Below are 70599 nucleotides of genomic sequence, written 5' to 3' on the forward strand. Positions count from 1 at the left end.
ATCTAATCTTAAAGAATTGAGGTTAACAACTTAAACTTTAGCATTTAGATAATAACACAATTCCTTGCTTATTTGAAGAAATGCCCAATTATTTTTAAGTCGCTGATTTCATTGATCATATGTTTTAAATGATATACATGTGTATTAATATTTTTGAATGAAAGGAAAATCCATTTTTCTTAGTTTTTCATTTAGAGAAATCTAATTCAGATTAAACTGACACATAACTTTAGATTTTATCCTATTGGATTATATTATTCATTCTTTTCCTCTATAAGTTGCTATTTTGTTTCCATTTTCATAAGTCAGAGCAACAGTCAGCTTTTCTCTGTCTTAGTCAGAACCTCAGACATTCATGGCACAGAGACAAAGCAACATACCACAAAATCCTGCAGAGATGAAGCTAATCTCTCCGAGTGGCTGCTATGGAAATAAAGAATTTGGTTTGTGAGTAAAACTTGTGCGCATTTCACAACTACTGTGTCAGACCATGTTTGGACCCTTTTCTCTCTCTGGATTTGCCTAAGTTTTCATCTCTAGGTCCATCCATAACATTATGGAACATGGTGACAGCAGGAAATGAACAAAACGAGACCCGAGACAAACTGCTTTCTGACCCAGAACCTTTTTAGAAAATTCAGATCAAAATCTCCAGCATTACTGGAAGTAGTAAAAGAAATCCAAACTATATAATAAAAGACACGCTGCAGAAAGAGTAAAGAATGCTTTTGATACCATTGATCATTGTGGCCTAATTAGAACCAATAAACATGAAGAAAATGTTTAATAGGCCTATAATAAATATTTGTGTTTTTACATGGAAAGAAAGAAATATTTTACTAAAATGTTTCAGTTTAGTAAATATTTAACTAAACTGAAACATCTCTTTATCATATTTTGTAACAGAGGTTTTCAAGTGAAATTTATGAATTTCCATTTCAGAAATTAAAATCTGTATTCAATTCAATTCAATTCAGTTTATTTATATAGCGCCAAATTCACAACACATGTCATCTCAAGGCACTTTACAGTTCAACCAGATCATACAGTCAAATTGATACAAAGTTTTCTATCTAAGGAAAACCAGTTGATTGCATTGACTCATTGACTCAAATACAATCCCCCACACTAAGCATGCTTGTAGCGACAGTGGAGAGGAAAAACTCCCTTTTAACAGGAAGAAACCTCCAGCAGAACCAGGCTCAGTGTGAGCGGCCATCTGCCGAGGCCGACTGGGGTTAAAGGAGACAGAAGCAGAGATACAAAAAGCAGCTGTAAAAGGCGGCCCCGTCCAGGAAACACACAGCCAGGCAGACGAGCTCCAAGGCAGCTCCCATGCCAGAGGACGAAGAGAGCACATCCACTCAGTCACGGTCAGAGAAACAGGACCACACTGGAAAACAGGCCGATCTCCAACATCTATTAACAAGGGTGTTGATAGAAGCAGCACAGCTGATGTTTTTTTTTCCAGGATGACGTCACAGCCAAACAGGAACAGACGAGGCAAAGCTACTCTGAGGAAAAGCAGAGAGAGCAGAAGGTTAGAGATTGAACTAACAGATTCTGCAGAATAGGAGAACAGAGAGAGAATGAAGCAGAATGATGAAATGGGGGTCCCTATGTCCTCCAAAAGTCTAAGCCTATAGCAGCATAACTATAGAGATAGCTCAGGTTATTAGATTAACCCAGAATGTGCAGCAGCAAAATGAAGAGATCATAGCAGAATCCAAGAATATCCACTTCTTTGGTTTAACACCTGAAATCCTGGTAAGCTCAAGGACTGTTGCTCATCTAATGCTTTTTCTGCGATGCTGCTTTAAACTATCTGAGGGATAAAATCAGGAGAACACAGTTTAAATGAATCTCTAACCTTTAAATGAATCTTTGAATAATTATCACAGCTATAAAAACATGAAAGGATTGAAATTGATCAAGATGGATTAATTTAGTGTCTCAGTGATTCCAGATTCATTGTCCTCCTTTTTGAAACAATGCTGCCATCTGCTGGTTGAAATGGAGAATGACACGTTCGTGATCTGATTCTGGTGGAAATATACCAGATCAGTGAAACTGTTTATTTGTTCTATATCTGTTAGTCTGAAATCAACAGGAGAAAATTCATCTAATTTAATGTGTTTTTGTTTTGCTGATGCTGCTCCATAATTTGGTTTCCATAGCGATTCATATGGTGCTGCTGAAATCTCCGGTTCTGGGTTTCTGTGGAAAGCATGACTTTGCTCCTTTCTATGGCTGTGTTGAAGCTGTGATCCCGGTACATCCCAGCCTGCCCCTGCAGCTCTGAAAAGCGATGAGACGTCACCCACAACCTAGTCTGAAACAGAAAAACATTCTTCATCAGCTGCTGCAGCCAAACAGCCCTCGCTCTACTCCTAAAGCTGCTAATTACTTAAAAGTAATAAATGAGCTGTTAAACTTCTCTCACCTGCATCTCATGAACTGTTGGTTTCTTGCTGCCGTAAGTTTGGTTCGAGGTCCTATATAAAGGATGACTTTTCTTCATCCTGAGAGCCAAAGAGCATCATCATTAGGACATAGATAACAGGCTTTACTGACAACAACAGTTTGGCTATACCCAGCTCTGGGATTAGCACTAGACTTAGCTTTGAGTGCTAATTGTAAAACACCAGTGGTGGACAAAGTACTTAACTCGTAAGTAAAAGGACTGACATTCACATTCAAATGTTCACTCAAGTGAAAAAAAACTAAAGAACTTGTTCAAAAGTACAGTTAATTTTTTTAATTTTGTATATTGCTGTGTTGTTTTTTAGGTGCTTTTACAGAATCTTTTAACTTTTTGAAACCCCTAGTGATGCAAAACAAAAAAGTCTAAAAGTCTTAAACCATCACCCTACTCCATCAAAATTAAAATACAAATGAATACACATGGAGATGGAGGAGGTGGGATTTCAGGGTAACAGGAGAAGCGGTGCAAGGGATGTTTAGACACTGCCCTCAGACCACATGCGGTAATTTATAAATGTTTTAAATCAGGTTGTGTCCGGATTAGCCAGCAGGTGGGTCCAGATCCAGACCGCGGTCCACTAATCCACTATAAAAAAGCCAACCCTGAATCAGCTGGAATCAGAAAGACAAACAGCACTGCCTGGTGCTCCTCAGTTATGGAGAAAGATATGTTTCCTTATTATTCAATCAAAAGTACATTTATCATTTATAAATATATTGTCATTGAAAAAAAATTCAAAGAAAAAACAGAAGTTGAAGGGAACTCCCTGCAATGTATTACAAACAAGAGCACACACTCTTTGTAAAATGTGAGGATTCTATAAACCGATAAAGCTGCTGATGTCCCTGTTTAGGTCAAACAAACTAATTTCAATTGCGATTTATATCCGTCCTTCCTTTGGTTATATAATGAATTATAATGCTATGAATTTGAGTGTACAAACAAAACAGCTGTATTACGTAAAGCTGTTTTAGTCCCTTCAACAACGTTACCTTCAACTGTAACCCTGTCACACCTTTTATTTGATGGATTAATTTTTAGATTGTTTGAAAATAAATGTTGAGGGCTATAGTCAGAACTCTAAATTAAATCGCAGCATTAACAAAAATGTTTAATGAAAAATTGTAATGCTTCCATGCATTAAAGGATTTCAAGAACTTTTGATTTTCTGCCATTTTTACTTTAAAGATTATAAAATAAATTTGGGGGACCCAAACAAGCTGCTTGAATCACCGCTAGTCACTTTTGGAAAAAATTAAAAACTGAATGGGTTTGAAAGCTGCTACATATAGTGAAAAGTTGCTAACTTTACAACAGAGTTGATTTGATTTAGCGAGACAAACATGTAGAGTATTAATTGAATTATTCGGACATAAATGTCCTACCTGTTATATGGTCCAAACACAAAACAATATTACTTCAATTAAAAAGCAACCAAAGAACATTCACTTCTTTTAAAAGAAAAACATTTTCAGTCAAAAAAAAATAGTGTTCAAATTTGATTTGTTTTTTTTGCATTCAGAGACTTTTTTTTCCTTCGATTAAAAAGCTTTTTTTGACTGAATAAACTAAACTAAATCAAGGCCCAAAGGATTAGAAGTTGGCTTTAAAATGTGTTACTAGATCAGAGCACAAGGACTGATAGTCCAGTTAGCTGTCTGCAGTACTGCTATCTGTCTGAAACATTACAGACACAGTGGCAGCTTCCTGTGGGAACAATATTTAAGGTATTAATAACCAATAAGCTTGTTGCTAGTTTACCTATCGCCATGGAAACATTCCGGATTGTTAAGCTCCTGTCTCAGGTTTGGATCCATCTGGTTAAGGTAACAATTTCCTCTTCTCTGATCCTCCATGTCTGGCTGAAGAAATAACTCACTGAGCAGCAACAGAGCTGTTACCATGGAGACAACAAACACTGGTCACCGCCCCTCCCTTTGTGTTTTAAGCAACTATTTTTGGCTCACCTTGGCTACGGTTCTGTTTTAGATATAAAGTTCTAAATTAGATCAATAAATTCAACCTGTGATGCTAAAAAGGCGAATCAAAAGTAACAGTTAGACAGGAAGTGTTTATATTGAGAATGTAAAGCTTCTTTGTTTTAGCTGCTTTCGGACAGACTGACCTGTTTGGGAACCAACAGTTTCTGAACATATTAGGTTCTTGCTGTACGTGAAAATTGTGAAGTCTGACATTTTCCCTGCTTCTAAGACAGTTACAGTACATTAGCATACAATATAAGCATTTTTATTCAGAACACAATCGGGACAACAGCTTAAAACAGACTCCATGAAGAGAAAATAACACAAAGAGATAAAACAGAATAAGAAAAAATAAATGTACACATGTTAAGGGTAATATCTTACACAAGATGCTTTGTTAAGAGGAATCCACATTAAGTTTTCAGTGGATCATACGTCAAACGTTACAGTGACATTATAGAGAAACATAATAAAAGGACTAAAATGATGAAGAGCACTTGGGGAAAGAATTTCAGCACAAGGAAAAACAGAACCTACCTTTCATGTGAGAAAAAAATAATCTTCACAGTGTAATAGGAACAGATCATTTAAACAATAATACAGTGAACGTCTTCAAATGACCATCTATCTAAATAAAATATTTAGACTCAAGATTTCAGAACAGACAAATAAAAATCAAGTGTGAGATTAAGTCAATGCTAAAACAAGCAGAAATTGGTTTTTAAAATACTATTGCAGAAAGTGTGTTTGTTCAGATAACCGATCTGAATCCGGCAAACCTTAACGAAACAGTTCAGACACAAGGCATTACAAGGTTTAGGGCATGGGGCCAACATGGAGTGAAATCTGGACCTAAGGGTTTCTTTTTGCTGTTTACAAGGTCGCCGTTTGTGTTAGATCCTGATATGATCATCAGTACGACAGAATGGCTGCAGAGCTGCATTTCACCTCGAACAGGAGAAGCTGAAAAACATAGGAGCTGCAGCGCCAACGAGTCCTCTTAGACAGCCTCTTCAGCCACTCTGTCCATGCGAGCCATGTGGTGCTCTAACCTGCAGCTGATCTCTGGCGCCCTCATGTGGAGCTGTACAGACCAATCTGCTGCCCTTGCCTAGCTGTGTTAGCAGCCTCTTCATGCTGTGTTTGAGTTGAGGGAGATGTGCAAACTCTCTTTCTATGATGTCCATCCTGTGAGACCTCATCCTGGACAGACTCAGTATGATCCAGCAGGTTAGGCTGCCACTGTGGGTACTACCTGTTAGCTCCCAGGTCTCTGCAGTCATCCTCTCTTTTCTCAGAATGCGACCATGCCACACCTGTCAAAGCCTTGTTGCCATTTCCTTTTGATTTAGGCATGTCCATCACCAGCAGGCATCCAAAGCACAGCTACAGAGGGCAATATACACAGAGCCAACGACCTCAACTCACACTTCCTGAGATTTGAGGTGACACCACCACATCCCCCCACCACTCCCCCTGCTCAGCAGCCTGTGCCTGAGCCCACTACCCCCACCTCTCACCTACGTCCTCCCCACACTTCATCCAGGGAATCATCCTCCACCATCTCTCTCACAACAGACCAGGTTAGAGAGCAACTCAGGCGCCTTAGACAGATGAAGGCAGCAGGACCAGACAACATCAGCCCGCGCCTCCTCAAGTCCTGTGCAGATGAGCTGTGTGGAGTCATACATCGAGTCTTCAACCTGAGTCTGGAGCAAAGTGTCGTCCCTGCACTGTGGAAGACCTCATGTGTGGTTCCTGTGCCAAAAACACCGAACGCCAGTGACCTCAACAGCTTCAGACCAGTGGCCCTCACGTCTCATCTGATGAAGACCCTGGAGCGGCTCGTCCTCAGTCACCTCCGCACCACAGTAAGCTCTGCTATGGACCCCATGCAGTTTGCTTACCGACCTGGTATTGGTGTGGAGGACGCCATCATCTCCATCCTGCATCGCTCTCTGTCCCACCTGGAGAGGCCCGGCAGCGCTGTGAGGATTCTCTTCTTTGACTTCTCCAGCGCCTTCAACACCATCCAGCCGAGGCTCCTGAGAGACAAGCTGGAGACTGCAGGAGTGGACTGTGACCTGGCCGACTGGATCCTGGACTATCTCACAAACCGGCCCCAGTTTGTGAGGACGAGAGACTGTGTGTCTGACATCACGACCTGGAGTGTGGGGGCCCCCCAGGGAACGGTCTTAGCGCCCTTCCTTTTCACCCTCTACACCGCAGACTTCAGACACAAGACGGACAGCTGCGTCCTGCAGAAGTTCTCCGACGACTCCGCCCTCATTGGCCTTATCACAGATGATGACGACGCGGAGTACAGAGGACTTATTCAGGACTTTGTGGACTGGTGTCAGCTGAACCACCTCCTCATAAACGCAGGAAAGACCAAGGAGATGGTGGTGGACTTCAGACGCCGTCCCACCGTCCCTCCCCCAGTGAACATCCAGGGAAAGGACATTGAGAGGGTGGACACTTACAAGTACCTGGGTGTTCATCTCAACAACAAACTGGACTGGACTCACAACACGGAGGCTCTGTACAGGAAGGGCCAGAGCCGGCTCTACCTCTTGAGGAAGCTCAGGTCTTTTGGGGTGAGAGGGCCACTCCTGAAGACCTTCTACGACTCTGTGGTGGCATCAGCCATCCTGTACAGTGTGGCCTGCTGGGGCAACAGCATTACGGAGAGGGACAGAAAAAAACTAGACAAGATCATCAAGAGGTCCAGCTCAGTCCTGGGCTGTCCTCTGGACTCTGTACAGCAGGTGGGGGACAGGAGGGCCCTGTCCAAACTCATGTCTATGCTGGACCATGAGGACCACCCCCTGAAGGACACTCTCTCTGCTCTGGAGAGCAGCTTCAGTGAAAGACTGATACACCCTCGCTGTATAAAGGAGAGATTCCGCAGATCCTTTCTTCCCGCTGCTGTCAGACTGTACAACCAACAATGCTAGCTCCGTATCAACCATATGTCCACCGTCACTTTACCTGTAATTATTGCATATCTACTGTATACATCACTCATACCTATTTAAATCTGCAATAATTTAATACAATCAATCATTTGCACAGAACTTTACTGTTGTCACTTTATACCAGTGTTGCCTTGTCTGTCTGTATATACTTAATGTGTGTGTGTATATATATATATATATTTTTTTTTTATACTTTTTTATTCTTCTTCTTCTTTTTTCCTACTGTACTGTGATGCAACGCTGCAATTTCCCCACTGTGGGACAAATAAAGGATTATCTTATCTTATCTTATCTTATCCTGCTCCAGTAGCTCCCTACTCCTCATGCTGTGCTCCAGCTCTGAACCCTGTCTTAAAGCAAACAACTGCTGGTTGAGTGTTATATCTGAAGGTGTTTTTTAGGCAGCAGCTGTTGCATCTTTTGGAAGTCCTGCTACTAGTGTGGTTGTTAGTAATCTGTTCTGTGACATCCAGAAACTGAATCAACCAATGCTGACAAATCGACCTATTACAACAATTAACACCATTTTACTACCACACATACGGTCAATGTGTGAAATGCAAACAATTAACTGAGGAGGATCAGGCTTTAATCTTTCAGAGCAGAATATTTTCTACCATCTGAAATCAATCCGATGCAAATGACATGGATTCCACTTTCAATTCTATTCAGTTTATTTCTATAGCTCCAATTCACATCATGTCGTCTCAGGTCACTTTCCAGTTCACCAGATTATCCAGTCAGATTGATTCAAAGTTTTCTATCTAAGGAAAACCAGCTGATTGCATCGACTCGTTGACTCTTCAGCAATCCCTCACACTAAGCATGCTTGTAGCGACAGTGGAGAGTAAAAACTCCCTTTGAACAGGAAGAAACCTCCAGCAGAACCAGGCTCAGTGTGAGCGGCCATCTGCTGAGGCCCATTAAGGTTCAAGGAGACAGAAGCAGACATAGAAAAAGAAGCATAGATACAAAAGGCAACTGTCAACCAGCTCCACAGGCGGCCCCGTCCAGGAAACACACAGCCAGGCAGACGAGCTCCGAGCCAGCTCCCATGTCAGAGGATGAAAAGAGCACATCCAGTTAGTCACAGTCAGAGAAACAGGACTACACTGGAAAACAGGCCAAGCTCCAACATCTAGAAACAAAGGTGTTGATGGCAGCAGCACAGCTGATATTTCTCTCCAGGATGGAGTCACAGCCAAACAGGAACAGACCAGATGAAGCTACTATGAGAAAAAGCAGAGAGAGCATTAAGGAAAAGCAGAGAGAGCATACTTTTTATCGCTTTGGTTCTGGTCTCTGTAGTTCTGCTTTTTGGAGATCTGGTTTCTGTGTTTCTGATCTGTTGGTGTTTGGTCTCTATGGTTCTGGTCTCTTTGGTACTGGTCTCTAGTTCTAGTCTTCAGTGTTGTGCCTGAACGCGTTCATTGAACGAAAGTTCATGAACTCGTTCATATTTTGGGCGAACGTGAACTGAACGTACTGCATTATTGCCTGATGAACGTTATTGTGAACTCGTTCATTCTGGTGTCTGTGAACGGCACGCTCTCTCAGTTCAACTCCGTTCAATAGGTTGCCAGATTTCTATAAAGCCCTCCAGGCGAAACCCCGGCTAAATCACACCGTAAACAGGCCTTAATATGTAGCGGGAAAAACACCCAATCTGGCAACAGCAGCTACCAGCGTCGTAGCCTACAGCCGCGTGCGTCATCAAAACAAAAGGCAGCGTGGAGGCCACAGCAGCATGGAGGCGACTTAAAACAGTTTTATGACCAGGTGGTCGGTGAGGATGATGGCAAAAAGTTTGCCCGCCGGCTTTCAGTAAAAAAATCCGCACTTCAGTAACCTTAAATTCCTACCTCAGCCTGGTCCCTCAGTTTGTGTTAGTAAAATCTTCTTGAGCGGAGGTCTTCAACAGGGGATCCGCGACCCCTAGGGGGTCTACGGAGGTACTGCATGAGGGTCTGCATGGTTAGTTGATATTTTTATATTCCCCCCCTGCATTTTTTTTTCCCACTTATTGAAATGTCTTTAAATACTCATTAACATGAAATCAACACACTGTAGTAAACAGATAAATGGAGGCAGAAGATATCTTTCAGTCATCAATGCTCACATTCAGCGACACACAGGAGCTCTTTCAAGCTGGGCACCGTTTCCTTCACAACACCTGTCCCATCAACCAGGAATCAGAATCAGAAAAACTTTAATAATCCCAGGGAGAAATTAATTTCTTTACATTACTCCATGTGTAATAGAGTGACTATAGGACACAATTTCATACAATATATATAGTTAGGGGGTCCCCGCTCCATCTCGCCATCAGTTTGGGGGTCCTTGGTCTGGAAAACATAGAAGACCCCTGTTCTTGAGGGTTTTACTATCCATGTAACTTGTTTGTTAAACCTGCCTGGTATAATTTTCCAGGATTCCAGGATTCCTTTTTAGTATGTATTGAAATGGAATTTCAAATGGAAAAAATTATTAAAATAAAAAAAAACATTTGCACCTTAAAGACTACTTTCCTATTTTTCTTTTAATAATTACTCAAAAGACCATTCAAGCAGCACATTTTTCCTGATGTTTTTGAGAATATACTGTAGGGGTGAAAGCTGCAGCTGCTACTAGTGTGAAGTGAATGGACAGCAACAAAGCGTTAAAGCAACAATGGGGAAATGCTGTCCCCTCAATGCTAATGTAAACCCTGGTTGGATAAGGATTCAAAACTGGATATGAAGATGAAATCTGACGCACAGTTTCAGAGTTACAACTGATAAAATAATTGCTGTCTGTGGTTCTACAGTAGGCTATGGTGTAATTGAGCAATATATGAAAAAAAAAAAAAAGAACTATGAACTAGTTCATTTTTTGGAATTGTGAACTATGAACTGAACTAGTTCATTTTAAAATGTGTGAACTGAACTTTGAACTAGTTCACGTAGAAAGAGAACTTTCCCAACACTGCTAGTCTCTGTAGTTCTGGTCTCTGGATATCTGTAGTGTGAAGTGCTATACAAATATTCTTTGATTGCTTATATTAATTGGTCTCCCTGGTTCTGGTGTCTTTGGTTCTGGTCTCTGGTTCTGGTCTGTATCATTCTGGTCTCTCTTTTTGTGGCCTGCATGGTTCTGGTGTCTGTAGTTCTGGTCTCTTTGGTTCTGGTCTCTTTAGTTCTGGTCTCCGTAGTTTTGGTCTCTGTGGCTGTAGTCCTGGTCTCTTTTGTTCTGGTCTCTGTATTTCTGGACTGCAGAGTTCTGGTCTCTGTAGTCCTGGTTTATGGAGATCTGGTCTGTGTGGTTCTGGTCTTTGTGGATCTGGACTCTTTGGTACTGGTCTCTTTATTTCTAGTCTCTGTGTTCCATGTCTCTATAGTTCTGGTCTTACAGGTCTGTTTTGTGTGGTTCTGGTCTGTGTTATTCTGGTGTGTGCGGTTCTAGGACTTTAGTATTCTGGTCTCTCTGGCTCTTGTTTCTGTGGTTCTGGTCTTTGTGGTTCTGGTCTCTCTGGTTCAGGTCTGTCTCGTTCTGGTCTCTTTTTCTGGCCTGTGTGGTTCCGGTCCCTGTGGTTCTGGTCTCTGTTGTTGTGGTCTGTGTGGTTCTGGTCTGTTTGGTTAATCAGAACCGCAGGAGATCATGACACTCAACATAAGAAACGGTTTTGGGGGTTTTAGTAGTACCAGGATTCTTTCGGTCATTCTGTCAGCACATCTATGAGACTCTCAGAACCTGGAGGACCCAATAAGAAGATCACCTGGAATGACTCCATGCCGTTAGGTCCGGTTATGTGAGCAGGACACATACATGAAATAAATGAAGAGGTTCTGTGATCTGCAGAACCAAAAACACTGTGGGGTCCAAGGCCTGCAGTCTGAGCTATCACCCTGGGAACACCCCCTCCTCTACTTATAATGACTAACAGATGGAAAGCAGGAAGGGGCAACACTCTGATTCATCAGTACCACAGGAAACTAATTCGAACCTTTCAAATTAAAAGCAACGTGGCTTTACAGAGCCTCTCAGCATCAAAGGTGAATCTGTTTGACTCACTGTGTCACTGCCACGAGCTGGAAGGCATCCTATAGAGACCTCCAATTGGGCTGGCATTAGACCAAAACCCGGAGAACAACTTCTTTATTTAAAAGCCTCTGGGTTTTATTCTGAAAGGACAGTCAGGAAAAAGCTGGAATGGCCCATTGAACCAGAGGGTTGAAAAACCGCAGCAGGTTTGAATTTTCTGCTGCAGAAACATCTGCAGGAACAAAGAGAGAAGAGAGAAACTGGAACCCAAGTCAGTCAGTCCGTCAGTCGGTCAGTCTGTTGGTCAGTAAGTCAGTCAGACCATCAGTCAGTAAGTCAGCAAGTTGTTTGGTCGGTCAGAAAGACAGACAATCAGTCATTCAGTTGGTCAGTCAGTCAGTCAGTCAGTCAGCTCACTGATGGAGCCCTCATCTGGTTGCAGCAGAAGGTGAGAATCAATAAGAAGTTTTACCTTGAAAGATCACTGGTTGCTTTGGGATGACAAACATTTGGGGTGAAGCATGTTTGGATGAAGAACATTTGGGAGAGGGGTGGCCTAGTGGTTAGGGCATACAGCTTTGAATCCTGAGGTTCTGAGTTCAAGTCCCACTCCCACAGACTGCCACTCTGGGTCTCTGACCCTAAGTCCTTAGTTATGGTCTATGCATATGAGCCACGGACACATCTGCAGCATCTATTCTCCATGTAGCATTTCCTCTTGAATCTACCTTTCTACAGTATTTTCTACAGCTTAAACACACATGGAAGGAGAAAATGCAGCTATGGGCAACATGTTTAAAGCATCTCCCTGTTATCCAAGAGTGACAGTAGTTCCTGTGGTTCCTGTTCCTATAGTTCCTGCTGTTATAGTTCCGGTTCCTAGAGTTCATGCTCCTATAGTTCCTGTTCCTATAGTTCCTGCTGTTATAGTTCCGGTTCCTAGAGTTCATGCTCCTATAGTTCCTGTTCCTATAGTTCCTGCTGTTATAGTTCCGGTTCCTAGAGTTCATGCTCCTATAGTTCCTGTTCCTATAGTTCCTGCTGTTATAGTTCCGGTTCCTAGAGTTCATGCTCCTATAGTTCCTGTTCCTATAGTTCCTGCTGTTATAGTTCCGGTTCCTAGAGTTCATGCTCCTATAGTTCCTGTTCCTATAGTTCCTGCTGTTATAGTTCCGGTTCCTAGAGTTCATGCTCCTATAGTTCATGTTCCTATAGTTCCTGTTCCTGTAGTTCCTGATATATATGCTCTGTTCGAAAACCTAGGACGCGTCCTTAAAAGGCCAGATTCGAAGGATGATGACATCATAGTGCGGCGCCGAGGTCTGGTTGGATTCCAAGAGTCCTCGTTATGCGGCCTTAAAATGCGTCCTTCTTTTTGCCTAATTTGAAGGACGGGGCGATGTATCCTGGGTATCCTTGGTTTACCCAGGATTCATTGCGAGACCAAGCAAGCCGGCTGCTCCGTGATCAGAGGAAAGGTTACTTGGCGCCGAACAGTGGTGATTATTGGAAGTTCAGTTTAATATAATACAAGTCTGTGAATAGTTCCGTCTGAGATGAATGAAAATAGTTGTTTTAATGGTTATTGAGTCAGATATGTGGCGGTAATGTTTGGTTTATCTAAAGGTTTTTATCTGTTACTGTGTAAATGAGTTTGGCTGTAATTTAAAGACAGATTCTAATAAATCTGCAGGGTGGGGACTATAAATCTGATAGGATTTTTATCTTTTTATTGCTGTTTTGCACAATATGCTTAACTACGTATTTTTTGTTGTTGAATATTAGAGATTTTGCAGATATATTTTTTATACATTGTTTAGATTTACTTATACACTATATTGCCAAAAGTATTTGCTCACCCATCCAAATTATTGGAATCAGGTGTTCCAATCACTTCCATGGCCACAGGTGTATAAATTCAAGCACCTAGGCATGCAGACTGTTTTTACAAACATTTGTGAAAGAATGGGTCGCTCTCAGGAGCTCAGTGAATTCCAGCGTGGAACTGTGATAGGATGCCACCTGTGCAACAAATCCAGTCGTGAAATTTCCTCGCTCCTAAATATTCCACAGTCAACTGTCAGCTGTATTATAAGAAAATGGAAGTGTTTGGGAACGACAGCAACTCAGCCACGAAGTGGTAGGCCACGTAAACTGACGGAGCGGGGTCAGCGGATGCTGACGCGCATAGTGCGAAGAGGTCGCCAACTTTCTGCAGAGTCAATCACTACAGACCTCCAAACTTCATGTGGCCTTCAGATTAGCTCAAGAACAGTGCGCAGAGAGCTTCATGGAATGGGTTTCCATGGTCGAGCAGCTGCATCCAAGCCATACATCACCAAGTGCAATGCAAAGCGTCGGATGCGGTGGTGTAAAGCACGCCGCCACTGGACTCTAGAGCAGTGGAGACGCGTTCTCTGGAGTGACGAATCGCGCTTCTCCATCTGGCAATCTGATGGACGGGTCTGGGTTTGGCGGTTGCCAGGAGAACGGTACTTGTCTGACTGCATTGTGCCAAGTGTAAAGTTTGGTGGAGGGGGGATTATGGTGTGGGGTTGTTTTTCAGGAGCTGGGCTTGGCCCCTTAGTTCCAGTGAAAGGAACTCTGAATGCTTCAGCATACCAAGACATTTTGGACAATTCCATGCTCCCAACTTTGTGGGAACAGTTTGGAGCTGGCCCCTTCCTCTTCCAACATGACTGTGCACCAGTGCACAAAGCAAGGTCCATAAAGACATGGATGACAGAGTCTGGTGTGGATGAACTTGACTGGCCTGCACAGAGTCCTGACCTCAACCCGATAGAACACCTTTGGGATGAATTAGAGCGGAGACTGAGAGCCAGGCCTTCTCGTCCAACATCAGTGTGCGACCTCACAAATGCGCTTCTGGAAGAATGGTCAAAAATTCCCATAAACACACTCCTAAACCTTGTGGACAGCCTTCCCAGAAGAGTTGAAGCTGTTCTAGCTGCAAAGGGTGGACCGACGTCATATTGAACCCTATGGATTAGGAACGGGATGTCACTTAAGCTCATATGTGAGTCAAGGCAGGTGAGCAAATACTTTTGGCAATATAGTGTATCTTTCTACCCCTTTTATAGAATAGAAAATCCCTTTATTGTCCCACAATGAGCAAATTTACAGCAGCAGAAAGATTATTGAAAATGGTCACACAAATGTGGATCTTAGAAAGATGTCTAAGAATAACATAATAGGGAAGAGTTAAAATATAAACAATAAAATCCTGTAAAGTGTTTTAACAATATAAAACTGGAGAATAAATAACCAATATGCAGCTATGGACATTTTTACAGTAATTAGAAAATAGCAGCAACATCAGAGATGTGCAGAATGACAGCAGCAGGTTATTTAACTGACTAAGGTTTCTATCATTACATTTGATTTTATTGGTTCCTGCTCCCGGTGGTTGGAATCTTTATTCCACTCTGGATTCTCATCAGTCTTTGGTCACTTTATGATAAGAAATAAATAAACAAACAGTTTTAAAAACTTCGGTTTTCATTCTTTTCCTGCTTTGTGTGTCAACTTTCACGGTTGCTAAGCAACAGAGCATACGGCGGTAAAAACCCACCGAAGGGTAGACCTGTTTGAATTCACAGCCAAAACTCTTCCGGCCTCCTTATTTTCAAGGACTTCAAAGGATCCAGTCTAACCCTTAATTTCCCTGATCCAAATTTCAAGGCAAGAAAACCTCTTCTTTTTGTAACTTTGTATCGTCCACCAGGTCCTTACTCTGAATTTTTAGATGAGTTTTCAGAGTTCCTTTCTGATTTGGTATTAAATACTGACAGGGTCATCATAGTGGGAGATTTTAACATCCATGCTGACATTGAAGGCGATAGCTTAAGAGCAGCCTTTAATGCTATCTTAGACACTATTGGCTTTGTTCAAAATGTGAATAGTCCCACACATTCTCATCTTCATACTTTGGATCTTGTGCTGACATACGGCATAGAATGTGAAGAAATAACAGTATTTCCTCACAACCCTGTCCTCTCTGACCACTTTCTAATAACCTTCAGGATTACTTTAACAGAGTTCTCCTCCCCCAAAAGAAGGTTACATTTTAGTAGATCTTTATCAGATAGTGCAGTTATAAATTTTAAAGAATCTGCTTCACTTTCTCTCTCCTCTGTGTCGCTGAGCAGTGCTGCAGAGTGCAAAAGCATAGCTTATTCCCCTTCACCGGTTGATGATTTTGTTGATGGGGTTGCTAGTTCTCTGCGTACTGCCTTAGACAACGCAGCTCCTTTGAAAATGAAAACGGTTAAAAATAGAAAGCTGGCTCTTTGGTTTAATGCACAGCTGCGCACTTTGAAGCAAAATGCTAGGAAACTGGAGAGAAAATATCGCTCCACAGGCCTGCGAGAGTCCTTCCTAGTCTGGAAAAATGGTTTACTGCTGTATAAGAGGACCCTTTGTAAAGAAAGAGCAGCATACTTCTCCTCATTAATAGAGGAGAATAAGAATAATCCTAGATTTCTTTTTAATACAGTTGCCAAACTCCCCCAGAGCCATAGCTCTGTTGAACCGTCCATTCCACCTGCTCTTAGCAGGAATGATTTTATGGGATTATTTATAAATAAAATTGATCTTATTAAAAATAAGATCATAAGCACTCCTCTATCCGCGATTGTACCTGAGGAAGTCATGGAATCTGAACCGGGTTTAGACTGCTTTGATCCAGTTGAACTTTCACAGTTAGCAAAACTATAGTCTTCATCTAAGCCTTCAACTTGTATGTTAGATCCAGTTCCAACCAGGTTATTTAAGGAGGTATTCTGTTTAACCAGGTTATTTAAGGAGGTATTCCCTTTGATCTCCTCCTCCATTTTAGATGTGATTAATCTATCTCTGTTACAGGGATATGTACCAAAGGCTTTTAAGGTTGCTGGAATTAAACCTCTGCTTAAGAAACCGTCTCTTGACCCAGATGACTTGGTCAATTATAGACCTATATCCAATCTTCCTTTCTTATCTAAAATTCTTGAGAAAGTAGTTGCCAAACAAGTGTGCGATCACTTCCACCGTAATGAACTTTTTGAAGAGTTTCAGTCTGGCTTTAGAGCTCATCATAGCACTGAAACAGCTCTGGTGAAAGTCACTAATGATATTCTCATGGCCTCAGATAATGGACTTGTATCTCTGCTCGTCCTGTTGGATCTCAGTGCTGCATTTGATCCAGTTGACCATAATATTCTTTTAGAAAGACTTGAATATTTTGTTGGAATTAAAGGAACAGCACTAGACTGGTTTAAATCTTATCTATCTGATCAATTTCAGTTTGTTCATGTTAATGATAGATCTTCAACACGCTCAAAGGTTACCTGTGGAGTACCACAGGGATCAGTGCTAGGACCAATTCTCTTTACTATAAATATGCACCCTTTCGGGAGGAATATTGCAAAAATGAGAAATCTCCTGTCCAGGGGTGATGCTGAGAAACTAGTCCATGCATTTGTTACTTCAAGGATGGACAATTGCTAGGCTTAAAACTTTCCTTTTTGATAAAGCTTCTAGTTAGAGTGGCTCAGGTTATCCTGATCTATCTCTATAGTTCTGCTGCTATAGGCTGCTGGAGGACATAGGGACCCCTTTTTCATCATTCTGTTTCATTCTATCTCTATTCTCCCACTCTGCAGAATCTGTTAGTTCAATCTCTAACGTTCTGCTCTCTCTGCTTTTTCTCATAGTAGCTTCATCTGGTCTGTTCCTGTCTGGCTGTGACTCCATCCTGGAGAGAAATATCAGCTGTGCTGCTGCCATCAACACCTTTGTTTCTAGATGTTGGAGCTTGGCCTGTTTTCCAGTGTAGTCCTGTTTCTCTGACTGTGACTAACTGGATGTGCTCTCTTCATCCTCTGACATGGGAGCTGGCTCGGAGCTCGTCTGCCTGGCTGTGTGTTTCCTGGACGGGGCCGCCTGTGGAGCTGGTTGACAGTTGCCTTTTGTATCTATGCTTCTTTTTCTATGTCTGCTTCTGTCTCCTTGAACCCCAGTGGGCCTCAGCAGATGGCCGCTCACACTGAGCCTGGTTCTGCTGGAGGTTTCTTCCTGTTCAAAGGGAGTTTTTCCTCTCCACTGTCGCTACAAGCATGCTTAGTGTGAGGGATTGCTGAAGAGTCAATGAGTCGATGCAATCAGCTGGTTTTCCATAGATGGGAAACTGAATCAATTTGACTGGATGATCTGAATTGTATCTGTAAAGTGCCTCGAGATGATATGTGTTGTGAATAAGTGCTGTAGAAATACGCTGAAACATTTGGTGTCTGATGGAATTGATGGATTTCGTTCGATCCAGCTTCTGATGCCAAGAGCTACATACTTCAGTACTAGTGGTTAGTAGCATAGGGTTAGTACATAGAGCTTGGAATCCTGAGGTTCTGAGTTTGAGTCCCACTCCCACAGACTGCCACTCTGGGTCCCTGACCAAGACCCTTAACCCATCCTGCTCCCCGGGCACAGCACAATGGCAGCCCACTGCTACCCAAGGGGAGGGGTTAAATGCAGAGGTAAATTTATCCAATGTGAGGTCCATAAAGTTCAAAGTTCAATTATTACAAACCCAGAACTCTGACAAAACATGAACATTTCGGCTCCATATTTGAGCTTTTGTCAGAAGAACTGCAGGGTAAATATGAAGAAAAAAGAAGCTTCCTAACATCTACCAGCAGGACATTCTGGGAAATATTTGCTCAGTGGCTTCACCTTGCTGCTCTGGTCATTATCTACTTTCTTCCAAAGGGTCTCCAGAGGCGTGGATCCAAGGCCAGACCAGGAGGCCTGGGAACAGGGCAGCAAAATGAGCTGCAGAGTGGAGCAGGAAGACGGGAACCAAAATCCTTGTTGGAAAGAGAACAAAGAGCCAAGAGAAGCTCTTCAGAACGCCAGGAAAAAAAAGAACCGGCATACAGACTGCAGGTTAAACCAGACCCTGAGCCAGTCTGGTTCAGATCATCAGAACCAAACTCTGATGCTGTCTCACTTATGTAGGTTTCTAAGGAACAGGACCAGAACCGGGTATACTGGATTCATGTTTGGACATGAGGTCCCTCCCTGCAGACCAGAGATTAGAACAGCACTGATCAGGACGACCAGGATCCAGAACCCCATGCATACTTTGAACCAGAATTCGGCCGTTGCTGTGATCCCTAGAAACCAGGCTGATCCCACATCCACTGAGACACACGTGGACCAGAACAAAGAGGCTCAAACCAGCTCTAAGGTCAGTCTTTGGTCAAACCTCAGATTCTGATCCAAAGGGTTTGGGTCCGATCCAGTTCGGATTTTGATCCACATTGTTTTGGTCTCTTATCAGTTGCTAGACACCGGAACCACATGGAGTTCTGATCAAGGAGCAGCGGTGCAGCAGGTGACCAGATCCAGGTCAAAGACCAAGACCGAAACGAGACCAAAGTCCAGGAGGAGGAAGGTCCAACAGTTTGTGTTTAGCAGCAGGGGTATGATCAGGAATCAATAATCATTAGACGGACCAAACAGCTGGCGGCTATGTTAACCTCTTGCTCTCCATAGGTCAGCTGAGGCTGTCAATCACACCGGAGGCAGGACAACTCACCATTTACAGTAAGTATGCATCTCTGTGAAGTAGGTCAGGTACTTGTCCAGCACCGGTCCCATATTGATTGGTCGGCTTCCTGTCTGCAGTCCACGAGGCCCGAGGGCTGATGGGAAAATCCTGCAGGTCATGTGACTCGTCTGTAGAGGTGAGATGGTTTAGATGCTGCCCACCGGGTAAATGGTGATGTTTTGTAGCTGGCTCAACTATTTGTGTGTTCACAGCTCGGTGTGACCTCTGACCTCTGCCGCAGCATCAGGATGAAAACAGGAACGGTCCAGAACAATAAAAACCCAACTTACCAGTAGAACTTTTCTCTGTGAGTCATGTTCCCCTAATGTTCTGCTATTCCCTCTGAGGATGTTGGTTCTGGTACCAGATAAATGTCCTAAAGTAAACAGCCACTGGACTTATTTTGACAACTGCACACCATCAGAACCCATCAGAGCTCCCATAGGAACATCTATGAACAAATGTGAGGTCTTTTATCTTAGTGAGTGTTCCAGGTTCTACTCAGCCTGAAACAGATACATTTTCTTCTGTGAGTAGAAAATTGATCACACTTTAGTCTGCTGTAGCATTTCACCATGTGTTTACAGAGAGTAGAAAACAGGCTGATAGGGTCAGGATCTGGGGTGCATGCTAGTCCCTGTCGAGCACCGAGCCAGTTCCCATGTCAGAGGATGAAGAGAGTACATCCAGTTAGTCACAGTCCAAGAAACAGATACTGGGAGAATAGAGACAAAGATAGAATGATGAAATGGGGGTCCCTATGTCCTCCAGCAGTCTAAGCCTATAGCAGCAGAACTATAGAGATAGCTCAGGATAACCTGAGCCACTCTAACTAGAAGCTTTATCAAAAAGGAAAGTTTTAAGCCTAGCCTTAAAAGTAGACAGGGTGTCTGCCTCACGGACTAAAACTGGTAGTTGGTTCCACAGGAGAGGAGCCTGATAACTAAAAGATCTGCCTCCCATTCTACTTTTAGAAATTCTAGGAACCACTAGTAAACCTGCAGATTGAGAGCGAAGTGCTCTGTTAGGAACATAAGGAACAATCAGATCTCTGATATAAGATGGAGCTTGGCCATTTAAGGCTTTATATGTGAGAAGGAGGATTTTAAATTCTATTCTGGATTTAACAGGAAGCCAATGAAGAGAAGCCAGGATAGGAGAGATATGATCTCTCTTCTTAATTTTCATCAGAACTCTGGCTGCAGCATTTTGGATCAGCTGAAGGCTTTTAACTACAGTTTGTGGACTTCCTGATAGTAAAGAATTACAATAGTCCAGCCTTGAAGTAACAAATGCATGGACTAGTTTCTCAGCATCACCCCTGGACAGGAGATTGCTCATTTTTGCAATGTTCTTCAGATGAAAGAAGGAAATTCTAGAAACCTCTTTGATATGATCAAATATTTATGGGAACAAGATTGTACAAGGCAGCTGACAGGATATAAGATTTATTTGTTTTCGTTAAGTTTATTATTCTCTCTCTGTTCTCCTATTCTGCAGAATCTGTTAGTTCAATCTCTAACCTTCTGCTCTCTCTGCTTTTCCTCAGAGTAGCTTTGCCTCGTCTGTTCCTGTTTGGCTGTGACGTCATCCTGGAAAAAAACATCAGCTGTGCTGCTTCTATCAACACCCTTGTTAATAGATGTTGGAGATCGGCCTGTTTTCCAGTGTGGTCCTGTTTCTCTGACCGTGACTGAGTGGATGTGCTCTCTTCGTCCTCTGGCATGGGAGCTGCCTTGGAGCTCGTCTGCCTGGCTGTGTGTTTCCTGGACGGGGCCGCCTTTTACAGCTGCTTTTTGTATCTCTGCTTCTGTCTCCTTGAACCCCAGTCGGCCTCGGCAGATGGCCGCTCACACTGAGCCTGGTTCTGCTGGAGGTTTCTTCCTGTTAAAAAAGAGTTTTTCCTCTCCACTGTCGCTACAAGCATGCTTAGTGTGGGGGATTGTATTTGAGTCAATGAGTCAATGCAATCAACTGGTTTTCCTTAGATAGAAAACTTTGTATCAATTTGACTGTATGATCTGGTTGAACTGTAAAGTGCCTTGAGATGACATGTGTTGTGAATTTGGCGCTATATAAATAAACTGAATTGAATTGAATTGAATTATGAGCAGCAAATCACTTTATTTATTTTTACAGTAAATTAAGAACTCCTGAAATTATTTTCAGATTACGTTAATTCCGTGTGAATTTAAGATTAGTATTTACCTTGTGATGACAACCTGCTGAGCTTACTGGCACAATCTGAAGCCATTCTATGGGACTGATGGCCTTTATTAGGATAACATCTGAAGCAGCTAAAAACAGCCACTTAATATTTACTTTGTTATGGAAGACTGAATCAAACTGAGGAGGAACCCATAATGATACACAGGTCCTACCTGTTGGAACAATGTTTTTATTCTTCATCTTCACCTGCTGACAGGTGATTTCACCAAAATAGATACATTGATCTACTACCTTTCAAATAAACCGATAATGTTGTTGTGGTCACAGCAGGTTATGGCAAGCCAGTTTGATATGTATTTGTTTGACTGAACATGTATTCCTGATATCTGGGGTGGGCCGTGTGGGGGGAGGGGGTATTGTAAAAATTATGATTTTTAAACAAAATTCTAGATTTTTCAGCATCTAGACTAAACATTCTGAATGTCTGGAAATGTATTTCAGATCAACATATTTGTATTGTTACCGGTCGGTATTTGAATTATTTTGATTATGAAGTAATGTATTTCAGATATCATAAATACATATTCAGTGAAGCGCATAAATATCAGAATGGCCACTTAAATTGAATAACCTTCTACACTACTTGCCTTTTCTTTCTGAAACTGAGTTTCTGCTGCAAAAAATTAATTTAGAAAATATTACAATTCAGTCTGCTTGTCATTTTTATCAGGAAGAATCTAATTTTAGTGATCTACAAATGGAACAACAGAGATGAGAGTTCTTTTAATAAATTTCAAAACGACCTGCCATACAGGACTGAAACAGGCACTGCCTGTGGCCTGTCGTCATGGTGTCTCATTGAATCGGGATCTACTTAGAGTTGACTGAACTACTGTAGAGCAGCTGCTGTGAAACGGAAAACTCAGATATTCCAACCTTAGGCTATATCAATTCAGAGATGCAGATTTGAATGTGAGTTAAACCTGCGTTGGGAAACTGACCCCTGGTCCAAGATTTGCTAATCAGTTCTTCAAAAACAGACTATCTAATAGGACAGAAGCTGGTTCTTCATGTTCCTTCATGTTAAAAAGGATTTATTGCCCCCCACTGTCGCCACACGCATGTCAAAATTCAGGTTGCTGAAAAGTTCTGCTGGGTTCCCTCAGGTTTCTGGTTCTGAATGTAATTGGACAACTGGGTTAAGATGAAAGTGAATAGAATCCAGATTCTACCTCAGGTCACATGAGCTGGACCTTTTGGTACAGAAAACCCATGAAGTGAATGATGTGACCTTTAATCCATGACCCTGACCTCTGATCCATAACCCCCACCTATGACCTGTGTTTCAGGAGCGTGTCAGAGCCCCTCCTCCAGGGCAGGTTGGTGATCTCGGTGCACAGATGTCTACCCGACTCCAGGTAACTGATAACCTACTGCTGCCGTCTCCTGGCAGGTGAAGGGCTGGAACCCAAAGCGTTCATTATGGTAGATGCACGGAAAATGAGCCATCCATCACAGCGTCTGTAGAGTTTATACTTGGCTTTCCTCCCGTCATGGCCGGCTCTGGGTGCTGTGTTCAGCACAAAGAGCGAGCTGACACCACCACACTACACAAGGACGTTAAAAACTGCAATTTGCAACTTTATTAAAGCCTCTTCATGCCATCCAGGAGCCACTGTCATTTCTTTCCTGGATTTTTTCCACAATCTGTTAACAGTGTTGATATTTATGGGCTAAATCACCGGATTGCTCCAGCAGGAGCTGCTGCTCGCTATGTTTTCCGTGCGGCTCCATCTGAGTAGTTCAAAATGTTCCTAGATGCTCCATGGGGACAGAATTTCCAAACGCAGCACCTAGGAAAATGTGTCCATCCAGAGGGGCATGGAAACCCAAAATGAAGGAATTTGGCTGCACAGACCTCGCGGTTTGTCACGCATAAACCAAGCTTAATAGCCGTCTCTAAATCTCCACAGGTGCAGCCAGCTGATTGGTTGTATGAGTTTTGGAATTGGATCCCTCATCAGATCTTCTCAGGTAAGTCTAAACCAGTCAGAGCAGGACATGCTGCTCCAGGATTGGCTGTAGATGTTTAGACACGCCTAATGATCCCCTCTGGCCCCGCCCCTCTCCATGTTGTCAGCTAATCACTGGTTGGTTCTACCTGCTGAGGGAAGAGATTGGACAGAGCAAACACATGAGGGTGACATCACAGAGAAACAGACCAAAGAAAAGCCACCTGGTAAAGCTGGAGCAGCAGGGGCTGGAGCCTAGAGGTAAGTCCATGCTGAGACTGCTCTGTGGTTGGCTGTTCCTCATGATGTGACCTTACTAACAGCTGATGGGTTGAGACTTGAGCCAATGAACTGAATAGATGTTCATTGGTGCAGTAGATGATCCAGAGCCAAGAGGATAAAACTGCTCCGCTTCCTCTAGACTGAAAAGTTTGTTTCAAGGTCTGGGTCTGCCATGGAATCGAGCTCTTCCAAGACTGATATGCCATGTTTACACCTTATCAGTTTAGCTAGCCAGTCTAACTTTTTCATATTAAAGGTCAATATTTCATGGCTATGGCTGTGTATAGCTCCCGGCAACCTGAAATTATTTCAAAAAAAGTATGTCGCCTAGCATCCACAAACTATATCAATCCATTAAATCAGTATTTGACCGCCAGCGCCTTCTGGAGTTACGGTCAAGTGTTTTCAAATTCATAAATACAACTACTCTTTTATTGTTTACATAGCTTCAGATTGCTCCGGGCAAAAGTCTCAGAGGCCCTCAATGCCGTGGACTTGCAGATCAGGACACGCCGCAGGAGGAGGAGCAAGCAAAGAGGGTGTGGCTGGCGGCAAATGTGCGGCTGCAGAGGAGGGCTAACGGCAAAGCTAAAAGCAAACTCCTACAAACCGCCGCATCCTTCAGTCTTGCTTTCCAATGTCCGCTCACTTGACAACAAAATGGATCATCTTCAACTTGAACCCTCTTCAAAGAGTGAGTTTAGTATTGGCTGCGCTGTCATCCTGACCGAGACATGGCTTAACTCAACAATACCGGACAAAGCTGTTAGCCTGGACGGGCTCACATTATACTAGTCGACAGAAACAGCAAACTCAGCAGTAAGACCCAAGGAGGTGGTTTCTGTATTTACATCAACAACAACTGGTGCTAGATCAGTCTCCAGCTTCTGCTCTTCAGACTCCGAGTTTCAGACTGTTAACTGCAGGCCGTTCCATCTGCCTAGAGAGTTCAGTGTGGTTAGCATCACTGCTGTTTATGCCCCCCCCAGCGCTAACACTAAAGAGGCCATGAAGATTCTATACCAGGCTATCTCTGAGCTCCAATCTGCACACAGAGGCTGTTTCCATCATTGCTGGGGATTTTAACCAGGTTAACTTGAAGACTATTTTCCTCATTTTAACCAACATTTGGACGTTGCAACTGATTTAAGGAGAAGACCAAGGAGATCATGGTGGACTTCAGGAAGAAGCGGCCTGACCACGCTCCACTGCTCATCAACAGCTCAGCTGTAGAGGTGGTCAGCAGCACCACATTCATCACAGACACCCTCATTTGGACTGGAAACACCACCTCACTGGTCCAAAGGGCCCAGAAGCGCTTGGACTTCCTGCCCCCCCCCCCCCCCCCCCCCCCCATCCTCCCCACCTTCTCCAGAAGCACCATAGAGAGCGTTCTGAGCAGCTGTCTCACTGTGTGGTGTGGAGGCTGCAGCGCCTCAGACTGGAAGAAGGTGAGAACAGCAGAGAGGATCATGGGGGCTCCTCTTCCCTCCATTAAAGACATTTCATCCCAGCGCTGCGTGTCCCGTGACATCATCAATGACCCCTCACCCCCCACCATGGACTGTTCATTCAATGCAGGACCAGCAGATTCTGCAGCAGGTGCATTGTGGGGTGAAGGGGATATGTCTGCAGCAGTGGTGTAGGGGTCACAGGATTGTCAAACCTTTTGAAGAAGTTGTTCAGGTCATTTGATTTCTCCATTGTCCCTTCACTGGCCCTGGTCTTTGCGTTTTGGCCTGTGATGGTCCTCACACCTTCCCAGATGGCTCTCATCTTATTTTCAGCTTCTGCTCCACCTTTCTCCTGTAGATGTCTTTGGCTTCCCTCACACCGTGTTTTACCTCCTGCTGTTCTGCCTTCATGGCCTCCTTGTCTCTGCTCCTGAAGGCAGCCTTCTTCCTGTTTAGGAAAGCTTTCACTCCCCTTGTTACCCAAGGCTTGTTATTTGGGTAGTAGCAGACTGTCCCAACAGGCTGTAGGGGAACCAGGTTGTGGTCCAACTTGCCCATTGGGGGAGGGGTGTGGCTCTGTATGCATCCCTTACATTAGCATACAGGAGATGGATTGTCCTGTTTCTTGTTAGACAGTCAACAGTCTGATGGAAAACAGGCAAATTCGAGTCAAGGGTTGCATGGTTAAAGTCACCCAAAGTTATTATAAATGCATTAGGTTGCTGAGTCTGTAACCTGGCTGTGATGGCGTGTATCTCCTCACAGGCAGCTGCTGTGTCCTCTTTCGAGAAAATATAAACACAGATGGTGATCATGTGACTCAATTCCATTGCCAGATAATATGGCTGCAAGCTAACAGCTCGAGGTCCCGGCAGCATAACAATCTGTACTAACATATGTCCTTGGTTACCCCAGCGGTGGTTCACAAACATGATCAAGCCCACACCTTTTGTTTTTCCACTAGCATTAGTGTCCCTGTCGGCTCTCACCGCAGTGAATCCCCGCAGGTCCACATTAGCGTCCGGTACGAGGCGCTTTAGCCATGTCTCCATAAAGATGAGCAGGTTGCTTTCTCTATAAATCTGATGGTTGTTCAGTGCAGTCAGCTCATCAATCTTGTTATACAGAGAGTTCACATTCCCCTTGATTATGGAGGGGATTAATGAGTTGTAGTGTCTCTGATTCTCCACTAGCCTGGCCTTTTGCTCAGCACGGACTTTGCAGCCCCTGTATTTCCTCCTCTGCTCCTCGAGGATGGCGTGTTGTATACCAGCATATCCCATTGTTCTCAGTGACACCAGTTCCTCTCTAGAGTACATAAAAAACCAGCTTCATGTTAATTTCAATAAATATAAAATCATCCCACAGTAGAACTAATTTAAAGGTAAAAAAGTGTGAACAAATAGTATAGACTAGAGAGCTACAGGAGAGGCTGCTGTCTCCTACAGTGCAGACAGCCATTAAATGATATAAATAAAAAAATTAAATCTCCAATAAATTTATTTAATGAAGTAAAATTTTAGAAGCCGTAATCCAGAACTAACCAACAAAAAACTCAGGAACCAAAAACTAGGAGACTTTATGGATGAATAAACCGAAGGGAATGAGGAACAGAACAATGAATAATCAACTGATATGGAGCAGGTGTGGACAGAAGGATCTCGAACAGGCATCCCCAAAGTCGGTCCTCGAGGGCCACTGTCCTTCCGGTTTTAGAGGTCTCCCTGCTCCAGCACAGCTGATTTACATTGATAGTTGATTAACAGGCTTTTGCTGAACTGCAATCATCAGAATCAGCTGTGCTAAAGCAGAGAAACCTCTAAAACCTGCAGGACAGCGGCCCTCGAGGATTGACTTTGGGGATGCCTGATCTAGAAGGTAGATGGGGCAAAGAAGACAGGAAGGGGGAAGGGGGGAACGGAGAGTAAACAAGAAATACAACATTGCATACATATAGCCAGAAAAGTACTTATTAGACACTGAATGAAAATGTAACCAATGACATAAATTCAACTTTAACTGAAAACCCAAAGGAAAAACTTAAAATGAACCAAAAAGTCCAAAAAGATCAGAATCATGACAGGTAGGTTGACACCAAACATGAATCTTTCAGCTGAAGCAGAATATTTCCATTTTATCCCTATGTTATATTCCTTTCTGATTTGGTTTTCAGAAAGGAATATAACAAAGTAAGACCGTGACAGTGTTGAATACTGACAGGGTCAGTCAACTGATTTAAACACTGATTTTAACACTGAAATCCTGCGCTACTGATTTTAACATCCATCCTGACACTAAAGGTGATGCCTTAAGAGCAGCCTTTAATGCTATCTTAGACACTATTGGCTTTGAACTGTAAAGTGCCTTGAGATGACATGTGTTGTGAATTTGGCGCTATATAAATAAACTGAATTTAATTGAATTGAAATTGAATATAGCTGGGTATCATCAGCATAACAGTGGAAATTAATCCCATGCTGTCTAATAATTCTACCAATTGGGAGCATGTATAAAGTAAAGAGAATTGGTCCTAGCACTGATCCCTGTGGTACTCCACAGGCAACCCCCGAGCGTGTTGAAGATCTATCATTAACATGAACAAACTGAATTCGATCAGATAGATCAGATTTAAACCAGTCTAGAGCTGTTCCTTTAATTCCAACAAAATATTCAAGTCTTTCTAAAAGAATATTCTGATCAACTGTATCAAATGCAGCACTGAGATCCAACAGGACGAGCACAGATACAAGTCCATTATCTGAGGCCATGAGAATATCATTAGTGACTTTCACCAGAGCTGTTTCAGTGCTATGATGAGCTCTAAAGCCAGACTGAAACTCTTCAAAAAGTTCATTATGGTGGAAGTGATCGCAAACTTGTTTGGCAACTACTTTCTCAAGAATTTTGGATAAGAAAGGAAGATTGGATATAGGTCTATAATTGACCAAGTCATCTGGGTCAAGAGACGGGTTCTTAAGCAGAGGTTTAATTCCAGCAACCTTAAAAGCTTTAGGTACATATCTCTGTAACAGAGATAGATTAATCACATCTAAAATGGAGGAGGAGATCAAAGGGAATACCTCCTTAAATAACCTGGTTGGAACTGGATCTAACATCCAAGTTGAAGGCTTAGATGAAGACAATAATTTTGCTAATTCAGAGAGTTCAACTGGATCAAAGCTGCCTAAACCCAGTTCAGATTCCATGACTACCTCAGGTACAATCGCGGATAGAGGAGTGCTTATGATCTTATTTTTAATAAGATCAATCTTATTTATAAAGAATCCCATAAAATCATTGCTGCTAAGAGCAAGTGGAATGGACGGTTCAACTGAGCTATGGCTCTGGGTGAGTTTGGCAACTGTATTAAAAAGAAATCTAGGATTATTCTTATTCTCCTCTATTAATGAGGAGAAGTATGCTGCTCTTGCTTTACAAAGGGTCCTCTTATACAGCAGTAAACCATTTTTCCAGACTAGGAAGGACTCCCGCAGGCCTGTGGAGCGATATTTTCTCTCCAGTTTCCTAGCATTTTGCTTCAAAGTACGCAGCTCTGCATTAAACCAAGGAACAAGCTTTCTATTTTTAACGGTTTTCATTTTCAAAGGAGCTGCGTTGTCTAAGGCAGTACTCAGAGAACTAGCAACCCCATCAACAAAATCATCAACCTGTGAAGGGGAATAAGCTAAGCTTTTGCACTCTGCAGCACTGCTCAGTGACACAGAGGAGAGAGAAAGTGAAGCAGATTCTTTAAAATTTATAACTGCACTATCTGATAAAGATCTACTAAAATTGAACCTTCTTTTGGGGGAGGAGAACTCTGTTAAAGTAATCCTGAAGGTTATTAGAAAGTGGTCAGAGAGGACAGGGTTGTGAGGAAATACTGTTATTTCTTCACATTCTATGCCGTATGTCAGCACAAGATCCAAAGTATGAAGATGAGAATGTGTGGGACTATTCACATTTTGAACAAAGCCAATAGTGTCTAAGATAGCATTAAAGGCTGCTCTTAAGCTATCGCCTTCAATGTCAGCATGGATGTTAAAATCTCCCACTATGATGACCCTGTCAGTATTTAATACCAAATCAGAAAGGAACTCTGAAAACTCATCTAAACATTCAGAGTAAGGACCTGGTGGACGATACAAAGTTACAAAAAGAAGAGGTTTTCTTGCCTTGAAATTTGGATCAGGGAAATTAAGGGTTAAATGTTCAAAAGAGTTGTAGGTATTAATTGTTTTGGGAGTAATCAGTAAGTCAGACAGGAAGATTGTTGCTACTCCTCCTCCTCGCCCAGAACTTCTGGGGATGTGAAAATTTAAATAGCTTGAAGGAGTTGCCTCATTTATGCTCACATAATCCTCTTGCTGCAGCCAGGTTTCTGTAAGGCAAAACAAGTCAATGTGATTATCACAAATCAAGTCATTAACTAGTAGACTTTTAGAGGAAAGCGATCTTATGTTAAACAGACCGCATTTAATTGTTTTAACTTTTTCCCCAATTGGAGTTATTTTGATTTTAATTAGATTATCATGATTTACTCCTTTGGGAATCTTTGCTAATTTATTAGATTTTGGTCGTGGGCAAGACACTGTCTGGATGGAGTAATGAGTGGGTAACAGTAGAGAAGCTGCAGAGAGGTCTGTTAAACTACAACTCTGCTTCCTGGTCTGCACCCTGGGTGGTCAGGGTTTTGGAGGACTAATAAATGTGGCCAGATTCCTAGAAAGAAGAGCTGCACCATCCAAAGTGGGATGGATGCCGTCTCTCCGAATCAGACCAGGCTTTCCCCAAAAGGATTGCCAATTATTAATGTAGGCCACGTTGTTTTCAGGACACCACCTACACAACCAGCGGTTGAATGACGACATGCGGCTAAACATGTCATCACTGGTCAGATCAGGGAGGGGACCAGAGAAAATTACGGAGTCCGACATTTTTTTGGCAAACTTACACACCGAAGCAACACTAATTTTAGTGACCTCCGATCGGCGTAACCGGGTGTCATTACCACCAGCGTGAATAACAATCTTACTGTATTTAACCTTATCCTTAGCCAGTAGTTTCAGGTAGGATTTGATGTCGCCCGTTCTGGCCCCCGGCAAACATTTGACTATGGTCCCTGGTGTCTCTAACGCCACGTTTCTGACTATGGAGCTGCCAATCACCAGAGTGGGCTTCTCAGTGGGTGTGTCACTGAGTGGGGAAAACTGGTTAGAAACGTGAACGGGTTGGTGGTGACCAGTGGGCAGAGATCCACGACTACGCTTTCTGCGTACAGTTACCCAATCGCCTGGCTGCTCAGGCACTTTTGGAGGACAGCTACGTGGGGGGCCTACTTTAACTCCTGGATGTTCAACAGCCTGAAGCCTGGATTCTAACTCTGACACCCTCGCCTCCAAAGCTACAAAAATACTACACTTATTACACATCCCATTATCACTAAAGGAGGCAGAGGAATAACTGAACATCTGACACAGAGAGCAGGAGAGAGGAGAGGAAGAAGGAAGAGTTGGAAAAGAGTCAAGGGAGGGAGAGAGAGAAGCCATAGCAATGCTAAGCTAGCGCTAGCCTAGGCTAGCTACTCCTTGCTATCAGAAATAAAACCGTGTGAAACTGACAAGTGCTCAGTAGAAAAGTGCAGCAGAAGGTGATATGTTTTAAAGTAGTCAGTTAGAGTTACTTAGATACAGAGATATCACAGAGAAAATAGCTTAACTTCAGATGGAGATCCTCTGAACAGCTGCACACTCAGTTAATCCAAACAGGAAGATATCTGTCTATAATCCAGATGAAGCTAACCCATTACATAGATTACAGGCATGTCTGAAGACATAAAAACCTGGATGACTCTTAACTTTCTGCTTCTGAATGCAGACAAAACAGAAGTTATAGTCTTTGGACCAGAGTCTCTGAAAAAGAAGCTGATTAGTCAGTCACTTCATTTGGATGGGATTAAACTGATTTCAGATAATAAAGTAAAAAATCTTGGTGTTATTTTTGATCAGGACCTGTCATTTAAATCCCAGATCAAAGAGGTTTCTAGAATTTCCTTCTTTCATCTGAGGAATATTGCAAAAATGAGCAATCTCCTGTCCAGGGGTGATGTTGAGAAACTAGTCCATGCATTTGTTACTTCAAGGATGGACAATTGTAATTCTTTACTATCAGGAAGTCCACAAACTGTAGTTAAAAGCCTTCAGCTGATCCAAAATGCTGCAGCCAGAGTTCTGATGAAAATGAAAAAGAGAGATCATATCTCTCCTATCCTGGCTTCTCTTCATTGGCTTCCTGTTAAATCCAGAATAGAATTTAAAATCCTCCTTCTCACATATAAAGCCTTAAATGGCCAAGCTCCATCTGATATCAGAGATCTGATTGTTCCTTATGTTCCTAACAGAGCACTTCGCTCTCAATCTGCAGGTTTACTAGTGGTTCCTAGAATTTCTAAAAGTAGAATGGGAGGCAGATCTTTTAGTTCTCAGGCTCCTCTCCTGTGGAACCAACTACCAGTTTTAGTCCGTGAGGCAGACACCCTGTCTACTTTTAAGGCTAGGCTTACAACTTTCCTTTTTGATAAAGCTTCTAGTTAGAGTGGCTCAGGTTATCCTGATCTATCTCTATAGTTCTGCTGCTATAGGCTTAGACTGCTGGAGGACATAGGGACCCCTTTTTCATCATTCTGCTTCATTCTATCTCTATTCTCCCACTCTGCAGAATCTGTTAGTTCAATCTCTAACGTTCTGCTCTCTCTGCTTTTTCTCATAGTAGCTTCATCTGGTCTGTTCCTGTTTGGCTGTGACTCCATCCTGGAGAGAAATATCAGCTGTGCTGCTGCCATCAACACCTTTGTTTCTAGATGTTGGAGCTTGGCCTGTTTGTTTCTAACACTGAGTCTGGTTCTGCTGGTGGTTTCTTCCTGTTTGAAGGGAGTTTTCTTTTCCACTGTCACTACAAGCATGCTTGGTGTGAGGGATTGCTGAAGATTCAATATCTCCTGTCTCTACCTGCTCATCTAGGACGGGAGAATTCCGTCAAGTCAATGACTTAATGATCTGATTGATCTGGGTGTATAAAGTGACCTGATGTGAACTGGAGCACAGAAAGTTACCAAGACTAAGACAATTTTTATTGTCATTTTGTACAGCTTTCAAATTGTAAAAGAACATTTCCATTTCATTAAGTGCAGCAGTGATTAAATGTAAACAGTGTGGGAGAAAAACGAGGTGCAAAATGCATCAACTGAATTGAATGTGACGTCACAGAAAACCACAGAAACTTAAGGAAAATCTCACCACTCTAAAATAGTTGAAAAATGGTGAAACTGAAATAACATGAATATATTTCCTTTGCCAGTCAGAATATTAAAGTGTTTACATAAACAAATAGAGAAGAAGGGTTAGTTTTCTGTTTCTCTTTGCCTCACATGTTCCCGAACACTGATTCACTGTTTAGTTTCACCTACTTTTTCTCAGTAAAGATGGTTCTGACTGGCTCTGCAGCGTGTGGAGCTGGAGCTATGTGGGTGAACAAAGCCCTGATAGTGATAGAGTACAATTGCCCTTTAACAGAAAGAAACCTTCAGCAAAACCCAGCAGGATGTGACTTAAAGCTGGTCAGACAGTCATGGCGGGGGGGGGGGGGGGGGTCATTTTTGAGAGAAGAAGTTACTCTGCAGGAAAATCCTCAGCCAGAATAAAAGGTGGAGTTTTTCAGCCAGACCAGTTTACTCTTTTTGCAACAGTCAAAGTTCCAAACAAAGCGAGATTGAAACAAGATCCAGGTGTTATCAGACCAGAATTACTTCATTAATCCCTTGTGGGAGATTCTTTTCCTGCAGTGCCACTGTTTATAGAAGAGAGAAAAATAAGTATAAATAAGATATAGGAATAAAATAAGGATAAGAATACAATAAGACCACAGTATTTAGAAACATTCCTTACAATTTACAACGTTGCTCAGCAACAAATTATAATTCAGTGTGCTGCTCCAGCACACAACAGCATGAAGGGAGCGATTTGAGCAAAGAGCCTGGAGTTCGAGTCCCACTCCCACAGACTGGCACTCTAGGTTCCTCAGCAAGACCCTTAACCCCACTCTGCTCCCCTGGCGCCGCACAATGGCAGCCCGCTGCTCCCCTGGAGCCGCACAGTGGCAGCCCGCTGCTCCCCTGGTCCCGCACAATGGCAGCCCGCTGCTCCCCTGGAGCCGCACAGTGGCAGCCCGCTGCTCCCCTGGTCCCGCACAATGGCAGCCCGCTGCTCTCCTGGCGCCGCACAATGGCACTGCATATTTGCACTGTATATATATTAATGCTCTGAACTTCTATATCAATGTTTTTTTTTGCTGCACTTTAAGGAATGGAAAGGTCATCAGAGCTGCACAAAATAAAATTTGCTGTGAAAGTGGGACCATCACAGGACGGATGGAGTGGGGGCTGCAGGTAAGCTTTGTTCACAGAATCAAATCTGTTGAAAAACAGATTGAAGTTGATTCATGTCGGCTACGTTCAAACTGCCTTCCTCTCCTCTACTGATGGATGGTCTGAAGCCACACCTCTCTCATCTTGTTTTGCGGGAGTTTCCACCTCTGTTTGTCCTTGGCTTCACTAATCTTCATCTTCAGCTACTTCTGGATGGTTCGCCCTGCCAGGTCTGAAAGTCCTCTCCTCCTGTTAAGGACGATCTTTATGTCCTTTATACCCAAATAAAAAGCTGTGGGTGACAAAGGACAGCCTTTGGTGGGATGGTGGTGCTGACGCAGAAGTTGATGTAATCAGAGACACAATCTGTCAGCCCATCAATGTCCTCATTAGAACCTTTGCTGAAAGGTGTGAGCTAAGATGTCTTTTACAGATTCAAACATCTCAGATGTTCTGTCACATGCCTCCCTTCCCAAAATCAGTGCTGTGACCGTATTTCCTGTGCTGCTTCCTGATCAGAGGAAGTGGTGAGGAGGACATATGGTTGTGGTCAGAGCGCTCCTCTAACCAGCAGGGAACATCTACCCAGTATGTTTTAACCCAGAACAAGGAGGAAAGGTGATGGACAGAACCCCTGAATTATTGAGGACATGGGGGCAGCAGCGGCTCAGCAGCCTCTTCTGGAGCCTGGAGATGAGCAGCCAAGCAGAAAGTGTGTCATTTATTCTTCAGGCGCATCCATGAGTCATGAAGACAAGCAGAACACTGCTGGAGCCGAAGGGGCAAAAGAAACAGTTGCTAAGGAGACCCTGGTTCTGTCCTGATTGCATCGACTCATTGACTCTTCAGCAATCCCTCACACCAAGCATGCTTGTAGCGACAGTGGAGAGGAAAAACTCCCTCAGTGTGAGCGGCCATCTGCTGAGGCCGACTGGGGAGACAGAAGCAGGCTGACTGGTTCTGTCCTGACTTGTTCCGTTCTGACTGGTTCTGTCCTAAGTGGTTCTGTTCTCACTGGTTCCATCCAGGGTGGTTCTGTTGTGACTAGTTCTGTCCTGACTGGTTCCTTTCTTACTGGTTTTACCTTGACTGGTTCCATCCTCACTGATTCTGTGCTGACTGGTTCTGTCTTCTGTCCTAAATGGTTCCGTCCTGAATGGTTCTGTGATGACTGGTTCTGTGATGACTGGTTCCATTGGGAGCGGTTCTACCCTAACTAATTCCATTCCAACTGGATACGATCCAACTGGTTCCATTTTGACTGGATCTACACTGACTGGTTCTGTCCAGACTTGTTTGTTTCTTACTGGTTCGATCCTGACTGGTTCTGTTCTGACTGGTTCAATTCTCGCTAGTTTTGTCCTGACTGGTTCAGTTCTTCTTGGTTCTGGCCTGACTGGTTCTGTACTGACTGGTTCCGTCCTGAATGGTTCTGTTCTGACTGGTTCTGTGATGACTGGTTCCATCGAGAGCGGTTCTACTCTAACTAATTCCATTCCAACTGGATGCGATCCAACTGGTTCCATTCTGACTGGATCTACACTGACTGGTTCTGTCCAGACCTTTTTGTTTCTTACTGGTTCTGTCCTGAGTTGTTCCGTTGTGACTGGTTCCATTCTGACTGCTTCTGTTCTGACTGGTTCCTGCTAAGGAATACTGCTCTCTGACTGCCCTGGGGAAGGAGGGGTGTGTGTGTGCATGGTTTCCATGGTGATGAGAAACAGGGCAGTAACCATGTGACCCTCTGAGTACCTTAGTGCTTCGACCGCCCATCTCACTCTCTCTATCTGTGACATCACAGAGATGTGACACTGGTTTAAGGCGCCAGTAGAAGAGGATCAGAGAGCTGTGAGGTGTTGAGGTTCTGATCCGTTCCACGGTTCTGGTCTCTTCTCTGGGTCAGACATTCAGCAGTGTTAATTTTTCACTTCCTTTAAATCTTGATTTCTTTGAACAAAAGGTTCAGTTTCAGAACCGCTCTGATTGAAGGCAGGGTTCCACTGTGGTTCCAGATCCAAACATTCAGGATGTTCTGCTGATTTTTGGCTCCCTTTTCAGAGAAGAACTTTGTGGACGTTGAAGGTGTTTTCGTCCTCTGCTGGTTCTTTTCCTTTGGTTCTGGTCAGGTTTTGGTGTCCACCGTATTCCGATGTTCTGGAAGAACGCTGCCTGGTCTTGGGATGATGCCGCAGGGGATGAGGATGATGATGGTGGGTTTCTGCTTGCAGCTGACCTCAGAAGGACTCCGGACTCGGCTCCAGACACTGACCTAACCTGGACCGGCACCATGGCCAGCACCACGCGGTCCATCAGTAATGCGGCCACCTCATGTGGACCCAAAGAAACTACCCGCCACAGCATGGTGTCTGGTCGGATTGGCAGCCAAGAACCGGACCAGGGCAACTACAGTGGCTGTGTCTCCTCTGGGTTCTGTGGACCACAGCACGCAGCCGTGAGTACATACCCACCAACCATCAGAACCTTCGAAAAACTGGGGTCAGTGATTAGGTTAACAAGGTCCAAAATGGACTTTAGTTCTGGGTGGGTTCTGGTGTTCGACAGGATGAAGGCTCATCATTATGTGGGTTGAAGAGCAGGGAACCAATCAGATCACTTCAGAACCAGTGATGAATCAAATGAAGCTGCGGCTCATAAACCATCAAACAGTTCGGCTGGAACTGATCCGATCCAAAGGAACCAGCTCAGTTTATAGCTCAGAAATCCAAATCCTTTCTTTTTCTCTGAATCATTTCCTGTTGCTCTTTCATCTGTGAAGGTCCAAACTGACTGATATCTGGGTCGTGCTTTAGAACCGGCCCATTTGATTCTAAATAAAAGACGCTGCAGAATCATCTGCAACTGTTTTTTTCTAAAACACAAAGTTCCTGTTAGAGTACAGGAACTCTTTGCCCCAGAGTGATCCAGCTTTGGACTTCAGATCTCTCACTGGTCCATCAGAACTGAGCCTGGTATCTCCATCTGCTCAAGTTTGGATCCGGGAGTCTGAACAGGAGGACGTTGATGCATAGCATCACTCTTATCAGGCCGCTTGAGTTCAGTTCTGATGGATCGGTAGGTTCTGTGTCTAAAAGCAACAGCCTGGTCCAAAGTCTGAATTAGAGCTCAAAACAGCACAGATCAGTAGAACCAGCACAGAACCGTGAAAAAGTTGAACCACAACCCTCGATTCCGACATAATTTCAAGCAATGTCGTCCTGAAGGGACTCGTGTCCAGAGCCAGGACCAGGAACCAGACTGGTCCAAAGCCAGTGGGCTGCAGACATGTTCAGTTTTGGCCACACCCTGAAATTCAAACAGACAGTAAGAAGCTGTGATAGGGTCTGGAGGTCTGAACTATCCTAGGAGCAGGTCATTGTCAACCGGACCAGAACCAGTAGAGCCCATTGATGGCTTAGTCTGGACCCGCTTTACATCCTTCTTTTGCACAGTACGGGGACTTAGATCAGACCCGGTTCTTTTTGTAATCCTCGTGGCATCTTGCTGTGTCCCCTGCCCATTCTGGACCCAGTTTGGACCCGGTCCAGGCCCGTCCTGACTTGTTGAGGAAGTGTGTGTCTTATCGGAGAGACACATCCCCTGTTTTCTCTCTAGCCCAGAGTGTGCATGCTTCCTGCTATTATTCTCACTGCTGGTTCCCACACACACACACTTCCAGTCCTCATGTGAGCCTCTATGCTGGTCACACTGGTTCTGCCCAAACACCTGAGCCTGGATTTGTCTGGATCTGAGAACCCGACCTGCTGATTATTTTAACATTTGGGTTCCCTGCTAGAACACACAGACCTACACTGTTGTGCTGCTAGTTCTATTTTATCTGGTCTGGATCTTTTTGGACTTTTGGATCACAGCCGATCCTGGACGTGTGATTCTGCCCTGAGGACGGCGTGGGTCGAGGTTCTGGTTCAGCTGTGCAGAAGGATCCGATGGAGGGCTGGTTTTGCTGACCCACCATGCACACCATCCACCGTCTGTGCAGAGAATGCATCGGACAGAACCTACCGCAGGTCTGAGTCTCAATGATTTAACAGCTGGTTCTGGATGCAGTCGGGTTCTGAATGAGTCTGTCAGACAGCAGGACAGACGGATTCGTCTGATTGGCTGTTAGAGAAGCTTTTAGTAGCAAACTAAAAACAGATGTGACATCACAACTGAGTGATGAATCTTTAATGGCTGCATGTTCACAGCCGCTGGGGGGTGGATGGTGGTGGGAAGGGAGGGGGGTTCATTCAGTCTCATGAAAGAACAGCTAATGAACCTCTGATCAAACACTGGATGAAGTAGATCTTTGTTCCTTTCCTGCTGAAGCACCAGAACCAGAACCACTCCTTACTCAGACCAGAACCAGAGACGTCCCAAAACTGACTCTTTTAGCGTCCACCCCAGATTAGTAGGTTTAAACAGAGGGAGGTTCTGGTTCCGCTCAGGTACTGGGTCGTTGCTCTGTCTGTATTGTTGCCCAGACTTTAGAGTTCTGGGTCTCATAGTCCTGTCCTTGTTTGAACAGAGTAATAAACAGGACCAGGGAACAGAACCCTCAACCAGAGTGTCTGTGATGTGTACATACCTTCTCCGTGGTGCTGGTCTCCTCAGGCTCTGCAGGGGTTTTAATATGAGCCTGTCAGTCTAAACTCAGGGACATTTAATTCGCTTTGTTTAGGGTTGAGTCCCAGGATGAGTCGACCTTTTCGTCGCTCTGGCTCTGTTTGCAGAGTCATGGAAACAGCTCAGAAACCAGGACCCAACCGAGCCTCAGAACTGGACCTGACACAAACAAAGCCCAAGAACAATACCAGGAAGAACAAATGCAGAACCGCCTGCCAACTCAAACCAGAAGCAGCACTCTGACAGGAGACGATCAAACAGAAACAATCAGTTCAACATCTGCAGGTTCTGGTTCAGACACAATAGGAAGGGATCAGGGTAACTTTTCGGTTCTAGATCAAATCCCTGGATCTGTCTTTTATTCATAAACTTAGAGTCTAATCTTGATGACTGCTGAGGCCCCCTAGTGGTTGTTTTATGCTAGCACCCCTGGACACGCCCATCTTCTGTTCCTAGTTCTGTGCTGCTCTGGATCCAGGACGGTCGTCTGGAAGATCCTCCGACCTGAATCTGATGAGCTGCAGGTTTTGTTTCCAACCTGTTCTGATCCACTTCTGCTCTAAATGCTCTGAACTGTTTCCTGCAGGTAAGCATCATTCGAGGCAACGACGGGTTTGGATTTACAATCTTCGCGGATTGTCCGGTCCGAGTCCAGGCGGTTGATCCAGGTGAGCTTCCCATGGATGTACTGACACACACGTATGATGTAAGCTCACATCCGGCAGGCGGTGCATACCTCTCATCCCTTCTTTGGTTGTTACCATGGGAAAACACCTCAGACCTAGTTACAAGGTTAGAGAGAAAATGAACTTTGTGAGAACAAAGACATCAATAGATGTTGGAGACCAGGCAGAGAAGGCTTTGTGGTTGAGAGGTTACCAGCTTTAGGTAAACACAAACAAGTTTAAACTGGTTTCAGATTGGTGAAATGTCAGAGTTTATAATGGACCTGAGAACCGAGGATACTGCCTAAACTGGTCTATTTAACATTTCTGCAGAGTGGATTTAAACTGGATACATAACTGGTTTTAATTTGGAGATAACCTTAAATTAACTGGTTCAAATGGTTGCCTCCTACCTAGCCCACTTCCAGGATTTATTAAACTGGTTAAAGCTGGATGAACCCCAGCAGAGCAGGGGTCTGCAGATCTGCTGACCCACTTTGGTTTTGTTGTAGGAGGACCAGCTCATCAGGCAGGACTCTGTCAGGGAGACTCAGTTCTTCAGCTCAATGGACTTCCTGTAGAGACCTGGAAATGTGCGGACCTTGCCCAGGCCATCAGGTAAGCTTGGTCAGATAGCCCCACCCCCTTGTAATTGCTCCCTGTAGAGATGAGGTCTGGTTCTGGTTCCTTTAGCAGTGTTGTCTCAGATGGGTTCTGTTAGGGGTTAAGTGGATGTGTCGCTTCAGGAGCTGTCCCTCCCAGGTTGTCCTGGTGGTCTGGAGAGGTTTACCTGAGTTGAGCTCAGCTCATCAGACTTTGCTCCACCCACAGGTTCGTAATTCGGTGAGTGTGCTCGGCCGCTACCACTGCCATCACTGAGGTGTTTATGCTGGGTCTCTGCTGGTTCTGTTGCATCTCACAGAATCATTTCTCTGTTTCCTAGATAACAACCAACCAGTTACTGCCTCACCCCGCCCACAGCAAACACAGCCGCAGAGCGGTGCAGGGCCGGGAACACCGCTCCGGTCTGGGGGTTCTGGGTTCCCTGTGGAGAGGCAGGAGGGAGGACCAAGATCAGGAGGACAATGGGGGGCAGGAGATATGTTCCACGATAAAAGGCACCAGAATTACATCATCAACTGGAGACAATTACATCATCCTGTCACCTGTAAACCAAGGAGAGCAGGTGAGTCACAGTGGGCAGATTTACAGTCCGATGGACCTCAAATTCCCCTGAACCAGAACCAGACACATTCAACTCAATACCCTGAAGCAGAACTACTGATCCTGAAAGCCCTTTAAGTGGAACCATCACTTTAGTAGCGGCTGAGGCTTGTACCAAGAGTGGAATATTTAACACTATTACAGACTTAGAACTGTATCACTTTTTAAAAAGTTATTTGCACCCAGCATCATACTGTGAACTGAATAATCTCCTGAACCTAACCCACACATTAATTAGAGTCTGCCTTGGTTCTGATGGTTCTGTCAAAGTTTTGCTACTACCATAAGATGCTCTTGGTTCTGTTTTTCAGCTCCCACATCCGGGTTACAGTGGCACAAATGGGACCATTGGTACGTCTGTTCTGACCTGAACTGATTCAGACTCAGTATTGATGAACACATTGTTTGGACTGATGGAACTGGTTCTGGTTCTGTAGGTCGTCTGTACCAGACTGATCCAAGCAGAACTCAAAGTCTCCTCCATAATCCTCGAACTTGGATGTCTCAGCGAACTACAACAAGCCAAAACTCTACTCTGCCTGTTCTACAACCCAGAACCATGGTGCTGGGTCCACCTGGTAACCATGGAAACTACCAGAACTGTACCATCGTTCAGTCCCATCTTCCACGGTCCAGTTATGGAAAATATGCCTCCCTTCCACCCAAAACTCTCTTCTTCCCCATCTTTGTCCAGGTCAGAACCATTTCCCCGACCTTTCAGAACTACCGTAGAACTGTTTGGACAGAGTTGGCTTAGTTCCTCTGCTCTGAGCAGATGTTCAATAGTTCCTCAATTCAATTCAATTCAGTTTATTTATATAGCGCCAAATTCACAACACATGTCATCTCAAGGCACTTTACAGTTCAACCAGATCATACAGTCAAATTGATACAAAACTCAACCTCAAAATGTTTTTGTTCTTGTGCTTCTGTGCTTTTTTCAGCCTCTGGATCTCTGCAGCCCGGACAGAACCCTGTGTATGGCTGAGGAAATGACCCTACATAAGGCCAACCTGCTTCCTTCCAAGGTACCAGGGACCTGTTCTGGTTCTGATCCATTTCAGCTCAAAAAGGAGCTCCTGGATCCTGATGAGCTCCTGGATCCCGAGGAGCTCCTCAGGAGCTTTTAGATCCCGAGGAGCTCAGTGACCATGTGGAGCTTCAGGAACTCTCAGCTGGTTCCTGAGGAGCTCCTGGATCCTGGGGAGCTCCTTTGGATCCTGGGGAGCTCCGTGACCATGTAGAGCTTCAGGAACTCTCAGCTGGTTCCTGAGAACAGCTTTTGTCTCCTTTCCAGGTGACTGTGCTGATCTACAGCGACCTGCTGCTGCTTACCAGAGAGGATGATGCTGGTCGATGCAGTGTCCTTCAGAGCCCGCTATACCTGAAAATGGTCCAGTTTAGAGAAGGTAGCGTGGTGTCAGCAGAGCCAAAAGCCCCCTATGGAGGCTCTGTTCTTCAGACAGTAGCAGCAGTTTCCTCTCCTAGAAGAGAGAATCCAGCTGAACCTGTCCAGGTGGAGCTCTAATCTTCATCAGGCTGTAGGATGTGATTGTTTTCTGTTTTCCTTCTCCAGTTCCATCAGAACCACTCCACATCTACTTCCTGCAAAAATCTGACACCTGCTGGTGCTGCCTTTTCAGTTTAGAAGCATTCAACATCCAGCAGAAGCTCCGGGTCTGCCTCTGTCTCCACAGCAACATACAATCCCACATGGTTACCATGGAGACCCCACTACCATACCAGGTGAGCTCCAGCATGTCCATGATGGATCCAGGTTTCTGAACCAGGATTTCCAGCAATATTCACCAGAACTTCCTGTTGACTTGGATGTTTAAAAATAACCTGGCCTTTGCCCCTCATCCCCACCACCCCACCCCCACCTCCTTCCAGTTCTCAGACCTCCCTTCAGATTTCGACCTGCTGTCTCTCAGTCAGTCCAGCTTCCCTGGTGGCCCATCCTCCCCCTACTCCTCTCTCTCTGACCCCTGCAGACCCCCCTCCCCCTATTCCTCTCTCTCTGCCCCCTGCAGACCCCCCTCCCCATACTCTCACCGATCCCATCTCCCCTCGTCCTCCATGGCTTCCCCTATAGGCCTTCCCTCCCCTCCCCTGGAAACAGTCCCCTCTCCACCTCAATACCTTTCTTTATCTCCCTCCTCCTTCCCTACTCCGAGGAGTCCAGTCTGGAAACAAAGAGATGACACAGAGGAAGAGAGGGTGAAGAGGAGGGAAGAGGGGGAGGAGCGGCAGCAGGGAGAGGGGGAGAGTTCCTCTGAAACGTCAGAGAGTTTGGGGGGATTTGTGGGCAAGGGCCTCCTGCTAAGCCCCCAGCATATCAATATATATAATGAAGAGGATGATAGTCCAGAGGAGGAAGATGAAGAGGAGTTAATCTGCACACCTACAGGTCAGTCCTTCAGTCAGTCCAGATGTTTTCCTGAATACAACTGTAGAGCTTCTAATGCTCTAAAACTTGGTGCAAAAAATTGGTTCTGCTGGTTCTATTTTCTTCATGTTTCATAAACGACCATCAGTCAGTCTTTGAGTACCGAGTCCCACTTCATGTTTGGTACCTTAACCAGTATATATCCACTCCAAACATTTTAAGAAGATAAACAGAACTCTGTAGTTAAAGAAAACACAACAACTTCCAAGACTACAGTTAGAGCTCTCAAGAAAACAACAAGAACTTCTAAGACTACAGCTACGACTTCCAAGACTATGGCTAGGACTTCATAGACAACAGCAAGAACTTCCAAGACCACATTAACTTCCAAAACTAAAGTTAGAATGTCCACAACTACAACAAGAACTTTCAAGATTACAGTGAGAACTTCCAAGACTTTAATAATTTACATGACTACACTTAGAATTTCCAGGAGAACAGCTAGAACTCCTAAGAGAACAGCAAGAACTCCTAAGAGAACAGCTAGAACTTACAAGACAGCTGCTAGAATGTCAAAGACAACAGCTAGAATGTCAAAGACAACAGCTAGAATTTCCAAGACTACAGCTAGAACTTCAGACTACAGCTAGATCTTCCAAGAAAAATTTTTTCCAGCTTTTTTTTTTTTTTTTAACTGTCATTACACTGTCAGAAGTACAGAGCAATGGAATTCACTTTCTGGATTTAACCCATCCTCTTGGGGAACAGTGGGCTGCCATTGTGTGGTGCCTCTGGGGTGGTGAGGGTTTGCTCAGGGATCCAGAGTGGCAGTCTGTGGGAGTTGGGCTTGAACTCAGAACCTCTGGATTCCAAGGGCAATGCCCCAACCACTAGACCACAACTCTCTGAGACTAGGCCGCCACTCCCTTAACAGCAAGAACCTCCAAGACTATAGCTGGAACTCCCAAGACAACAGCAAGAACAATACCAAGACCAAGACTAATACCAGAACTCTCAAGATTACAGTGAGAACTTCCAAGACTATAATAATTTCCAAGACTTTAACAAGAACTTCCATGAGACAACCTAGAACTTCTTAGACTATAGCAAGAACGTCCAACACAACAGTTAGAACTTCTAATACCACAAGAGATTCCAAGACTTAAGCTAGAACGTAAGAGAGTTAAATTGATTGATCTGCTTATTGATTGTTTTCTTATATTCTTTTATTTGTTGTTCTATTCTAGTTCTCAGACGCTCAATCTCTGAGGGATCCTTGCTAAAGGAACCTAGATCGCCCCGCTTCCCGTCAGACAGCACCATCCACCGCCTTATACTTGCATCAACCTTTGAACTAAGCAACACCCTTGTTTCCTCCCCTTGTCCCAATTCCCCTCTAACTCTAAAGAAACAACTGACCAAGGAGGGTGGATCTCTGAACCAAATGCTGCTGCTGCTCAACAGCTCTAAGGTAGGGACCAGAACCAGGAATTGGCCAACTTCACAATCCAACAGCTGACATGCTGCAAATGATGAGTTCAAGACAAACCAGTAGGACCGAAGCAGACCGATAATGATCACTGTGTAGATTTTTAGAGACAAGAATACACAAGGCCTGGCGGAGAGGGACCCGTGCAGATTTACTCAGCCTACAGGGCGACAGTCACATAAGATGCAGGAGTTTGTCCTGCAACTGGAGCGTCACCAGTTCAACCCCTAGTACTGTTTTTCTTTTGAGAAAAATGGATGCAGGCTTCAAGGGTTAAACAACTTATGTTCTCCTCTGACCTCAGTCTTCTGACTGTCAAATGACCCAGTGGACCTCTGTGAGAAGCACCGCCAAAGCTGTCTGTGGAGCTTCTTAGGCCTCTGGCTGCTGTTTAAGTGGTCTGAGACTAATCAGATCTCAAATTGGTTACCATGGTGACAGATCCAGACAAGAGGAGAGGCATCTCCATAATATTAAAGACCAGCTTGTCATCAATCGCTCTCAGTGGAACAGGGTGCTGGGTTGTTCAATTCAATTTTAATTCAGTTTATTTATATAGCGCCAAATTCACAACACATGTCATCTCAAGGCACTTTACAGTTCAACCAGATCATACAGTCAAATTGATACAAAGTTTTCTATCTAAGGAAAACCAGTTGATTGCATTGACTCATTGACTCTTCAGCAATCCCTCACACTAAGCATGCTTGTAGCGACAGTGGAGAGGAAAAACTCCCTTTTAACAGGAAGAAACCTCCAGCAGAACCAGGCTCAGTGTGAGCGGCCATCTGCCGAGGCCGACTGGGGTTCAAGGAGACAGAAGCAGAGGGACAAAAAGCAGCTGTATAAGGCGGCCCGTCCAGGAAACACACAGCCAGGCAGACGAGCTCCAAGGCAGCTCCCATGCCAGAGGACGAAGAGAGCACATCCACTCAGTCACGGTCAGAGAAACAGGACCACACTGGAAAACAGGCCGATCTCCAACATCTATAAAAAAGGGTGTTGATAGAAGCAGCACAGCTGATGTTTCTTTCCAGGATGACGTCACAGCCAAACAGGAACAGACGAGGCAAAGCTACTCTGAGGAAAAGCAGAGAGAGCAGAAGGTTAGAGATTGAACTAACAGATTCTGCAGAATAGGAGAACAGAGAGAGAATGAAGCAGAATGATGAAATGGCGGTCCCTATGTCCTCCAGCAGTCTAAGCCTATAGCAGCATAACTATAGAGATAGATCAGGATAACCTGAGCCACTCTAACTATAAGCTTTATCATAAAGGAAAGTTTTAAGCCTAGCCTTAAAAGTAGACAGGGTGTCTGCCTCACGGACTAAAACTGGTAGTTGGTTCCACAGGAGAGGAGCCTGATAACTAAAAGATCTGCCTCCCTAGGAGAGATATGATCTCTCTTTTTCATTTTCATCAGAACTCTGGCTGCAGCATTTTGGATCAGCTGAAGGCTTTTAACTACAGTTTGTGGACTTCCTGATAGTAAAGAATTACAATAGTCCAGCCTTGAAGTAACAAATGCATGGACTAGTTTCTCAGCATCACCCCTGGACAGGAGATTGCTCATTTTTGCAATATTCCTCAGATGAAAGAAGGAAATTCTAGAAACCTCTTTGATCTGGGATTTAAATGACAGGTCCTGATCAAAAACAACACCAAGATTTTTTACTTTATTATCTGAAATCAGTTTAATCCCATCCAAATGAAGTGACTGACTAATCAGCTTCTTTTTCAGAGACTCTGGTCCAAAGACTATAACTTCTGTTTTGTCTGCATTCAGAAGCAGAAAGTTAAGAGTCATCCAGGTTTTTCTGTCTTCAGACATGCCTGTAATCTATGTAATGGGTTAGCTTCATCTGGATTATAGACAGATATAGCTGGGTATCATCAGCATAACAGTGGAAATTAATCCCATGCTGTCTAATAACTCTACCGATTGGGAGCATGTATAAAGTAAAGAGAATTGGTCCTAGCACTGATCCCTGTGGTACTCCACAGGTAACCTTTGAGCGTGTTGAAGATCTATCATTAACGTGAACAAACTGAATTCGATCAGATTTAAACCAGTCTAGTGCTGTTCCTTTAATTCCAACAAAATATTCAAGTCTTTCTAAAAGAATATTATGATCAACTGTATCAAATGCAGCACTAAGATCCAACAGGACGAGCACAGATACAAGTCCATTATCTGAGGCCATGAGAATATCATTAGTGACTTTCACCAGAGCTGTTTCAGTGCTATGATGAGCTCTAAAGCCAGACTGAAACTCTTGAAAAAGTTCATTATGGTGGAAGTGATCGCAAACTTGTTTGGCAACTACTTTCTCAAGAATTTTGGATCAGAAAGGAAGATTGGATATAGGTCTATAATTGACCAAGTCATCTGGGTCAAGAGACGGTTTCTTAAGCAGAGGTTTAATTACAGCAACATTAAAAGCTTTAGGTTGTTGTGGTTCTAATTGGCTGGCAGTCTCCTGAGCCGCCTTAAACTTCTTCAAACTGAGCTAGGAAGATCTGCACTGATTACTTCTGGCTAATGAAGGGTAAATGGCCCCAAAGGAGGCTCCAATGCACTTTATCACACACACACTGCTGGTGGTGAGCAACAATGTAGCCCTGAGGCACACTGGCAGAAGCAGGCACCACTGGGCCATCAGACCATCATCAGTAGGCAATGATTTGATGCATCCCATGACACAACGATTACATTTTTGAAGATCTTTCAAAGCAAAGACGTTAAATAGAGTCAGATTGATTCAGTGAGCATCAGAGGAACAATGAAGGTAGGTCCTGATTTACAGGGAGCCACAATTTGTTTGTTCACAGCGTAGGGACCAGTACAGTCCAAATAATATGTTTAAACTAGTTCAAACCAGTGTGCCTCTGTTTGGTTCCAAGGATGGAACATCCAGGACCTACAAGCTGAAGAAGAGAAAAGCCAAGAGTTTGTAAGTCATTAATGGTTCTTGATCTTTGCTTGGTCTTTGTTGTCTGTCCTTCGTTCAATGCCTGTGGTTGTTTTCTGTCTTGGACTTTTTTTAACTCTTTAGGGCTGCTGATATTCAGAGTCGCCTGGTATTTCTACAGAAATGGAAAAACTACTCTGGTTTTTGTGGCAACAGTTTAAAGAAAGCCTTAAGAAACAACCGGTGGGTTATAATTGGAATCATTTTGGTTTTCTTCAGTTCTGCAGGACTCTGCATTTTCGGTTTTATTTTTCTTTCTTTGGATTCAGTTCCTGTTTGTTACCTTGTCTTCTTCCTTGGGGAGGTAACTTTGCTTTGTCTTCCAGACCATCTGAAACGGAGGTAAAGAGGTGGGCAGAGAGTCTGGAAGCCCTGCTGGCTAATCAGTGTAAGACTTTCTATTTCTTTTTTGCCAAAGAGTAATTAGGGCAAGTGCCAATCAGCTCATAGTCTCACATTCTCATTGGACAGATGGTGTGGCAGTGTTCCATCACTTCCTGAGGTCAGAGTTCAGTGAGGAGAACCTTGACTTCTGGTTAGCAGTAGAGAAATTTAAGAAGACACACCCCTTTAGTAAGATGGCTGCGCAAGCTAAGAAGATCTACGACGAGTTTATTTCTTCATCTGCAGTGCGACAGGTAGTGCTTTCCATCAGCATTCCTCTGATTGGTGCTTTAAATGGTCATGTGACTCAACTTTTCCATCTCCAGGTCAATGTGGACTCGTTTGTAAGAGACTCAACCCATCAGAGCGTTAGATGTGATCTTAACCCCACATCTTTCCAGCTGGCCCAGGATCAGATCTTCAGCCTGATGGAGACTGACAGCTATCCACGTTTCCTCAAGTCCCGCATTTATGCCCAGCTGGCCAACCTCAGCACAGACACAGTACTGGGGTTGTCCAATAATAGTAGATCTGTCATCTAGTTGTGTTCCAGATCTTTGGGAGTCTGTGGTTGGCCTGCCATGGGGGCCAATCAGAGTTACATTAAGCCAGCTTGATTATGGGAACTGTAGAAAACAGAAGTTCTGATTAATGATGAATGTGTAAATACTTTCCTCCCGATTTTATCAAAGACTTAAATAACTGTACTTTCCTTTAAACAGGAACCTTAGTTTATCGGCTGATTCAATTAAATTCAATTCATTTTATTTATATAGAGCCAATTCACAACATCTGTAAAAAAAAAAAAAAGGGTGTTGATGGCAGCAGCACAGCTGATATTTCTCTCCAGGATGGAGTCACAGCCAAACAGGAACAGACCAGATGAAGCTACTATGAGAAAAAGCAGAGAGAGCAGAACGTTAGAGATTGAACTAACAGAGTCTGCAGAGTGGGAGAATAATAATAATCAAATTGTTTTTTTTATTAGTTTTTCATATTAAAGCAACAAACATCCCATCCAGGGCATAAAAACAAAACAAAACAAAAAGACTCCATAATTACATCACAACGACATCACAAACAAAAAAGAAAACTATCAACAAGACTATTACCGTGGATTGAAAACCAAAAACATTAGTATGAATAACAATCATAATAATAATAATTCCGCCAAAAAAAAAAAAAAATGCTGATTATGCTGAAGCAGATTGAACCTCGGATTCAAAATAGGAAATAAAAGGTTGCCAAATATGGAAGTATCTCTTAATGGTACCCTGTGACGTAAATCGAAGATTTTCTAGCTTTAGGTGTGCCATTACCTCCTCTATCCATCGTTTATGTGTCGGTGGTGCTGCCTTTACCCAATTAAATAAAATCAATCTCCTGGCCAACAGTGAAGAAAATGCCATTGCCTTCCTTTGAGCTGTCGTTAATTCTATCCCCCCCGGTGCCACACCAAAAATGGCTACCAGAGGGACCGGTTCAATATCTTTCCTGAAGACAGATGAGAAAGTTTTAAAGATTTCAATCCAGAATTCTTTGAGTTTGGGGCAGGACCAAAACATATGGGATGTGTTGGCTGGCACCTGTTTACATCTAGGGCAAGTCGGATCGGCTCCCTGAAACATTCTTGCCAGTTTGTCTTTGGTGAAATGAAGCCTATGTACCAATTTAAAATGTGTTAATCCATATCTAACACACACTGATGAAGAATGAATGTATTCTACCGCCCACCTCTATTCATTATTTGAGATGTTTAGCCCTAGTTCTTCTTCCCATTTTCGTTTTATATGCTCGAGGGATGGGGAAGTCATCCTTTGAATACCTATTCACCCCAGCTGCTCAGAACCCTCAACCCCCTGGGGGTAAGACCACTGAGCACCGAGTAGAACGTTAGAGATTGAACTAACAGATTCTGCAGAGTGGGAGAATAGAGATAGAATGAAGCAGAATGATGAAAAAGGGGTCCCTATGTCCTCCAGCAGTCTAAGCCTATAGCAGCAGAACTATAGAGATAGCTCAGGATAACCCGAGCCACTCTAACTAGAAGCTTTATCAAAAAGGAAAGTTTTAAGCCTAGCCTTAAAAGTAGACAGGGTGTCTGCCTCACGGACTAAAACTGGTAGTTGGTTCCACAGGAGAGGAGCCTGAGAACAAAAAGATCTGCCTCCCATTCTACTTTTAGAAATTCTAGGAACCACTAGTAAACCTGCAGATTGAGAGCGAAGTGCTCTGTTAGGAACATAAGGAACAATCAGATCTCTGATATCAGATGGAGCTTGGCCATTTAAGGCTTTATATGTGAGAAGGAGGATTTTTAATTCTATTCTGGATTTAACAGGAAGCCAATGAAGAGAAGCCAGGATAGGAGAGATATGATCTCTCTTTTTCATTTTCATCAGAACTCTGGCTGCAGCATTTTGGATCAGCTGAAGGCTTTTAACTACAGTTTGTGGACTTCCTGATAGTAAAGAATTACAATAGTCCAGCCTTAAGGTAACAAATGCATGGACTAGTTTCTCAGCATCACCCCTGGACAGGACATTTCTCATTTTTGCAATATTCCTCAGATGAAAGAAGGAAATTCTAGAAACCTCTTTGATTTGGGATTTAAATGACAGGTCCTGATCAAAAATAACACCAAGATTTTTTACTTTATTATCTGAAATCAGTTTAATCCCATCCAAATGAAGTGACTGAGTAATCAGCTTCTTTTTCAGAGACTCTGGTCCAAAGACTATAACTTCTGTTTTGTCTGCATTCAGAAGCAGAAAGTTAAGAATCATCCAGGTTTTTATGTCTTCAGACATGCCTGTAATCTATGTAATGGGTTAGCTGCATCTGGATTATAGACAAAAGATTGGATATAGGTCTATAATTGACCAAGTCATCTGGGTCAAGAGACGGTTTCTTAAGCAGAGGTTTAATTCCAGCAACCTTAAAAGCTTTAGGTACATATCCCTGTAACAGAGATAGATTAATCACATCTAAAATGGAGGAGGAGATCAAAGGGAATACCTCCTTATATAACCTGGTTGGAACTGGATCTAACATCCAAGTTGAAGGCTTAGACCCCGTCCACACGAAGACGAACCCTGGCCTAAACGCACAAATTTTTCACCAAACCAGCCTCTCATCCACACGTAGCCGGCGTTTCGGGGGTCTGTAAACGATCTTTTTTTTATTCAGCCTTCAGAGTGGGAAGATTTCGAAACGCCGTTTTCGCGTTTCCATCTTTACGCCCTAACCGCATTTTTTTTTTTTACACGCATGCGTCATAGCATCGCCTCTAAACACGCATGCGCGACACAGTATCACAACAACAATGGCGCCGTTGCTGCTAATGCTACTCACCCTGCTGTCGGGCTTACAACAGAATCTTCTTCTTCTGGAATATCTCCAGGAAGAACAGAGCAATATCGACATAGTTCAGCACCTGAATTTGACTTAACCACGAAAATGGACCCACAGGGCAACCATGTATAACTATTAGTGCGCATGCCCAACATTTTGTCGCTTATTTTTGCTTTGGCACCACAGCGCCACTTACAGGCCTGGCATACATTTTGCAGCGTTTTCATGCATTCGTGTGGACGATCACATTTATTTTACGTCTCCGTCTTTACGGGAAACGTTTTGGAAAATATCAGCGTTTCGTGTTCGTTTTGACTTCGTGTGGACGGGGCCTTAGATGAAGACAATAGTTTTGCTTACTCTGAAAGTTCAACTGGATCAAAGCAGTCTAAACCCGGTTCAGATTCCATGACAACCTCAGATGCGGCTCACCCTCCAGAGACAAACCAATCATGGATAGAGGAGTGCTTATGATCTTATTTTTAATAAGATCAATCTTATTTATAAAGAATCCCAAAGTAATTTCCCTCTGGGATTATTAAAGTATTTCTGATTCTGATAAAATCATTGCTTCTAAGAGCAGGTGGAATGGAAAGAGGAATGCTTATGATCTTACTTTTAATAAGATTGATCTTATTTATAAAGAATCCCATAAAATCATTCCTGCTAAGAGCAGGTGGAATGGATGGTTCAACAGAGCTATGGCTCTGGGTGAGTTTGGCAACTGGATTAAAAAGAAATCTAGGATTATTCTTATTGTCCTCTATTAATGAAGAGAAATATGCTGCTCTTGCTTTCAGAGATGGGAAGTAACGAAGTACAAATACTTCGTTACTGTACTCAAGTAGATTTTTCTGATATTTTTACTTTACTTTACTACTTATTTTTATGGCGACTTTTTACTTTTACTCCTTACATTTTTACACAAATATCTGTACTTTCTACTCCTTACATTTTAAAAAAATTGTCTCGTTACTTTAGTTTTGAATCAATACCAAATTCAATCTACCGTAATTGGATGGGAATTTACGTTGCATTTGACGCACCGCTACAAGATGAATCGACAGATTCGGCGGTATTCATTCACGGCAAATCATTGCAGCTTGGTGGCGGTGGCGTTAGCATAGTAGCATGGACGACGAGATGATCGAAAAAGAACACAACGGAGATCTAGTCCTATTGACAGACATCCATTTAAAATGTAGGCAGCGGCATGAAAAAAGTGGTTTCTACTTTTACTTTTATACTTTAAGTAAATTTACAAGCCTGTACTTTGTTACTTTAAAGAAGTTTAATCAGTACTTTCACTTTTACCAGAGTATTTTTTAACACAAGTTTCTGTACTTTTACTCAAGTACGGAAAGTGAGTACTTTTGCCATCTCCGCTTGCTTTTCAAAAGATCCTCTTATACAGCAGTTAACCATTTTTCCAGACTAGGAAGGACTCCCGCAGGCCCGTGGAGCGATATTTTCTCTCCAGTTTCCTAGCATTTTGCTACAAATTGAGCAGCTGTGCATTAAACCAAGCAGCCAGCTTTCTATTTTTAAGTTTTAATTTTTACAGGAGCTGCTTTGTCTAAGGCAGTACACAGAGAACTAGCAACCCCATCAACAAAATCATCAACCTGTGAAGGGGAATAAGCTATGCTTTTGCACTCTGCAGCACTGCTCAGCGACACAGAGGAGAGAGAAAGTGAAGCAGATTCTTTAAAATTTATAACTGCACTATCTGATAAAGATCTACTAAAATGTAACCTTCTTTTGGGGGAGGAGAACTCTGTTAAAGTAATCCTGAAGGTTATTAGAAAGTGGTCAGAGAGGACAGGGTTGTGAGGAAATACTGTTATTTCTTCACATTCTATGCCGTATGTCAGCACAAGATCCAAAGTATGAAGATGAGAATGTGTGGGACTATTCACATTTTGAACAAAGCCAATAGCGTCTAAGATAGCATTAAAGGCTGCTCTTAAGCTATCGCCTTCAATGTCAGCATGGATGTTAAAATCTCCCACTATGATGACCCTGTCAGTATTTAATACCAAATCAGAAAGGAACTCTGCAAACTCATCTAAAAATTCAGAGTAAGGACCTGGTGGACGATACAAAGTTACAAAAAGAAGAGGTTTTCTGGCCTTGAAATTTGGATCAGGGAAATTAAGGGTTAAATGTTCAAAAGAGTTGTAGGTATTAACTGTTTTGGGAGTAATCAGTAAGTCAACCTGGAAGATTGTTGCTACTCCTCCTCCTCGCCCAGAACTTCTGGGGATGTGAAAATTTAAATAGCTTGAAGGAGTTGCCTCATTTATGCTCACATAATCCTCTTGCTGCAGCCAGGTTTCTGTAAGGCAAAACAAGTCAATGTGATTATCACAAATCAAGTCATTAACTAGTAGACTTTTAGAGGAAAGCGATCTTATGTTAAACAGACCGCATTTCATTGTTTTAACTTTTTCCCCAATTAGAGTTATTTTGATTTTAATTAGATTATCATGATTTACTCCTTTGGGAATCTTTGCTAATGTTTTAGATTTATTAGATTTTGGTCGTGGGCAAGACACTGTCTGGATGGAGTAATGAGTGGGTAACAGTAGAGAAGATTCAGAGATGTGTGTTAAACTACAACTCTGCTTCCTGGTCTGCACCCTCGGTGGCCCTGATCAAATACAAGAAGTGTAATCAGGACCTGAGTTGATTTTGGAGAAGTTAAACCATAAAGATTTGATCCCTGTTGTCATGAAGAGCTGCTCTCTAGATTCCCATTCTCAGTTTGACCTGAAGGTCTAACTTAGCTGTATCATCGTCCTATGAAAACCAACTGAAGCTCCACATGAAGACTGATGAGAAATTCCCACCTGAGGATCCTACAGGTGAACCAGCCAATGGTTATTGAAGAGGTCTGAATGAGCCAGTCATGTTTCTGACTGTTTGCCGTCATCTGGTACTGAACTGCTCTACCTGAAGAACGACCAGCCAATCAGAAGCTGGAACCATGTGGCTGATTGTTTAGTTCAGTTAATTTTCAAAGACCTAACTGAATTGGATCTTTTGTTACCTTATTTTCCCTTGCCCTGTCCACTGGTTACACTGTTTGTAATAAAACTAAATCTTTTGAACCCACTAAGTTTTCTCTATCTGTAACAAACCGACGGACACACCAACACCAGGTTTAACTAATCCAGACTTTCTGCACTTTAAGTCCCAGACTCTGATGACATCTACTATGGGAAAGGATGTGCCTGTAACCTCCAGTGTGGGAACCCTGTGGTTGAGGAGCTTCTCAGTGACTTATGCCAAAGATTATGGAATGGTCTAAAGGTCATTGTTAAGATTCTCTATGAATGAATGTCATCTAGTGGGGAACTTTACGGCATTCTGACTTCCTGGTTCCCATCTCTGAAGAAAAGTGATCTCTCAATATGTAGAATATTAACCAGTATGACAAATCAACTGCACATGCCACATTTAAACCTATAGGGGGCAGCACTTATATGGTTTTTAGCCCAAGCATGCATAATAAAACAATTTTAAACCAAAAGTCCAGATGTTTGCAGTTGTATCGAGCTGACACCTGTAAGGCCTAATTTATAGTTTCTCTGCTTCTGGGTTCGGCTTCAGAAATAACTTTATGTTGTTTTTTTCTGTGTTTTATTATACTTCCACTGTCACAAGTACGGAGCAATGAAATTCCCTTGCTGCATTTAACCCATCCCTGTCATCAGAGTGTGAAATACGGGGTGTCCTGGGGGCTAGAATACCCCCCCCCCATTAACCCATGAGAGACCCCTCAAAAGCCTCAAAAGCAACATTTAAAGGGGGTCTTAAATTGTGTAAAAAAAAAATAAAAAAAATGTTTTTGTCACTAATGGTTACTAAAATGTTTTTAAGCACAACATGTCCAGTATTTAAAATTCAAAACCTTTATTCACAAATATGTTCTGTTTTTTGCCAAGTGGAGCCAGCCAATCCTGTTCACGTATGTAAATTAGCCTTGTGCTTTTCTGCAGTTAATAACACGGGCAATGCAACAGATTGCTGAAGACAGCAGGTCTTCGCTCCTGTTTATGGACCTCGACGGACCTCCTCTGGACAAATTCGACCCAGTTCCATTCGTCAGAAACTGGATTAAAGCAGGACTTCGCCTCTCTTCTTCCTGGAAACCAGGACGGCAACCACAAGAAGTCCAGCCTGTTCTTTTGCACTGTTACTGTTACAAATATATCTTACATAATTGGTAATAATATTTTTCTGCTGCCATTACCATCTGCCTTTTTGCACTAGCATAAGTATTGCATATTTTATATTAATGAACATTTTATATTTTATTGTAAAATTGAATGTTTAAATGTTAGCATTAGGCACTGATCTTATCAGTTGTGCCTTTATCTGTTTCACTGTTGGTGAATGAAAAACGTCCTCTCCAGTCCTTGTATGTCTGGTGAATCTGAAGAATTTACATTAAAGCTGACTTTGACGTTGTAATGTTATAGGCCTACTGCATATTGAGAAAATTTAGGTCGGTATTGCGCAACAATCGGGAGATGGGGACCCCCCCCAATTATTGACAGGTATTTTGCACACTGCCTGTCATGATCTGGCCTGATTGCTCTACCTTAATTGTTTATTTCTTTCACCTGCCGTTTTCCCTTCCAGCCTTAATTATCATTTATTCTTCACACCTGTTTCCTTTGCTTTATATTCAGTTCAGCCTAAGCTTCCGGGGCCAGATCATTTCATTTGTTTTCCTGTTAGTCTGAGTGTTTTTAGTTTTATTCCACGGGTCAAGTCCTGGATCCTGGCGGCCAGTGGAAAGAGGGTTTTTGTGTTTGTCTCGTCTCCTGATCGTCCACTGTTCCTCCCTTGCTGAGTCCTCAGGGTTTTCGGCTCTTTATGCGGGGAGGATCAGTTTTTATTCCAGTAAGCCTGGCTCCAAGGAGGAGACCAGTTTAAAGGTCCTGCATCAAGTTCTGGTTCCACGTCCTGTCTCTGCTACCCTCTACCACTGAGCCTGCCCAATTGATGCACCTGATCCTGTCTGCTCCTTCCGGATCCTGTCAGACTCTGAACCTGCCTGGGAGCTCAGGCATCGGCCTGGAAGCCTGGATCCTGCCTGTTCTGTATCCCTGACCAGGATCAGCTTCCTGCTAATCCTCCTGAGCTGCAGCACCGGGGACACTCAGAGTGACGCACGCCGCATCAGCTGTCAGGTCATCGCTGAACCCAAACCCCCTTCAAGGGTGATCGACTGAACTGCTAAACCAGAGTGTCTGTGATTGGGCGGATTCAAAGCTGTATGCCCCTAACCACTAATCCACCACTTTCCATAGTGTTCTGTTAAAGAGCCATTATTTTTTTCAAACTAAAGGTATAAGTTTGTTATAATACAGTTCATTCAAGGATTGGTCTCTGCTTCAGATGAATTTAATATCTGTCTTTTAGATGTAGGGACGTGTATGAAATGCCTGCTCTTATTTTACCTACTGAGCTCAGCGACTGAAAGGAAGCATCTTTTCCTTCACTGTTATAATTAATCTGTTTTCTCATTAATTCTCACTGATTAGTTCTGCAAAAAACATTCAAATAGTTGATATTTGTTTATTGTGTTTCTGCCGCATCTTTATTTTTGATTCCAATTAAACTTGGACTGCTTTCTGTTTTTATCTGTAAAGAAAGTTTCATTGCATTTCAGACTGAAAACCATGTAGTGACGGTAATAGTCCATGTGTCGCGGTGTTGTTACTGCAGAGCAGGAAGGGACCAGACATCTTCAGTTTTTGCAGAGCTGGCCAAACACCCTGATTACTGTCATTACAGACTCTGCTGATACGGAACCATGAAGTTGTTCTGTGTTCTGAAGATCTAAAAAATGTGGATTTTAAGCTCTGAGACCTTTTGTTAAAAAGGCTCAGGTTTAACTGTGTTTATGAAGCAGACAACATTTAGTTTGCTAACAGGAGGAACCATCTATATCCTGCTTAATGAGGTTTTCTTTCCTAAAACCTGGTTATAACCTCCTTCACATTGCCACCTCCTCCCGCTCCCTTAGATCCTCCTCCTCCATCCACCTCACTGCACCCCCAGCTCGACTTGTCACCATGGGGAGCAGAGCCTTCAGCCGCTCTGCTCCCCAGCTCTGGAACTCACTTCCTCCCGACCTCCGCAGTATTGACTCTCTCCACTTATTCAAAGCCAGACTCAAAACCCATCTGTTCCAGATCGCTTATCTGTGAATATACTGCTCTTTTCCCTATCCATGATTGTTTTTTTTTATGTTCCTGTATCTGTATTTAGTGTTTTTATCTCTTTTTATTTATCTTTTGTATTATTTGTAAAGTGACCTTGAGTGTCAAGAAAGGCGGTGTTAAATAAAATGTATTATTATTATAAGTGCAGCTCTTTGACCGCAGACATGTTTTCATTTACTACTGTCAGGACATCTACTTTAATCACTGGTTCGGACTCAGAACCTCAGTCTGACACAATAAATACAAGAGTCAGAAGTCAGAGTCAGAGGTTTTATTGGAGAAGGACGAACGTCCCCTCTGGGTTCAGCCAGCTAGGACATGCTTGACAAACTCTGTATAGTTGATATGTCCATTGGCATCCTCTTGTCCCACCATGAGACGGTCCACCTCATCCTCGGTCATCCTCTCTCCTAGTGTGGCCAGGACGTGACGAAGCTCCGCCCCCATCACAGTTCCGTTACCCTCCTTGTCAAAGACCCTCAGACCTTCGACGAAGTCCTCAAAGTTGCCTTGCTCCTTGGACCGGGCTACGTGCTGCAGCATGGGCAGGAAGCCGTCAAAGTCTAGCATCTTCACATTCATCTCCTCAGCCTTGGGCCTCCCCAGCAGCTTCAGTACTTCGCTGTTGGTGGGGTTGTGTCCGAGCGCCCGCATGACATCACCGCACTGAGCGTAGGTGATCTTCATTTCGCCGCCAGGCGTCTCGTCGAACAGAGAGAAGGCATCTCTGAACTCTTCAATCTGGTCAGGGGAGAACTCCACCACTATGCTCTTCAGGTCCACCTCTGGAGGTTTGGTTTCTGGCTCCACTGGCTTGACAGGAGGTGGGGGCTCCTCCTTCTTTGCTTCTACCTTCTTCACCTCCACCTTCTTTGGTTCCACCTTCTTTGGAGCCATGCTGCAGCAGAGATGGAGGGAGCACCTCGCAGCCTGTTTTATACCGGCCAGCAGACGGACTGGAAAGCCAGAAGGAGGGACACGAGCACCAAGCAGCGAAAGCTGACCAAGTATGGTAGAGAGCTGAAATAGAAACACTCAATAGATAAGAGACAGGAGATATGAAGCTCGCAGAAGCAGCTCAGGCTGTGACACATCATCATTCCTCAGCTGCAACTATGTCTGTGAAGTCTGGCCTCACTGAGGCCTCCGTAGAACCTGTGCAGAACTCTTAACAGAACCTGGGCTGGAGGCTTCAGAGACCTGAAGCTGCTCTGAAGGTCTGAGAGCAGAACCTGTTTACCACAAGCTCTCCAAACTAATCACAGCGCATTAGCCTCTTGGTTAGCTGAAAGGTTCAAGCATCAACCTCTTTTTGATGTTGCCACCCACTCAGAAACTGTGGTGTTGATGAAGATGAAATGTTCAGACTTGTTAAACTGGTCCTCAGATTGAACCATTTTCACTCGGTCAGAACCTGTGCGAACAGAAGGAGAACGGTCTGCAGTTCTTTAGAATCCTCTGCTGTTGTAACCCAACGGCGATGCTACTGCTGCCCCCTGCTGATTGTTCTGCAGTGAACTGGAGACGGGTTAATGTCAGCAGATGTTGCAGGCTCTGTCTCACCACCCTTCACTCCTTCAGCTCTTATTTTAGCCTGTGTATCTATCCTCTGTCCTCTAAACATTATTTTTGTCTCTTTATCTCGGCTCCATGCTGAGAACATCAACATTAACATTCCAGGAAGATAAGGACGGTCCTCGGGGTCTCTAAACGGACGGCTGTCCATACTTCATCTTTATGCAATGAGACAAACGTTTTTAAACATTTAGCTTCTGAAGCTACAAAGGGTTCTGATCCACCGTCAAACGGTTCTGCTGGGTCTTTATGTTTTGTTTTTTGTAACTCAGATTCTGATGTGTTGAGGAGATGCATCCAGATATTCTCCATTGCCAAAATCAATCAAGTTAGAAAAAATAAATCATGATAATCTAATTAAAAGAAAAATAACTCCAATTGAGGAAAAAGATAAATTGATTAAATGCCGTTTATTCAACATAAGTTTGTTCTTCAAAAAGTCTTCTAGTTAATGACTTGATTTGTGATAATCGCAATGATTTATTTTGCCAACACTTAGACTTAAAGACAACTTTAATGTCCTTTTATTTAGCTTTCAGACAGTAAATGAGCAGCAGCTTAGCAGTGAAATGAACATTTCCATCCATAAAGTGCAGCAGTGATCAAATGTAATCAGTGTGTAAACATATGAAAGTTCAGAGCATTAATATCTATGGTGCTAATCTGCAGTATTGTTGGTTTGGTTTCATCAGTGTGATGCAGAGTCTATGATTTAGAGTTTTCTCAGCAGTTCCTCAGTGTGATGGTGGTGGGGAAGAAACTGCTGCAGAACCTGCTGGTCCTGCATTGAATGCTGGGAAGCCTCTTCCCAGAGGGCAGCAGGGAGAACAGTCCATGGTGGGGGGGTGAGGGGTCATTGATGATGTCACGGGACACGCAGCGCTGGGATGAAATGTCTATAATGGAGGGAAGAGGAGCCCCCATGATCCTCTCTGCTGTTCTCACCTTCTTCCAGTCTGAGGCGCTGCAGCCTCCACACCACACAGTGAGACAGCTGCTCAGAACGCTGGTGCTTCTGGAGAAGGTGGGGAGGATGGGGGGGGCAGGAAGTCCAAGCGCTTCTGGGCCCTTTGGACCAGTGAGGTGGTGTTTCCAGTCCAGGTGAGGGTGTCTGTGATGAATGTGGTGCTGCTGACCACCTCTACAGCTGAGCTGTTGATGAGCAGTGGAGCGTGGTTAGGCCGCTTCTTCCTGAAGTCCACCATGATCTCCTTGGTCTTCTCCACCTTCAGGATCAGGCTGTTATCTCTGCTCCACCAGCTGCTCCACCTCCTCTCTGTAGTCCAGGTGGTTGTCGTCTCTGATGAGGCCCACCACCGTGGTGTCGTCTGCAAACCAGCCAGCTGATCTGCACACTCCTTATATAGCCGCTCGGGGATGCTCTTAATGAATCTTTAATGTTAGAGGCTGAATCCAGAATGTTCTGTCCCCGAGTTGCAAAGTCCACATGTTGGTAGAAATGAGGGAAAATAGTCTTCAAGTTAACCTGGTTAAAATCAGCAATGCTGTAAACAGCCTCTGTGTGCAGATTGGAGCTCAGAGATAGCCTGGTATAGAATCTTCATGGCCTCTTTAGTGTTAGCGCTGGGGGGGGGCATTAACAGCAGTGATGCTAACCACACTGAACTCTCTGGGCAGATGGAACGGCCTGCAGCTAACAGTCTGAAACTCCATGTCTGGAGAGCAGAAGCGATCTGCATTTTTGCACCAGATGTTGTTGATGTAAACACAGAAACCATCATCTCTAGTCTTACTGCTAAGTTATATTTTTCTTTCAGCGCTTTATAGCGTTAGCCCTTCCAGGCTAATAGCATTGTCTGGTGTTGATGAATGAAGCCATGATGGATGGGTTGGATGGTGCAGCTCTTCTTTCTAGGAATCTGGCCACATTTATTAGTCCTCCAAAACCCTGACCCCCCAGGGTGCAGACCAGGAAGCAGAGTCGTAGTTTAACACACATCTCTGCAGCTTTTCTACTGTTACCCACTCTTTACTCCATCTAGACAGTGTCTTGCCCACGACCAAAATCTAATAAATTAGCAAAGATTCCCAAAGGAGTAAATCATGATAATCTAATCAAAATTAATTGGGGAAAAAGTTAAAACAATGAAATGCGGTCTGTTTAACATAAGATCTCTTTCCTCTAAAAGTCTGCTAGTTAATGACTTGATTTGTGATAATCACATTGACTTGTTTTGCCTTACAGAAACCTGGCTGCAGCAAGAGGATTATGTGAGCATAAATGAGGCAACTCCTTCAAGCTATTTAAATTTTCACATCCACAGAAGTTCTGGGCGAGGAGGAGGAGTAGCAACAATCTTCCAGTCTGACTTACTGATTACTCCCAAAACAGTTAATACCTACAACTCTTTGAACATTTAACCCTTAATTTCCCTGATCCAAATTTCAAGGCAAGAAAACCTCTTCTTTCTGTAACTTTGTATCGTCCACCAGGTCCTTACTCTGAATGTTTAGATGAGTTTTCAGAGTTCCTTTCTGATTTGGTATTAAATACTGACAGGGTCGGGGGGAGTCGTTCGGAGGCCGGTGTCGGGGTGGGGGTGCTGGTGCCGGCGCCGGGGGTTTTTGGGCATTCCCCGGCCCTACTGCGGGGTGGGTCCTGGGGTCTGGGATCCCTGGGGCGCGTTGCCCTTGGGCAGGGGCCTGGAGGAAGAGCGAGCCACCTGGTCCGTGGTTTTGGCTGGGGCCGGCTGCGGGGCCTAGGTGGCCTGCCGGTGGCGGGGCTGTCACCTCTGCTCTCCCCAAAGAAGGTTGGATGGAGGGGCATGAAGTGCCTGGTTGAAGTGTTTATTTTATTTTATTTTATTTTTTCGGGGGGGGGGGGGCGGTTCTGGTTGGGTGGCCTGCGCGGGATGGGTGGGCCCCGGTCCCGGGGGGGGGCTCTTGCTGGGGGTGGTCCGGTCCATGTGCGGGGTGGGGGGCCGGGCTTGAAGCAGGAATGAGATGGGTTGGTGTGGCGGTGTCGCCGCTTCCCTCCCCCCACATCCAGATTTTAGGTTCACTTATTGGGTCATCCGATAGTCCCAGGACCAACCACCGGTGTCACTGGGTTTTTGGTCCTGGTATTATTGGATGTGAGTGTTATGTGTGAATGTGTGTCCGCGTTGTTATTTTCTTTATTTATTATTTATTATTATTATTATTATTTTTTATTTATTTATTTTTTTTTTTTTTAATATATTTTATTTTTTTTTTCTCTGTGGTACGAGTGGGGGCACTAGGGAGGGAACGCATGATTGAGATGGTGAGTGTGTTTTTTTTTTTTTTCTCCCAGGTTGGGGTCTCAACCGCACCCTCTCCCAAATAAGTCTCCGCTAAGTGCGAAGCCCATTCCCCCTGTCCTGCTCTCCCTCCGCTGGCTGGCCTCGGGGCTTACCGGTGCTTTGCTGGGGCTCCTGTCTGGGGGTCGTGCGCCCTTGGGGCTTCGGATCCCTGGGGCCCGGGACTGGATGCACTTCGGGGTGGGGCTGCGTGTTGTTAGGGGATTTTCGGTGTCGGTGCCGGTGCCTTCGCCACGATGCCGGTTCCTGGGCGGTGTTTTTTCCTATGCCGGTTCTGTGGTATCGGTTCGGGGGGGAGGGGAGCTGCGCGGCATGGTGAGGTGCGAGTCTTGGGTCTTGTTTTGGGCTCCGGTTTTTCCCCTCGCATTTCTCCTCTTGCATATTTATTTAAATTGTAATTATTAATTTATTAATTAATTTATTTATTTACTTATTTATTTTTTATTTGTTTTTCTTTTTCTTCCTCGGTGGGGGGGAGCGATTGCAGGCGGGTCGGTGTCAGGTGTCCACTGACGCATTGTGGGGGCTCCTTTTTTTTTTTTTGGGGGGGGGGGAATAGCATGTCTGTTTTCTCGGGGGGCGGGCGGGCCTGCTGGGTGGGGGTCCTGCTGCTGCCGGCGTGCCGCTGGTGTGTGGGGGTCCGGGCGGCTCCGGCGGGGTTGGTGTGGGGGGGCCGGTGTGGGCGGGCTGGCTGCGCTGATTGGGTATTCGGGTGGGTTTTCCCTCTTGCAGGCATGGCGGAGCTGCTTTGTTCCCGCTGATCGCGGCGGGTGAGGCTGCGGGGCGGATGGGGGTTGGAGTGGCTCTGGCCAGCGCACGTTGGGGCCTGGTGCGGGGGGGGGGGTGGCGGACGTGGCTGTGCTGCTTTGGCTTCGTCCGGTGGGGGAGCTCTGGCTTCGTGCTGCCCCTCGGGCTGCTGGGTGGGGGTGGTTGCGTCGGCTGCGGTCTGCTCTTCTTGCGGTTTTGCGCCGGGCGGTTTTTCTGCTCTTGGGTTGATTCTGTGCGCGGTTTGTTGCATTGCGCGCTGTTGGCATCAGTCTTGGTGGGGTGGGGCTGCGCTTTTGGCCAGGGGGGCGTTTTGGGGCGGTTCCGCGGTGCTCGAGGCCGGTTCGCGGCAGATGCGCCTGTGTGTTTTTCCTTGGTTTTGCGGTCGCGGTGGGTGTTGCGGCCGGTCGCCGGGGCTTGGTGCCGGGGGGCGGGGCGTGTTTTGGTGCTCTGTGGGGCTGGGGCGTTTCGGCCGGTGCTGTCGGGGGGCCGGTGTTCGGTGCCCGGTCCTACTTCAGGGTGGCCGGCATGATGGCTGGGGGGCTTCTTCGTGGCTGTCTCTCCTCCTCCCTTGGTGGGGGTCTGATTTCCGGGGCTGGCCCCTCCTTGGTGTCTTCGCTCTTGGGGTCCCTTTGGGCGCCTGGGGCTTTGGGTCTCCTGGCGCTGGACTCAGTGCTCTGGGGGGGGGGCGCCTCTCCGGCTCTCCACAACCACTATTGAGCATTTTTTCTATGGTTAAAACTTTACATGCATAAGTTCACCCTCACAAACAACTACAGGTGCTAGGCTTCAGGTACTTAGAGATTCACTTCCAAACAGAAACCCCACATTCATATCTTCAGGTAACACAGAGTACATGTCAGACTTAATAATATTACTTTAGCGATAGTTTCAAGGTGTTGTTTTATTGTATATCTCGTACCGTGTCTTTTGGTTGTGCTGTTCTTTTTTCATCTCGTTACAGGTGATGAAGCAGACTGAAAATGTTTTGTCATTATCTCCTCTTTCTTTCATCTTTTGTCCTTTTTTTTCTTTTTCCTTTTTCTTCTTCTGTTTTTCTGCTCTACTTACATTGCAGTGTCCATATAAACTGTAAAACTCCCTGTATAATTATAATAAAGCAATTTATATGCATGAAACAAGTGGAGCAGTATGGCGATAGCCATACTGCTCCACTTGTGAAGGTAAAATCTGTTGGGCTCTTTTTGGCATCAAGACAATTATTCTTATTGCCACCTTGCCAGACGGGACACTGTAAAAAAAAAAAAAAAAAAAAAATACTAACAGGGTCATCATAGTGGGAGATTTTAACATCCATGCTGACATTGAAGGCGATAGCTTAAGAGCAGCCTTTAATGCTATCTTAGACACTATTGGCTTTGTTCAAAATGTGAATAGTCCCACACATTCTCATCTTCATACTTTGGATCTTGTGCTGACATACGGCATAGAATGTGAAGAAATAACAGTATTTCCTCACAACCCTGTCCTCTCTGACCACTTTCTAATAACCTTCAGGATTACTTTAACAGAGTTCTCCTCCCCCAAAAGAAGGTTACATTTTAGTAGATCTTTATTAGATAGAGCAGTTATAAATTTTAAAGAATCTGCTTCACTTTCTCTCTCCTCTGTGTCGCTGAGCAGTGCTGCAGAGTGCAAAAGCATAGCTTATTCCCCTTCACAGGTTGATGATTTTGTTGATGGGGTTGCTAGTTCTCTGCGTATTGCCTTAGACAACGCATCTCCTTTGAAAATGAAAACCGTTAAAAATAGAAAGCTTGCTCCTTGGTTTAATGCAGAGCTGCGTACTTTGAAGCAAAATGCTAGGAAACTGGAGAGAAAACATCGCTCCACAGGCCTGCGGGAGTCCTTCCAAGTCTGGAAAAATGGTTTATTGCTGTATAAGAGGACCCTTTGTAAAGCAAGAGCAGCATACTTCTCCTCATTAATAGAGGAGAATAAGAATAATCCTAGATTTCTTTTTAATCCAGTTGCCAAACTCACCCAGAGCCATAGCTCAGTTGAACCGTCCATTCCACCTGCTCTTAGCAGCAATGATTTTATGGGATTCTTTATAAATAAGATTGATCTTATTAAAAATAAGATCATTAGCACACCTCTATTCTATATTGGAATTAAAGGAACAGCACTAGCCTGGTTTAAATCTTATCTATCTGATGGATTTCAGTTTGTTCACGTTAATGACAAATCTTCCACATGCTCAAAGGTTACCTGTGGAGGTAAAGTAACTTCTGATTAATTTCCACTGTTATGCTGATGATACCCAGCTATATCTGTCTATAATCCAGATGAAGCTAACCCATTACATAGATTACAGGAATGTCTTGAAGACATAAAAACCTGGATGACTCTTAACTTTCTGCTTCTGAATGCAGACAAAACAGAAGTTATAGTCTTTGGACCAGAGTCTCTGAAAAAGAAGCTGATTAGCCAGTCACTTCATCTGGATGGGATTAAACTGATTTCAGATAATAAAGTAAAAAATCTTGGTGTTATTTTTGATCAGGACCTGTCATTTAAATCCCAGATCAAAGAGGTTTCTAGAATATCCTTCTTTCATCTGAGGAACATTGCAAAAATGAGCAATCTCCTGTCCAGGGGTGATGCTGAGAAACTAGTCCATGCATTTGTTACTTCAAGGCTGGACTATTGTAATTCTTTACTATCAGGAAGTCCACAAACTGTAGTTAAAAGCCTTCAGCTGATCCAAAATGCTGCAGCCAGAGTTCTAATGAAAATGAAAAAGAGAGATCATATCTCTCCTATCCTGGCTTCTCTTCATTGGCTTCCAGTTAAATCCAGAATAGAATTTAAAATCCTCCTTCTCACATATAAAGCCTTAAATGGCCAAGCTCCATCTGATATCAGAGATCTGATTGTTCCTTATGTTCCTAACAGAGCACTTCGCTCTCAATCTGCAGGTTTACTAGTGGTTCCTAGAATTTCTAAAAGTAGAGTGGAGTGACGACAGCACAGGAGTAATGTGTTCACGTCTGGAAGTGTTTGTTAAAAATGGGGCGGCAGCGTTCTGCACAAGTTGGAGACGAGAAATTGATGACTGACTGAGGCCAACGTAAAAGGCATTGCAGTAGTCCAGTCATGAACTAATGAAAGCATGAATTGCCTTCTCAAGATCCTGCCGACTGAGAAAGGACGCGACTTTGGCCAAAAGACGGAGCTGGAAAAAGCTTGAGCTGACAACGGAGCTAATTTGTCAAATTTGAGCCTATTATCAAATGTTACCCCGAGATTTTTGACATGAGATTTAAAAAGGGGGGCTAGATTGCTGGAGTTTGTGGTGAGAACATCTGAAATTGATGGAGAACAAAATGCATTTGGTTTTGCTGTCGTTTAAGTACAAAAAGTTCTGTGACAGCCACTGCTTTCTATCTGTGATGCAGTCCAGTAGCTTAGTGAATGCAGTGTTTTCGTTTGGTTTCAAGGGCAAATATATCTGCAAGTCGTCGGCATATCAGTGAAAAGACAGGTTGTGTTTTTTTTATAATTGATCCCAGAGGTAGCATATATAAAGAAAACAAAATAGGGCCGAGAATAGATCCCTGTGGCACCCCACAGGGCAGCAATGCCTTTGAGGAGCAGTGGTCACCAATCGCGACAGAGAAACTCCTGTTTGCCAGGTATGACCTAAACCACTGGAGAGCGGCGCCACGGATGCCGATGTGCTCTAGAAGGACTGCATGGTGGACTGTCTCAAAGGCTGCTGAGAGGTGCAGCAGTACCAGCACAGCAGGATTCCCAGCCTCCAGAGACAGGGTAATATCATTGTGCACCTTTAACAGTGCTGACTCGGTGCTATGTCGGGGTCTAAAACCAGACTAAAATTTATCAAGTATAGAAATGATCTCCAGAAATGTCTGTAATTGAATAAAAAATACTTTCTCTAAAACCTTATGTTACAGGTGGTATGGTGGGCGTGGTCCAAGCAGTATAAAAGCGGAAGCTGCAAACATTTCTAAAAAGGTGTCAGTTTCCATGGGACGCCAGGACGTATCTGGGTTTCACACGTTGTAGATTCGTCAAGAATGTGGGTGAGTGTTTTTAGAGCGTGGGTTATATTGAACTTTTATTATGACGAATGTAAATTTTAACCGTTCTTTTCCTTGTTAGGAGGCCCTGCGGGTTTTTTAGACCAGGCTGTGTACACGGGCAGATGAGGGTGGTGTACGCGATACGGGTATTTTTAGAGATTTTAAGGTAGTCATTAAAATTATATTTTGATTGCATTACTTTTGTAATTTGGTGTTTTCTGTTTGTTTACAGAGATGTTTTTTTGTTGCTCCTGCTGCCCTTAGGTTTATGTTTTGTTTCTTTTAGTTAGTCCGACCCTGTTTGATGTCTTTGGTCCCGTTGTTTACTTGTGAGGGCGGAGTAACTGCTTTGTTTCTTATCTTTTTTTTATTGATCTATTTGTTTTCTCCTTGTTCACTCTCCTACGAGGCTGTGAGCTGGTAGACAATGTTATATTGGATCGTCTGCAGTGCTGAGTGGTGATCGTGTGCAGTGTTTTTTTCACCTGATTGCTGTGAAGCCTTATAAGTGTGCAACCTTCTGGTTCTGGTTATGCGGGTTTGTCCGCCATCCACTAATGTCAGAGTTTAAATATTATATTGTCTACCCTAGGCTATCAGTTTCGTAGAAAGAGAGGGAAAGGATTTTTTTGTTTGTTTGTTTAATAAAGACCGTATATTTTTAGGACTGAGTTTGTTTCATCCTTACGCGGGTGGTTACACTTAGAAAGAAAAGGCAAGTGGGAGACAGGTCTAAAGTTGGGGATTACAGAGGGGTCAAGATGCAGTTTTTTTATGAGGGGCCGAACCATAGCATGTTTGAAGGCAGCTGGAACCCTGAGCTAAGACAAGTGCTTATAAAAGGGTTAGAAAAGAGCCCAACAGAGCTCAGAACTTCCTTCAAAAACTTGGCTGGAATAATATCTAAGGGACAGTTTGTGGGTTTCATGCCACTAACCACCGTAGAAAAAGAAAGCAAAGAAATGGTCTCAAACCGCTCGAATGCAGCAGTCTGTGCCGGAGGAGCGCAGACATCATCAGAAGGCATATTACTATTACAGATATTCTGCCTGAAAGATTCCACTTTATCAGTGAAAAAAGACACAAACTCCTCGCAGGTTGCAGTGGAGATTCATACGTGACTTCCGGCATGTAGACACCCTGTCTACACGCTGCATTGTCTGTGTTGTCAAGTCAGCATAAGGTCACAAATAAGGCAGCACAATTCCTTCCATACTGCCATCAACACCTTTGTTTCTAGATGTTGGAGCTTGGCCTGTTTTCCAGTGTAGTCCTGTTTCTCTGACTGTGACTAACTGGATGTGCTCTCTTCATCCTCTGACATGGGAGCTGGCTCGGAGCTCGTCTGCCTGGCTGTGTGTTTCCTGGACGGGGCCGCCTGTGGAGCTGGTTGACAGTTGCCTTTTGTATCTATGCTTCTTTTTCTATGTCTGCTTCTGTCTCCTTGAACCCCAGTGGGCCTCAGCAGATGGCCGCTCACACTGAGCCTGGTTCTGCTGGAGGTTTCTTCCTGTTCAAAGGGAGTTTTTCCTCTCCACTGTCGCTACAAGCATGCTTAGTGTGAGGGATTGCTGAAGAGTCAATGAGTCGATGCAATGAACTGGTTTTCCTTAGATAGAAAACTTTGAATCAATCTGACTGGATGATCTGGTGAAACGGAAAGTGACCTGAGATGACATGATGTGAATTGGAGCTATAGAAATAAACTGAATAGAATTGAATAGAAATTAATTGAACCCATCAGTGTTTGTCCTTCATCAGGATATGTTATGGTACCGTGGAACCTGCTCCTGACCGGCTTACGTTCCACCCATCAAGGTTACCATGCTGACCAGTTGTGACTTTTGGTCTTTCCATCTCTGCAGTCCAAGTGCAATAATCCAAGTCAGCTACTGTGTAGTCTTTCCTTAGCTCTGCACTCAGCAGATATTTTTATATCTTAAGGAAACAATCCAGGATATTATAACTTTTGTTGTGCTCTTTTGTACCATAACACTTTTTTTCTATTGTCTGTAGTATTTTTATCTTTAATGTCATCTTCCTTTAACTCGCTTTACTCTATAGAAGCTACTGGAACCAGAATTTCCTTGAAGAAGTAATCTCAAAGCATTAATAAAGCTGAGTCTAAGTCTAAAAATGGTTGGAAAGGCTGCAAGGACTTGGAGGAGCTTAGTGAGGTTCCATTGAAGAAATAATGAAATATATGTCTGCTGGTTTCTGCGTTGGATGTTCTGTGTGTTTCTCAAGATGTTCTTTAAAGCTCGGTTCCAGTTCAGCTTGGTGCTGATGTCAAAGTGAGCTCTGAAAGACTGCTCGCTGAACAGGGTGGGACCGTCTGTGTGTAGTTCCCTCCATGGCCGCCAGGTGGAGACAACTTAGACTGAGCCAGAAGCTGCTGCTGCTACTGCTGAGTTACAGCTGCTGAACCAGAGTCCAGCTGGACCCAAAGCCCGGCTTTTCACCAGAACCAGTATGGCTACTTGTTTTGAGCTACCTAACCAGTTAGTTTGGACAGGATGTTCCTGAACCAGAACAACTTTATTTGCCGGGTTTTAACTCGGACTCTGGTTCCACTTTGCTGTGATTGAAGACATTTTGAAGCTTCATGTGCTGGAACTGTGAATTGAATACTTATTTTTTGTTTCTTTGTACCTTATATCAAACAAGTAACTTAATGTTGACAGTTTTAAATGTTCCACTTATAAAGCCGGATAAGCAAGACATTCATTAGGGCTCCCCTCCAGCCTCAGTGCAAAGCTAAAATAATCATCTCTGCTGAAAACATTGATCAATTATCTCTTCTTCTTTTTATAAAACCTTTTTGCTGCTTTTTTTTTTACTACTTTCCTCTTTTGATGCATCTTTATATATTTGTTTCAAATTTTTATCCGTTATTTCTAAATACTGAATAATTTGATGTAAACCTTTTTTTTTTTTTATTGAAAACTTCAAAATTTACAGACAAACATGGCCGCATAGAGTTCGTTTCTTCAAGTCAGGTTACATAGAAAATATAGCCAGAGGGAACATCTCTTCACACAGATTGAAATATATCTATAACATAGACTTGCCATAGAGGGCTGTTAACATAAACATCAAAGACATAAAACCAAATAAATAAACAAAATAGAAATTTATAAAGATAATTTTAAAATAAAAACAATAATATAAATAAAAGAAAATAAGAAAGTATAACATGAGGGGAGAATTCAGTCTTTGTTTTAGCTGTTTACTTCTGTAGGGAAGCGTTTTAGGGTATCATATACACTATATTGCCAAAAGTATTTGCTCACCTGCCTTGACTCACATATGAGCTTAAGTGACATCCCGTTCCTAATCCATAGGGTTCAATATGACGTCGGTCCACCCTTTGCAGCTAGAACAGCTTCAACTCTTCTGGGAAGGCTGTCCACAAGGTTTAGGAGTGTGTTTATGGGAATTTTTGACCATTCTTCCAGAAGCGCATTTGTGAGGTCGCACACTGATGTTGGACGAGAAGGCCTGGCTCTCAGTCTCCGCTCTAATTCATCCCAAAGGTGTTCTATCGGGTTGAGGTCAGGACTCTGTGCAGGCCAGTCAAGTTCATCCACACCAGACTCTGTCATCCATGTCTTTATGGACCTTGCTTTGTGCACTGGTGCACAGTCATGTTGGAAGAGGAAGGGGCCAGCTCCAAACTGTTCCCACAAAGTTGGGAGCATGGAATTGTCCAAAATGTCTTGGTATGCTGAAGCATTCAGAGTTCCTTTCACTGGAACTAAGGGGCCAAGCCCAGCTCCTGAAAAACAACCCCACACCATAATCCCCCCTCCACCAAACTTTACACTTGGCACAATGCAGTCAGACAAGTACCGTTCTCCTGGCAACCGCCAAACCCAGACCCGTCCATCAGATTGCCAGATGGAGAAGCGCGATTCGTCACTCCAGAGAACGCGTCTCCACTGCTCTAGAGTCCAGTGGCGGCGTGCTTTACACCACCGCATCCGACGCTTTGCATTGCACTTGGTGATGTATGGCTTGGATGCAGCTGCTCGACCATGGAAACGCATTCCATGAAGCTCTCTGCGCACTGTTCTTGAGCTAATCTGAAGGCCACATGAAGTTTGGAGGTCTGTAGTGATTGACTCTGCAG

General features: G+C 43.8%; 3 protein-coding genes across 5 annotated transcripts; 1 reads left to right on the forward strand and 2 right to left on the reverse strand.

Moving 5' to 3' along the window:
- Window positions 1-1679: 1679 nt before the first annotated feature.
- Window positions 1680-4389, reverse strand: cunh9orf116 (chromosome unknown C9orf116 homolog). Its single transcript, XM_038293858.1, has 3 exons — window positions 4247-4389; window positions 2444-2522; window positions 1680-2332 (listed from the first exon to the last, which is right to left on the reverse strand). Exons 1-3 carry the CDS (start codon window positions 4387-4389, stop codon window positions 2123-2125), a joined length of 432 nt encoding a protein of 143 aa, XP_038149786.1. The 3' UTR covers window positions 1680-2122.
- Window positions 4390-19259: 14870 nt separating this feature from the next.
- LOC119789123 (regulator of G-protein signaling 3-like) lies at window positions 19260-47981 on the forward strand. Of its 3 annotated transcripts, none has more exons than XM_038293917.1 (21): window positions 19260-19381; window positions 22593-22661; window positions 23217-23277; window positions 23384-23516; window positions 35642-35865; window positions 38623-38704; window positions 39214-39319; window positions 39448-39532; window positions 39645-39887; window positions 40237-40276; window positions 40363-40619; window positions 40870-40953; window positions 41223-41334; window positions 41502-41671; window positions 41819-42335; window positions 43562-43785; window positions 46708-46757; window positions 46860-46958; window positions 47102-47163; window positions 47247-47413; window positions 47486-47981. In XM_038293917.1, the coding sequence occupies exons 3-21, from the start codon at window positions 23239-23241 to the stop codon at window positions 47699-47701; spliced, it is 2910 nt and encodes a 969-aa protein (XP_038149845.1). In that variant the 5' UTR covers window positions 19260-19381; window positions 22593-22661; window positions 23217-23238; the 3' UTR covers window positions 47702-47981. The 3 variants fall into 3 exon arrangements, with proteins under 3 accessions (XP_038149845.1, XP_038149837.1, XP_038149853.1); XM_038293909.1 differs by having other exon boundaries at window positions 19261-19381; window positions 39448-39544; XM_038293925.1 differs by lacking the exons at window positions 19260-19381; window positions 22593-22661; window positions 23217-23277; window positions 23384-23516; window positions 35642-35865 and adding an exon at window positions 37082-37438 and having other exon boundaries at window positions 39448-39544.
- A 9030-nt stretch (window positions 47982-57011) lies between these two features.
- Window positions 57012-57681, reverse strand: LOC119789144 (myosin light chain 1, cardiac muscle-like). The gene has a single exon (XM_038293936.1). It carries the CDS (start codon window positions 57650-57652, stop codon window positions 57059-57061), a length of 594 nt encoding a protein of 197 aa, XP_038149864.1. The 5' UTR covers window positions 57653-57681; the 3' UTR covers window positions 57012-57058.
- Between the last annotated feature and the right edge of the window lie 12918 nt (window positions 57682-70599).

Source organism: Cyprinodon tularosa, unplaced genomic scaffold (assembly GCF_016077235.1).
Source record: "Cyprinodon tularosa strain WSP-4 unplaced genomic scaffold, ASM1607723v1 ctg1091, whole genome shotgun sequence".
NCBI lineage: Eukaryota > Metazoa > Chordata > Actinopteri > Cyprinodontiformes > Cyprinodontidae > Cyprinodon > Cyprinodon tularosa.

What these genes read in the sequence shown, in the direction of transcription:
- cunh9orf116 (XM_038293858.1), bottom strand. Translation starts at nt 4,389, where the DNA reads ATGGTAACAGCTCTGTTGCTGCTCAGTGAGTTATTTCTTCAGCCAGAC. An exon ending in GAATGTTTCCATGGCGATAG is followed by an intron (nt 2,523 to 4,246) that starts GTAAACTAGCAA and finishes TTTGGCTCTCAG; the next exon opens with GATGAAGAAAAGTCATCCTT. An exon ending in CAACAGTTCATGAGATGCAG is followed by an intron (nt 2,333 to 2,443) that starts GTGAGAGAAGTT and finishes TTTCTGTTTCAG; the next exon opens with ACTAGGTTGTGGGTGACGTC.
- LOC119789123 (XM_038293909.1), top strand. Translation starts at nt 23,239, where the DNA reads ATGAGTTTTGGAATTGGATCCCTCATCAGATCTTCTCAG. An exon ending in GTGGACCACAGCACGCAGCC is followed by an intron (nt 35,866 to 38,622) that starts GTGAGTACATAC and finishes TGTTTCCTGCAG; the next exon opens with GTAAGCATCATTCGAGGCAA. An exon ending in AAAGCCTTAAGAAACAACCG is followed by an intron (nt 46,959 to 47,101) that starts GTGGGTTATAAT and finishes TTTGTCTTCCAG; the next exon opens with ACCATCTGAAACGGAGGTAA.
- LOC119789144 (XM_038293936.1), bottom strand. Translation starts at nt 57,652, where the DNA reads ATGGCTCCAAAGAAGGTGGAACCAAAGAAGGTGGAGGTGAAGAAGGTA.